This window comes from Amia ocellicauda, chromosome 13 (genome assembly GCF_036373705.1).
Source record: "Amia ocellicauda isolate fAmiCal2 chromosome 13, fAmiCal2.hap1, whole genome shotgun sequence".
NCBI lineage: Eukaryota > Metazoa > Chordata > Actinopteri > Amiiformes > Amiidae > Amia > Amia ocellicauda.
This window is the reverse complement of record NC_089862.1, coordinates 4109694-4173812: the sequence shown is the minus strand read 5'-3', so window position 1 is coordinate 4173812 and position 64119 is coordinate 4109694. Positions and strand designations below refer to the sequence as shown.

The 64119-nt window shown below is 41.4% G+C and overlaps 8 non-coding genes across 8 annotated transcripts; all 8 read right to left on the bottom strand.

The window, feature by feature from the left end:
* Window positions 1–31217: 31217 nt before the first annotated feature.
* Window positions 31218–31332, bottom strand: trnal-caa (transfer RNA leucine (anticodon CAA)). Its single transcript has 2 exons — window positions 31295–31332; window positions 31218–31263 (listed from the first exon to the last, which is right to left on the bottom strand). It is a non-coding gene; the product is annotated as a tRNA-Leu (tRNA).
* A 1210-nt stretch (window positions 31333–32542) lies between these two features.
* Window positions 32543–32657, bottom strand: trnal-caa (transfer RNA leucine (anticodon CAA)). Its single transcript has 2 exons — window positions 32620–32657; window positions 32543–32588 (listed from the first exon to the last, which is right to left on the bottom strand). It is a non-coding gene; the product is annotated as a tRNA-Leu (tRNA).
* A 1372-nt stretch (window positions 32658–34029) lies between these two features.
* On the bottom strand, window positions 34030–34144 carry trnal-caa (transfer RNA leucine (anticodon CAA)). The gene is made up of 2 exons: window positions 34107–34144; window positions 34030–34075 (listed from the first exon to the last, which is right to left on the bottom strand). It is a non-coding gene; the product is annotated as a tRNA-Leu (tRNA).
* A 1273-nt stretch (window positions 34145–35417) lies between these two features.
* On the bottom strand, window positions 35418–35532 carry trnal-caa (transfer RNA leucine (anticodon CAA)). Its single transcript has 2 exons — window positions 35495–35532; window positions 35418–35463 (listed from the first exon to the last, which is right to left on the bottom strand). It is a non-coding gene; the product is annotated as a tRNA-Leu (tRNA).
* A 1210-nt stretch (window positions 35533–36742) lies between these two features.
* trnal-caa (transfer RNA leucine (anticodon CAA)) lies at window positions 36743–36857 on the bottom strand. Its single transcript has 2 exons — window positions 36820–36857; window positions 36743–36788 (listed from the first exon to the last, which is right to left on the bottom strand). It is a non-coding gene; the product is annotated as a tRNA-Leu (tRNA).
* Window positions 36858–38130: 1273 nt separating this feature from the next.
* trnal-caa (transfer RNA leucine (anticodon CAA)) lies at window positions 38131–38245 on the bottom strand. The gene is made up of 2 exons: window positions 38208–38245; window positions 38131–38176 (listed from the first exon to the last, which is right to left on the bottom strand). It is a non-coding gene; the product is annotated as a tRNA-Leu (tRNA).
* Window positions 38246–39518: 1273 nt separating this feature from the next.
* trnal-caa (transfer RNA leucine (anticodon CAA)) lies at window positions 39519–39633 on the bottom strand. Its single transcript has 2 exons — window positions 39596–39633; window positions 39519–39564 (listed from the first exon to the last, which is right to left on the bottom strand). It is a non-coding gene; the product is annotated as a tRNA-Leu (tRNA).
* A 1363-nt stretch (window positions 39634–40996) lies between these two features.
* trnal-caa (transfer RNA leucine (anticodon CAA)) lies at window positions 40997–41111 on the bottom strand. The gene is made up of 2 exons: window positions 41074–41111; window positions 40997–41042 (listed from the first exon to the last, which is right to left on the bottom strand). It is a non-coding gene; the product is annotated as a tRNA-Leu (tRNA).
* Window positions 41112–64119: the final 23008 nt, after the last annotated feature.

Here is a 64119-nt window from a genome sequence, read left to right as displayed (position 1 = left end):
ACGTGGCTTTCTATCCCACGTGTCGGTTAAAGTGGAGAGTTTCCCCAGCAGCGGCAATGATGACAATAACTAAGGAAGTGACGAGTGCCACAGAGAAGGTGACCTCAGACTACCACTCGGGCTCCACCTCGGTCTAAGAGAGCAGCACCTGGGACGCCCAGCACGCCCCCCCCACCCTGGATCCAGCGATAATATAGAGAGCACAGCATTAAAGCGAGAAAAGTAAATTCGGATACTTGTGAAAGTCTACAGAAGCCCCCGCACTGCGACTGTCTGTTTACTCTGATGGTGCTCAATTCATGTTGCCGTTCTAGACAAGCGGCCTGTGTCATTAATGCTGGCTGAACACGGCTGATCGTGGCACAGAGCGCCAGCAATTGTGAAAAGGCACATTAAATCGGTTATGGTTCCTTTCATCACTTAGCTGGCTTGCCCTGTGTGATAAATGTCTGAGCTTTTATCGAGATCATGTATTCTACAATTTATGACAGTTGAGCAATAACATATAAACTGTTTTGCAGGTGCCTGATTTTGTGTGCCAGCCTGTTCCAGCATGGCAGCAGCTACCCAGGAATAAGTGTGTTCTGTACATAGCATAGTGCTTTGCCAAACATAGTGCATTGTTTCTCTGACAGCAGATGGTGAAAGTTATCTAATATGTAAACATTGGTACAGGATTAAGTTAGTAACTCAAAGGTGTTGCCCTTTGGGTCAGATTGCAACACAAGTGGAGGATACGCACTAAATTGCAGCCTAGTATATAATTTCCTGGGGCATTGTACGCACCTGGGGAGCCCTGTGAGCACATTCTGCTTCTTATTTTGAAAATGGAAATGGAAAGCTTGTTAAGCTTGTGAAGAGCTCTGTTGAGGTGCACCACTACACAGTTAACATGTTTATGCTGTCAAAGACTCTCCATTTAGCAATCTACACAACATTACTGAGAGGGTATCGAATTTCTGTAGCAAATTAACTGAACCACCAGTTTTTTTTTAAAAAGGACAAATTAATAAAATCGTCTTGAATGGTTCAAAAACTGTACTCTTTGGTTTAAGTACATTTGAAGAAAGTACTAAGAGCAACAGGTGACCAAGTCTTGGATGGATATCATATGTATAATCACCAAATATGTATTATCAATAAACAAATGGTTCTTTCATTAGAATATAAAAACGTGACTCTTCAGAGCACCGGTCGGGCTGCAGCCTCGCAGTCCTACACTGCAGTCTGCCTGAACTCCCAGCATAACCTGACCCCGATCGTAGATCCATGCCTGGGGGCATCGAATAAATCACATAATCCTGAAATTGAATCTTATACAAACAAAATGAATAGTTATCCTATTAAAACAGTAATTTTTCATTGGCTTGGAGAGACCTGGTTAAGACCAGACGACACTATTCCATTAGTAGAAGCCTCCCCTATTGACTTCTCTTAATGCCAGAAGGCCCGTACAACAGGCTGTGGGGGGGGCCTAGCCACCATCTACCGCACAGACTACTAAGCCATTTGACAGCTTCACATCTTTTGAAATTCACCAGGTTTAGGCTTAATCCACCTTCAGCTTATAGCTGTTTATAGGCCATCAGGCCCCTATTCCTGTATTATGACCGAATTTAGCGATCTCTTATCTGACTTAGCCATTCACCATGGTAAACTCTGGTAAAATGTTTTGGGGGACTTTAACATACATATTGACATTAAAGACGACCCCCTCAGTGTTAGTTTCTTGTCCCTATTGGAGTCTGTAGGCTTCACTCAGCATGTGTCAGGACCCACACATCATCACAATCACACACTGGATCTAGTTATTAGCCATGGGGTACAGATTCACAACTTAATAATATCACCCCAGAACCAGATGATTTCTGACCACTGCCTTATTACATTTGAGCTGCCTGGAGTAGAATCAGACACACAGGAGAGGAACATAGAAACTTGCTGCCTAAATCCTACTGCTATTCATAAGTGTACTACTCTGTTGCCAAATGCTAGCTTTATCAAAACGGGATCTGTAGATGAATTATTAAATAATTTCAACAATACACTAAGCACTGCTTTAGATACAGTAGCTCCATTAAGGACACGACAGATTAAAGCAACAAACCACTCACCATGGTTTAACGAACACACTCGCTCACTTTAAACAGGATGCCGTAGATATGAACGTAAATGGAGAGCAACAAAACTTCCATATGGCATTATAAAAAGATACAAGCAAGCCCTGTCCTCTGCTAGGTCTGCCTACTACTCTAATTGAATAGAGACGCATAAGAATAACCCGCGTTTTCTTTTTAATACAATATCGACACTTACTAATCAGCATTTAAAGCCTTCAGAGGTTATCCCCCCCAATATTACCTGCAATGACTTCATGGATCATTTCAATAGCAAAGTTAACGGCATTAGAAAACAGACAGAAGTGGAAGCACACACAAATGCTATAGCCGATGTCTGCAGTCCTTCACAGCCCCTGCCTACCTTGGACTCATTTAACGCAGTAAATCACCAGGAATTGGTCTCCTTAATTACTAAAATGAATACTACAACCTGCGCACTAGACCCTATATCCACTAAACTGCTAAAACAATCTCTGCCATTCATTATTCACATAATACACAATATTATTAATTCATTATTAGTTTTTGGTTTTTCTCTCCTCCGTGCCTAAATGGTTTATTTATTTAAATGTTCACTTACTTTATTTTAGATCATGTAAACTGTTTACAGGTCTATATTTATTTTACTTATTTTACTTGTATTTACGTATTATTTTATTTTGCTGTACATTTGTTGTGTTTACCACTCTGTAAAGCACTCTGTGGCTACCCTGTGATTATTGATTGAATAAACTAAACCAAAAGAAGTCCAATGACACTGGTGCTTTAGTATAGGATGGCACAATTGGTGAAGTCAGCATATGTTTGCTTCGAACGTGTCCAGTGCAGAGAGTTTCTTTTACAGACTTTACTATATTTTCTGGATTGTCTGTTACATAACCAAGCTATACATATGGCTTGATTTTGTTTTCCCTTGCCTTGCCTTATACCATTTCCTAATATTTTGGTTAGGTACTGTGTTATTTTATGAGGGGTAAAAAATACATTACATTTCCTATTAAAAGTAAGATAAGACAGAGTTGAGAAAATAAAGTAAAATTAAATGTAATTTGTATATTTTGTTTAATTGTGAATGTATTGTATACAAATTACAGATTGTTTTGTTGAATTTTGTAACTTTCGGTGACAATCATGTTACACAGTTAATTTGTTTTATTTAAACTATTTGAATTCTTCTGATTAAAATATAAAAATGTAATTCTAGTAGTCCCACAGTTGGTTAGTACAATTCCTAACAGAAACTACATCATTAAATCAAATCCGGAATAAGGTTCTTTAAAAGCACCAATCAGGGGTAGGAAATAAGAACGTTTCCAAGGCATTGAATATCCCCTGGAACACAGTAAAGGCCATTATTAAGAAATGGAGATAAAATGTCAAGACTGTGAATCTGCCTAGATCAGGTCATCCTCAAAAACTGAGTATCTGGGCGAGAAGGGCACTAGTCACAGAGGCCACCAAGAGTTACAGTCTTCCACGGCTGAGCTGGGAGACACAGTGCAGACTGCAGCAATAGCCTGGGTGCTTCACAAAAGTGGCCTTCATGGGAGAGTGGCAAAACGAAAGCCATTGTTGAAACAAACTCACATCAAATCTCGGCTAGATGAGTCTGATAAGACCAAAATAGAGCTTTTTGGCCTCAACGCCAAGCACTATGTTTAGCGCAAGCCTAACACTGCACATCATCCTGAGAACACCATCCCTACCGTGAAGCATGGTGCTGGCAGCATCATGCTATGGGGATGCTCTGCATCAGGACAAATACAGGGCAAAATGGATGCAGCAAAGTACAGAGAAACCCTGGAAGAAAACCTGCTGGAGTCTGCAAGAGACCTAGGACTTGGGAGAAGATTCACCTTCCAGCAGGACAATGACCCCAAACATACAGTCAAAGCCACACTGGAGTGACTTAAAAACAAAAAGGTGAATGTCCTGGAATGGCCCAGTCAAAGCCAGGGCCTCAATCCAATTGAGAATATGTGGAAAGATTTGAACATTGCTGTTCAGCAAAGGTCCCCATCCAACTTGATGGAGCTTGAGCAATTTTACAAACAATGGGCAAACATTGCTGTTTCCAGATGTGCAAAGCTGGTAGAGACTTATCCACATAGACTCATGGCTGTAATTGCTGCCAAAGGTGCCTCTACCAAATATTGACTGAAGTGGGTGATTACTTATGCATTCAATTATTTTCTGTTTTGTATTTGTAATTCATTTAGAACAATTTGCAGTTTTCACTTTGACATTATGGACATTTTCTGTGTTGATCAGTGGCAAAAACTACAAAAACTGATTTCCTGTTGTAACACAAGGAAATGTGGAAAAGTCCAAGGGGAGTGAATACTTTTGAGAGCCACTGTATACAGTGTATATATATGTGTGTGTGTGTTTGTGTGTGTGTGTATATATATATATATATATATACACACACACAAGTTAAATATAAAAACAATAGCACTAGTCAGCAACTTACAACCTACTTTTATTTTTCTATTTGCAGGGTTCACACAAACATATATATATATATATATATATATATATATATATATATATATATAATCGTTTAATTCTATAATATTTAAATATAATAGCCTACATTTAAAAATAAAATAAAAATATGACTTACCTGTACTACTCACCCATTCCCAGTCACCTCTCCCAGCTCCCTTCATTCAATCATTCAATCACATTTCTGAAACCCATGTGCACTTCCACAATGCCCCTCTGCTGCCATTCACCCTGCACCTCCCAACCTGGTTTTCTGTTCCACTTATAAACCCCTCACTGTCTCTCACACATTCTGAAGTTCTGTCAGCTCTTTCTACAATTCCAAGCATTCTTTCTTGTTTAGCATTGTCTCAGCCTTGCTTCCTTGACTTCCCGACCACGACCTTGCTCTTCCCCTGTTTGCCTGATCGCCTGACTCTTGCCTGTGACCACGACCACGTCTTTGCCTTGCCCTTGATTGCCCTGATCTGATCGTATCTGACCCACGACTGTCTGACCACTTCTACCACGCACTGCAATTGGTTCCCGTGTTCCTGTGCCCCACGGTACGTTACAGAAACTTTACCTGCTTCTTAGAGATTTGAAACGCTCTTCATTGTAACGCGTGCAGGTTACCTGCAGGTGACGGCGAGTAGTTAAGAGAAATAACCCACACGCTGGGTTGAGATCTCAGAGCAGTAAGAAACTAGACTCAACACACAACCCAATGATTGGGTTCAAATTATTACCCAGCACATTTCACAGTGTAGACTCAGGGTAGAAAAGGCTACTCTCCATGCATGCTGGGAGAGGCTTAGAGCAAGGAGTGCTGTTTTACTCTTCTGTGTTCAACTCTCAATAAAGGAATTTAATTAAAAAACATAACATTTTGTATTTATATATTTTATTATTATTTTTAAATGACAATGCTGGAGATTTATGGGAATTTGCATATCAAATACACAAGAAAACATGAGCTATAACACAGGGAATTAAGGCTATTTAAGATTGTGGAGAACAATAATAGCAGATTATAAAATAATTGGGATTTTAAACCTGACTCTCGTGTATTATTGATAAGTGCATGCAACTTCATAATTGATCACTAATAACCACCTTGAGCATACATTGCTTTAGATCTTGATCAAGGCTGAAAGAAAGATCATCTCATTGCCAGTTTAGCTGGTCACTTTAGCCAGGTTTAGCCAGGTTACATGGTCAACCAACCAGCTTGACCAAGTTGGTCTTTCAAATGACCATCTCCCAGCATCATATTGTCATTTACCAGCTTTACCAGCATCAAACCAGCTAAACCAACTTGGACCAGCAATAGACCAGCATTGCCCATCATGAACCACCTTAGACCATCTTGGAATTGAAGCTGGTCTGAGCTGATTTTCTCAGCAGGGCAGGGAGACAGTAGACAGGTGAAATTGATAATTAAATTATTAGAAGGGAAACCACAAAACTTGAGACAGGGGTGACAGCTAGCGGTGATCTGGGGAATCCATGCAGCAGGTCCGACAACGAGACACTTGGCACCGGCAGCACATGCTTCAGTGCTCTGGGAGTGTTTATAGCCTGTGAGTTTAACACTTCATGACTGACAGCTGCCCTTCATGCCAACACAATACACATCAACAATGACTTTCATCACCATGTTAATCTGGACACTCTGCACTCAGGGTGGGAATTATTTTGATTTTATTATTTCCATTTTGTATGTATTTCTTTGTAATATCTAAACAGGCACACATCAAACTCATAGACCAAATCAGATTGTTTTCATGTATATTACATATATATGTAAGCATTATTTTTATTCTTCGTTTCCAGAATCCAGCGGACAGTATACTGTGACTCAGACTCCATCAGTGAAATCTGTTCAGCCAGGAGAGACACTCACTGTGACCTGTAAACCCAGCAGTGCAGTGTATATTAACAACATCCTACACTGAGACCAACAGAAAACTATTTTGCCACTACCCGTCAGTCTGGGATCCCCATTATAGTGTTGGGCTGTGGTGAATGAGGGCCCAGAGTGTGAGCCATCTCTGAGTGACTGTGCTACACTGCTCCACAATATCACAATATGTACTGCTGGTCATAGCAATACAACAATAACAATACCCTGCACACAACACATGCCCTTAATAAGCTCCTTCTCTGTCAGAGGGCAGCCTGAGACACGTCTTGGAATCCAGCATGACTTCACTATTGACAAATAGTACATAGATTAAAAAAAAAAAGTTTCTACCTACTTTAGTCAGCTAATGTGTCACCTCACCCCTTTCTAGAAAATAAAATGATATTTGTTACATCAGTAATACTTGCATATCATATGAAAGAGGCAGACTGGGACACAGATTAATGTGATTAGACATTAGTATTAAACTGGGATCTCTGAAAGGGGTAAAAATAGAAGAAAACCAGGAAAGTGTCCCACCCCTATCAAGTCCCACCTGTGTTCACAGCTCCCAACTCATCTAACTGTCTGTGACAGGATTTGGATGAAGGAAGCTGCTCTGCATACCTGTCCTCCCCGAGGTAACTGTATTTAAACTGCATTTTAGGTAACTTTTGTTTAATCATTCTGACAATGGATTTTATGTATTTTTTGCTTTGTTTTTATCCATCTTTAAACTACTGTTATATTATGATTTGTAACGTACAATAGTTTTAAAAGTCATCTGTCTAATTGCCACTTGGTGAACGGGTAGTTGGGGTTTCTTATTTGAATGGTTTCTTTTTTGGAGTTGAGTTGTTACAATGATTACGATTTGTTTTCACATTGAGAGTTTGGTTTTTAGTGTGGTTTATTTGTTAATTTTACTTCACTAACCCCAGTTCGCCTGTGGCATTTAAGATGAATAATTATTGAATCGTTTATTGCATATCCTGCTTTTATTCTTGGATTTTTCCTTGTAATAAACTGTTAAACATTTTGTACAATTTATTCCGGTCTCTGCTTACTTTTATTTGATTAAAAAGATCTTGTAGGGGGAAACCTGAGTTGTGCGCATTATATCTAAAACTATTTGGGTGAAACGAGTGGCATGGTCAGTAATTTAGCCAAGGGTAAATTATTATGATGCACAAGACAATATGCATTATTGTGAAAAAATATATATAGAGAGAGAGTCTGCCCATGATGACATCTGTCTAGGTCACTCACAGCAATAATTGCCCTCATAGAAATCTTGCACAGCGTCAGGGGCGGCGGCGGGGTATGGCTTGGTTAGGCTACAGCCCCACCTTAGCACCACCATGGAACAACCAAGAATATCACCGAGCAGAAAAAGTGCCAGCCAGTTCCATTTGCGTCACTGCGTCATTGCTGCGTGAAACTGCGGGCGTTAGCATGCAGTGTAGTGATGCAGCGCATCACACATTACACTGATCTGAGTCAAATTAGTTAACGCTAGCTAGCTAAGTAATTTGGGAAATTGGAACATTGTTAGCATTATTATGGATCGATCCAACCACGACAACCGGCAGATTGTGCTCCTTTGAAAACGTAAATGCCGAGTTTGAATATATTTTAAATAATAGGGTCGATTTGGAAACTGTGCTGACTTTGTCGTGTTTTGTGTGGCCTCGGCGGCCACCTCTCGTGCTCCGTTAATTACTGTAGCGCTCTCTCTCTCTATCTGTCTCTCTCGGTGTCTCTCTATCTCTTACTTTGTGTGCGTGTGTGTGAGGGGAGTGTGACGCGTGATGTACAATCCGCTGGGTTTGACAGACAATGTGAACGACTTTAAATAGCATGCATAGTAATTATTGCCTGAACTCAGTAGTAGTGACCGTCCATGTCTGTTGCTCTCGATGTAATTTTGCGTGTGAAAAAAGGAGTCAGTGCAATCGTCTAACCCAGTGGTTTTCAAACCGGTCCTGGAGTACCCCCTGCCCTGCTGGTTTTTGTTCCAACTGCAGCGTACATTTTGTTGTCTCAAATTTGCATAGCAGTTATGCTAATCAAATATAATTTTGCTTAGCAACACCAGTTGCTTGATTAGCAACTTAAATTGGTCTACCAATTATCAAAAGTGGTGATTATGATTTGTTCTCATGACATATGATATGTGCATTCGTATCTACATTACTTTGCATGCATTTTAGATTGTGAAATGCATTTTACAGATATTTGCATTGTTGTTTAATGATTGCATGTTGCAGGTGTGTGACTGTAGATAATATCCTGCCCTATGCTCATCCCTGTACCCAAGTTATACCACCAAGACTTCCATGCTTCTCCTGTAGTATGTAGTCAAGCCTTTCCAGAATCCTGCACAGTACTATCCATCTCTGCTCACAGACTCTGACTGCATTGTCTACTTATTAAATAATGCCTGCATTCACCATTGCATAGGAGAGGAACTGGTGTGCTAATACAAGTTTGAAACTCTATAGATGCATAACATTCAGCATCAGACTGAATGCAGATCATAATATCTGTCTTGACTAATACAGTTATGCAATTGACTTTCAATACAACTTCTTTATTTAACCCACTGAGGCCCCACATTTTTGCCTGATTTTACTGTTGTCATATAACTCTGTAACTACAAGGGCTAGAGGCAAGTATCTTATATGGAAACACTCAGCACAAAATGGAAATTCGGAAAATAACAAATAATTGTGTTTGCCCCACCAGAGTTAATACAGAACTCACAAAAGTGAAGAAAATCAAAAGCGCTTATAAGAAAAAAATAATTTATTGTAAATATAACACTTTTTTAGTACTCCAGGTAGACTTTTGACACTGGACAGTGAAACTTCGAAGTCTTATGAACTTGTGTAAAAATAACTACTCAAATCTGACCTCCAGAACAGAAATTACAGCCATTTATATTAGACTACCACCAGCCGGAATAACTATATACAAGTACATAAGAATGCTAAACAGGGAAACAGAATTCCAAACATCTGGCTTTTGAATATTGTCACTTCAGGCCTTACATAGACACAGGCTATTCTTTACAAGAGCTCCTATCTATGTTGATGCAGTAACTCATCCCAGCTACCACGCCGCCCTGGCGTTTTATTCTTGCAAACAACACACTGTCAGTGGCTTTCATAGTGCTGTAAACAGACTCCGCATGTATGATTTGTTTCTGAAAGCTGATTTGTTTTATTTATTTTGTCAGATTGCATTTTTTCTATTTGTATTTGTTTTTTCGTGCTGTATGGCGTCTTTCTGCTGTCTGTGAATCGCCTCTATTCTGTGTGCGCCCCGTCTTCCCCATGTGCGCTCTGTGCCTCTCACACAAACACGCAGCGCAGCCAAGTGCTCGGATATGGGCGTGTCTGGTGTAATTGGAAAGCTACAGCCCTGCCCTGTATGAGTGACAGACCCGCTGGCCAATGAGGGACGGGATTCGGGTAACAGGGCACGGAGTGCGGGCCGCCTCTCGGGCGTCACAATAAAAAAATAAAAAACGCGTTTCTTAAAGGGGAGGTACCTCAGCATTGCTTATAAGCATTTTCGATGCTTGATTTGGGTCGGAAAAACGTATTTTAATGCATCGTAGAATCAACGAATCGATGAAGAAAATACATCGCAAATGGAGGTGAATTTGTCTCACTTTTTGCGATGTGAACCCTGACAAAATGTTCACTGCAACTGGGGTCTTAAATTGCTTAATTGAATCCTTAATTGACCTAACAAAGCAATATACCATTCAATTAAGTAATTAAAACCTAAATTGGAACAAAAACCAGCAGGGCAGGGGGTACTCCAGGACCGGTTTGAAAACCCATGATCTAACTCATAGCAGCCTAATGCGTGGTATTTCTAGCTACTGGGAAGGGTGCTATTTTATTGTATATGTATTCACACTGAAATTCAGACGATGCATTACGGGTTCGCCATCCCTGCCATAGTGTGTGTGTGTGTGTGTGTGTGTGTGTGTGTGTGTGTGTGTGTGTGTGTGTGTGTGTGTGTGTGTGTGTGTGTGTGTGTGTGTGTGTGTGTGTGTGTGTGTGTGTCTGTCAGTCCGACAGAGCAGAGCAGCGGCTGCAGCTGCGTGATTTCCAAATGACACCGACACGTTCAAAAGAACCGTAACGTCGGAGCTCATCAATACTACAGTCTTTAATCATTTAGCACCGGGGCCCGTTTAATACCGGGTTGGTACACAGCCCTTCTCATGGCCAGTGAAGCAGTGTTTTTTTTTTTCTTATCTAGTGAAGTGAATGTGCTAACGTTACTTAAAGGTTAAGCTTTCTAGCTGACGTTTTATTTGCTAGTCTACCAGCTCCTCACTTTTGCCATGTTCAGCTTCGCCTATCATACCTGGTGTTCATGCTTTGCAAGAAATGTGGCCATTGCCTCTCTGCTTCTTTCGATTCCTTTTCCTCTCTGTCCCCTGATTTTTGCCTTTGGTGAGGCATTTTGACTCGCTAGTCAGTTTCCGCTTTGCTGAGCTGCAAAATGCACATCAGTGTGTTCCGCACATCTGACTGGCCAAGTGTTTCGACCGCACCATTTTCACAATAACAGCGGGGGAGTGGGGTATCAGATGTCCCGCTGCGTGAGGCTTCCTCTAGTTCAACTGCGTGTTGAGCTTTCTTTTCATACTTTCCCTGCCATGGAAGATACTCTCAAAAAGTGGATACAAAATATTTGGTGTGAGCAGTTCAGCATAACCCCTCATACTAGCGTCTGCAGTCGCCACTTTCAAGAGGAAGATTTGAGTGAGCCTAAGCTCCAGCCTAAACGGTCCCGAATTAATAAATTGGACAGTTTACTGTACAACCATGATAATAAGAAATCAATTCTGTACAACATGAAAAACAGGACAAAAACAATTTCACTGATGAACAGGGGTGATTTCTAGGATTTTGAAAATGGGGTGGGGGCCATAAGGAGGCCATGATTATTACAGAGAGGTCTGCTAGGGGGGTCTGGGGGCATGCTTTTAAAATTGATTTTAAAAACTCAGTTTGTAAGTCAAGATTGAAGCAAATTACAAGGATAAGCTGAGCTATTCATAACAATCCAGCATTAATGTACCACCATATTTGCTACCATTTGCTAGTGACAAATGTATTTTAAAATGAACACAATAGACAACGGTGATGCCTTCTTGCCATGAACACAAGACAATACAGACAACTTTTCCACCCGCCTCACCCCCAAAAGTGCTTCAATATGGACACATTCCTTGAGCATGTGTTCAGTGCAAGAGGGAATGGTATTAGTGAACAAAATAGGGTCCCCTTAATATGCAAAAACAAAGAAAATGCCTGACTGGAGAGAATGGGTACACAACTCCCCCCAACATCACTAGAATGCATCTTTAACACTGTATGTTAAGAAGTCCCTTTTACAACAAAGTGTTATGACCTCAAACAAGTATTTACATGCAAAACAAAATCTATGTATTAATGTCTGAACAATAAGTTATGAGTGTAACATTCAATCCCTGGACCCTTATGTAACATTATATACTGTGCAAATATATACAAATAGGTCAAATACAAAACAGCACTTATTTGTTCAATACATGGCAAAAAGGTGCTAAAATGCTTTACCAAGAAAAGAACACAAAAACTTGTGAGCTAAAACATATTTTTTTAACAATCAATAACAAACAATAAATAACATTAACGATTAGTATTATTTTTACTAAAAAGAATATCATATTTGTTTTAGTTAATATGATTAATGTATATAAAAATTATTTACTTTGAAAAACCACACTATTAAATGAAAATACATTTTAACACTATAACAAGGTAATATAGTACAAATATAACTGAAGAAACAGTAACAGCTAAACACTCAAAGATAGAGGAGGAGCAACCTCCTCTGCCTCTGTGGACCAGCCTCCTCTGATGTATGGTAACCCTAAACTAGCTATCACCATTCATCAAATTGTCAGTGTCATAGCAGAAATAAAATCCAGCACAGCAAGAGTATTTCAATGGTCAACTTACTGCGCACTGTCTGGTTCTGAGACTGACCTGCAGTGCGCATTGGAGAGCAGAGCGCAGCAGCAGGTGTGTTTGATCCAGAACTGCTCTCTCGCACCTCTATGCACCAGCCTCCTCTGGTATGTAGGAAGGTAGCAGTGGCCACACTGAACACAGGGCCCGATCTGTAATCAATGTATACCAGTGATGGCACCAGTGACTTTTATAGTCTTAAACCCCCCCACCAAGAATTGGGTCTGAGTTCATGGTCATTGTGCTTGTACATTAGTTGAACTAGTTTAAGTGTATGCGTTACAATGTTACAGTATCCTTGTATGTGCTCGCTTTGCTTTGTGGAATGATGTTCTTTGCTTTATTGTTGTGTGTTTCAGATGATCATTTTATCATTTTCAGAGTTAGCATAACTAAAGTTTCAGCAATAGTTTGGTGTTCATATGTGTGTAGTGTTATCGCTTTTCAATATAGTGTGCCCAGTGTGCATAATGAGAAACATGTTCAGCTCATCTGCTGTGATGTTACGGATATCAAAAATGTCAACCCTCCACAGACACACACACACAGAGACACAGACACAGACGCACTGATAGGGACAAATTTTACTCCCTTAATAAACAGGCGGACAAGGAATAATCAGGACCTGATTTAACTGAAATAATACCAAAAAAGTTTATTGAGCTACAACGAAGCGCTCCGGAGATGGTCACTGGGCAAGACACATCTAAAGTTTTTCTAAAGAACTTGCTATCATATACAAAAGGACTCCCTTTGGTTTCTGGGCAACTAGATGATGGTAATGAGGTACCTCAAACTTTAACACACACGTCTCCTGTGTCTTACATTATGTTCTTTCTATGTCCTTGGATGAAAATGTTTTTCTAAAAATCACCTGCACAGAACTACTGTACCTGTCCTCTCCGGAGCCATACACAAAGCTTAAATTCATATATGGGTTACACAATCTTGCTGCAACAATGGTGGGAATATAATATATTTGGCACTCAGACAGGGCACTGTCCCACATCACACACAGAGACACACACACACAAGCACAGACACACACAGACAGCCACAGATAGACAGACAGACACACAGACAGTGTGCTTGACAAATACTTCCCCTCACAGTCAAGTCAACATGAGCCGCATAATCTAAAAGAAGAACCCATCATTTCCTTTTGTGTCAATATCAGCGAGACAGGGATTGAAAAACACATCTGAAAATGCTACTTGTACAAGCACGCTGAGATGCCCCGTCATCAGTAGGCGTGCAGAAGAGCATCATCACCAGTTGTTCATGTGGCTCTGTGGTGCAATGTATAGTGTGTTGGACAGCCAGAAGTATCTTGCAGTCAAGTGCCTCGCTGAGACCTTCACTTCTTACTTTTCTGGAATGCTGACTTTGTCCCAAATCCTTGCCTGACTCTCAAGACCTCATACGCTGCTTCTTTTCCTAGCCAATGTCACTGTACCAGTCCCCCTCCGTGTCAGTTGCATCTCCGGGAACAGCTGGATCAGGTGGCCTTGTACTTAAGGCCATGGACTACTAAGCCGTTGTGTTTTGCACACGTGGCTTTCTATCCCACCTTCGTCGTGGGCATTCCTTGTTTGACATTTCTTGACGACTGACGCCGTGTACGTCCAATGGACAGTTCCAAGATTCGCAAGACAGAGCTACTTGTGCATTATTGCCCGCTTAACCTGGCTGCCTCTCGAGTGAGCAAAGCATGGAAAGTGGCTGCAACAGAAATCAAGACGGTGGAATCGGACAGAGTATAAACCATGCTTGTCGGGAGGGATGGGCTTGCAAGATCTTGCCTAACCCTGCTGGCACGGGCTGGAAAGCATACCCATTGCACTTGCTTGCAAGCTGAAGACTCAAGTCAACATGAGCCGCTTTTACCAAATAGAAGAACCCATCATTTCCATTCGTCTCAATATCAGCGAGACAGGGATTAAAAAAACACAGCTGTAAATGCTACTTGTCAAATCACGCTGAGACGCCCGGTCATCTGCAGGCATGCAGAAGAGAATCTTCGTCGTACAGTTTTGTGGTTCTGTGCCACAATGGATAGTGTGCTGGACTTCTAGTGACACACACACACACACACACACACACACACACACACACACACACACACACACACACACACACACACACACACACACACACACACACAGACACTACAATTCAATATTCAATGTGCAAACAAGTTTAGCCAGAAGAAACAGAACTCTTTCAATCAATAAATCATTAATATACATTACATATCGATTCAGAATATGCATAATACAATGTAAAAGCCAGACACAGGGAGGGAGAGAATCTCTGGTTCTGTTGGTGTCCGGGCTTTATTGTGGTTCACAGGGTAAACGGGACAAAATACAAGGGGTAAAAACAACCAAAACGAAACGTCCACACAAAACAGGGTGCTCCGGGCAGTCAGGGTTGGGAGTGTCAGTCATCCTTCTCGGCGGGTTAGCTGCCTCCGTCTGGGAAGGAGAGGGATTAAATAGAGAAGGCACAGCTGCCACTGACGTCACAATGGCCTCGGTGCTCATTGTCCGCAACCGTGAGTCCACAGCCTGTTAGCGAGGCAGCGACAACACAGCTGTGGCACATGAGCACCTCATCAGTAGACGTCAGCAGCAGCCGTGCCGTGACAGACAGCGGCCTGTCACATACAATTGTATATTTCCTGCGTTCCGTTCCTGCACTCTCTCATTCACCCATTCCAGCTGAGGCAGCCAGTGAGCCCACACACGTGCTATCCCTTCCTCTTCCTCTCACTTCATTGCTATATCAGCGATGACATAATAGAAATCGAAAGATGTATTCGTAATGAAGAGAAACCCAGGTCCAACCCTCCGGTCCAGCCACAGACAGCCACAGAAGTAGTATAGATGGCGGCATCACTTATTGTGACAGCTGGAAGTCTCGCCCTCCCTATGTACCTTTGAACCGAAACTCCTCTCTCCTTCCCAGCACCCCCCTTAGGTTATCATTTGACCCTCCCTTGTCAGCCATCTTGGATGATATTGGCTATTTTGGATGTCAGCCATCTTGGCTGACATCGGCCATTTGTAAGGTCATAGGTCATCTGGTAAGATGGTAGCTATTTTGTTAGGGTGACATCCATCATGGTGAGTGTCCAAGTGCACCTCACCCTGCTGGTGTGGAGATGTAATGTTTAATAGCGTAAACTGTGTTTTTAAGGTTATATTGTTTTATGATACTGTGTTGGAAGATTAAGAAATAAGAAAATAAAAGTTTTAAATATTTTAGGTTATAATGTTTTATGATACTGTTTAAGTAAATAAAAAGAATAAGAAAAGTTATATATATATACACTCACCTAAAGGATTATTAGGAACACCTGTTCAATTTCTCATTAATGCAATTATCTAACCAACCAATCACATGGCAGTTGCTTCAATGCATTTAGGGGTGTGGTCCTGGTCAAGACAATCTCCTGAACTCCAAACTGAATGTCTGAATGGGAAAGAAAGGTGATTTAAGCAATTTTGAGCGTGGCATGGTTGTTGGTGCCAGACGGGCCGGTCTGAGTATTTCACAATCTGCTCAGTTACTGGGATTTTCACGCACAACCATTTCTAGGGTTTACAAAGAATGGTGTGAAAAGGGAAAAACATCCAGTATGCGGCAGTCCTGTGGGCGAAAATGCCTTGTTGATGCTAGAGGTCAGAGGAGAATGGGCCGACTGATTCAAGCTGATAGAAGAGCAACTTTGACTGAAATAACCACTCGTTACAACCGAGGTATGCAGCAAAGCATTTGTGAAGCCACAACACCTACAACATTAAGGCGGATGGGCTACAACAGCAGAAGACCCCACCGGGTACCACTCATCTCCACTACAAATAGGAAAAAGAGGCTACAATTTGCACAAGCTCACCAAAATTGGACAGTTGAAGACTGGAAAAATGTTGCCTGGTCTGATGAGTCTCGATTTCTGTTGAGACATTCAGATAGTAGAGTCAGAATTTGGCGTAAACAGAATGAGAACATGGATGCATCATGCCTTGTTACCACTGTGCAGGCTGGTGGTGGTGGTGTAATGGTGTGGGGGATGTTTTCTTGGCACACTTTAGGCCCCTTAGTGCCAATTGGGCATCGTTTAAATGCCACGGCCTACCTGAGCATTGTTTCTGACCATGTCAATCCCTTTATGACCACCATGTACCCATCCTCTGATGGCTACTTCCAGCAGGATAATGCACCATGTCACAAAGGTCGAATCATTTCAAATTGGTTTCTTGAACATGACAATGAGTTCACTGTACTAAACTGGCCCCCACAGTCACCAGATCTCAACCCAATAGAGCATCTTTGGGATGTGGTGGAACGGGAGCTTCGTGCCCTGGATGTGCATCCCACAAATCTCCATCAACTGCAAGATGCTATCCTATCAATATGGGCCAACATTTCTAAAGAATGCTTTCAGCACCTTGTTGAATCAATGCCACATAGAATTAAGGCAGTTCTGAAGGCGAAAGGGGGTCAAACACAGTATTAGTATGGTGTTCCTAATAATCCTTTAGGTGAGTGTATATATTAGGTTATATTGTTTTATTAAACTGTTTTGGTAAATTAAAAAATAAGAAAAGTTTTAAATACATATATATATATATATATATAAGGTTATATAGAGAATAAGAAAATAAAAGTTTTATATTTTATTTTAGGTTATAATGTTTTATGATTCGTTTTAGTAAATTAAAAAATAAGAAAAATAAAAGTTTTATATATATACAAGGTTATATTGTATACATTTGAGAAAAATAAAAGTTGTAAATACACATATACATTTTATTTTAGATTATGTTTGATTATACTGTTTTAGTAAATTAAAAAATAAGAAAAATAAACGTTGTATATATATTTAAGGTTATACTGTTTTATGATACTGTTTTAGTAAATTAAAAAAGAAACATGAATATTTACCCAGAGTGGGATTTGAACCCACATGTGTTTTTAGTTTATATGTTTTATGATTAGGCTTAGGATGATACTGTGTTGGCAAAATAAAAAGGTAAGAAAAAATCAATTAAGAAATGTATAGACTTACATATATTGCATGTCATTACATATATATTTAAGCAAACACAGATAAACACACATACCTATATGTCTTTAGTTTATATTTATCAATAGACAATAGAGAACAACAGTGAAATGTATAGAATTATTTCTGTACATTCTGACCAGCCCTGTACTTATTATATTTGTTACATTAGTGAATGCTCAAACGTAGCCTTAACATGTATCATATTTAAGAATATACTGCATTTCATTCCATTACACACACACACACACACAAACATATATATATATATATATATATCTTGTAAGGTTTTATTTATCAATAGACACTAAAGACATGCACACCACTTTTCTTACAGAGACACAGTGAAGCACTATTTGTGAATACTCATATGTAATAAATAATATATGTATATATGATTTGTTTGTGCTCAAATGTATAGAATTAATAAAATACACACACACACACACACACACACACACACACACACACAATGGTGACTTTTATTGTGACAAACAAGCATTTTACAACATGGAACATAGTCAGAAGTAGAAAAAGATACTCCATGAAATGTTGTATAGATACTTGTAATCATTAATTTCTGGTTCACAACACCAACATTGGACAGAAAGAAACACTGACCTGTACGGAGTCATGTCATTTCCAGCATATTCCATATATATTCTATTAAGTCTTTCACTCTTGGCTTCTTTTTCAAAGTTATACCAGGTTCTGGCGACAAAGTACATCAGGTATCTATTGTAAATAAAGTGAGAAACACTTAAGTTTCTATTCCTTTGGAAATACCTTATTTTTCAAACCTACAAATACATGGTGACAACTGCAAGCATGACACACATACAAAACACAGAAATAGGGACCACATTGCAAGGATATAATAAGCACAGATGGTATTTTACTGCAAATTTTAAGTTTTGTAAAATTATTTATATAACTTCTAGGAATAATCTGCAAACTACATAGTGAAAATGCAATCAGTCTTCAGGAAACACACACAGCAGACTGAAATAAGCACAACGTCATATTTATATGAACCAAAACTGCATTCTACTAAACCCTGAAACTCTGAAAAATCACTACAAACTCTATGTTTTGTAAAATGGCTTATTTCACAGACACAGAAACAAATAGGCTCACCCTCAACATATTCCAACACTTACAAAAATTATGATGTAAACTTAAAGGTTTACCAGTAGTACAGGGGTATTATTAATCTATTCATGCAACTTTTAGACACTTGTCTAATACAGAGCTAACAACTGCATTGATAACAGGTAGCAGGGCTTTGACAATGCTGTGCAGTGGGGTTTAAAATGACTTTGTAGGCCAGGGCTTCAAAACCTTACCCCATTTTAACATTGTCAAATTAGCCTCCAACCCCTAAAATACTAAGACATGTTTTTTGTATCATATGTATCATGTTGTATTACTATGTACATTAATGTGGTTTATAATTTTGATTTAATTTGACATAATTGTATCATATTTTTAATTACAAATTCATATATATAAATAACAAATACTATATAATAATAGTAATAATAATGCAAAAACATATTAAGCAATCATATTTTTACTTACAAAATAATATATATAAAATAACAATATAATAATTTAATAATAATAATAATAATTTAAAAACATATTAAACAAAACTCACCCTGACTTTGTCACAACCTCAGGATGGGGAACCTCTGCTGTAGACCCTCATCCACTCTGTCAACAGTTTGTAGGTGACATGTGCAGAAACATGAAAACTCAGTCTTGGTGGGGTGTTTCTGTCCAGTGGTCTGATCTGATACAACTTTCTACTACATTTCATATTCTATTAAAATAGAACAAATTAGTAGTTCATAAAAAAGTGTTAAATCTGCTACTCTTATGAGTGTCTCTACAGCCCCTCATTGCTCCCTTGCATTACAGAGCATGACACGTGCTCTTCACATTGAAATTCACATTCATGTTGATGTAGGACTCGTCAACACAAAACTGTACAAAAATACATGAAATACGTAAACAATACAAACATTAAGAACAGAAACCACTTTCAATCTGACATTTCACAGTATAGAAATTAAATAAGTTTGAATTACCTCATGGTTTTCCTCAGGCTCGGAGCCAGGCCCCATGTTGCCATCAGCGTCAGAAGCTGAGCGCTCTGTGTAAGATTCAGAATAACGTTCAGCTGTGTGCGGTGGAGAGGGGAAATGGAGATGCAGAGCAGGCAGAGTGTCTGTGAGACGGGTCTCTGTCCTGCTTGTCCTGCAGAGCCTCTCTTATCTGAAATGGCACTGGACACAACCAAAGCAGCAACGTCCCACAGGCAACAGGTCCTTAAGAGAGAACACTGTCAAATTTAACATTCAATAAAAGTCCACAGTTTTGACCATTTTCAGTTGAATTAATCCTCCGCATCAAATGCATTGAGACCATACACAGCTTTCAGATGCCTTGTACTTTAAGATATGTTGTATATTTAGGCTACCCTGTTATTGCTTGAATAAAATGTTATTTTAAGAGAGCAGTAAGAAAAAGGGGGAACAAAGATATATAATTCAATTAATAATTTTAAGCACTCTTGCTATTAGAAATAACTAAGATGAAGGCCTAAACTGGCTATCTAGTAACTGTTTAAAAATAAATGGTTTTCCGTGAGTGTGCTAAAGAAATGAACTTCTCATTTCTGTCATTACAGTGAACTAACTGGAATACGTACAGCATACACCTAACAATTGCTAAGAATTAAATGCTTTTCTTTATGAAATGTAAGATTAGTGCTCAAAATAATTAGACATCTATATTTCTACCTGGGCTTGATTATGTTGACAGTTTATGGCTGTGCTTTGCCATTAATCCAGATTTCACCTTGTTCTCTATGGGTTGGTTTCAGAGCATGATTAGCACTAGTTTAAGTACATTACTCAGAATATGTCACTCACCATTGTTTGGTATACAAAATGATTTAGCCTAGGCTAGCAAAAGTAATTTACCCATGTACATAAACAACCTACAGTCTGAATTCAACCTTCTTGGCTCTGTCTCACATGTACCAACTTTTAAAATCTCAATTTGACTTACTAGTAAAAGTTACAAAGTGAGAGGGATTTAACCATAGACAAAGAATGATAGGTTGCATATGCAACCCCGGTTATCTGAGAAAAGAAGGACTTCCCAAGGGGGAGGGGTTTTCAGCGTGCATCGCTGGAACGCATCAAAGACTTTTGTCTATCAAAGCTGCCATTGGCCCTTGTGCCCGTCACTCAAACAGGACCCTTCCACTTCCTGTTTGTATAAAAGGTGATGGCTGACCGGAGTGCTCGCTGCGCGCGTACGTTGCAGTGCACGAGCGTGGTATTGACGGTATGGAGAGACCCCGTTCCTTCTCCTCCCGTCCCCGCTGCTGTGCCACGTGTGGCCACCGCATGCTACCGGCTTGGAGTGGTGACGTGATCTGCCCCCTCTGTCAGGGACCGGGGGTCCTAGTCACGTCCTGAAAGACAGGGGGCGAGATGCTGCTCCAGGATGGACCAGATCTGTGCCCTACTGGCTGCTCAAGGTTTATTTAGCCGCCCTCTCCTCATGTCATGTCAGGATTGATGGCGAGCCTCCGGGCCCTCATTTTTTAGCAGCGCAGTTTCTGAAAGGTGCACGCAGGCAGAGGCCTACCCGCGCTCCTTCTTTGCCCGCATGGCGCCTTGATGTAGTGCTGGACGCGCTTTCCAAGGCCCCATTTGAGCCCTTGCTCATATGACTTAAGGTTTGCGTCACTGAAGACGGCGTTTTTGCTGGCAATCACGTCAGCAAAACGTGTGAGCAAGTTACATGCCCTGTCTGTTCACCCTGTGTGTGTGCGTTTTGCAGGAGATGGTTCCAGGGTTACACTTTGGCCTAATCCTGCATTCCTCCCGAAGGATATGTCTCCTTTCCATATCAACAGGCCTATTGAGTTAATGGCTTTCCATCCTCCACCCTTCTCTTCGGAGGAGGAGAGTAGGCTACACCTGTTGTGCCTGCTGCGGGCTCTCAGGTGCTATTTGAAGCGCACCAAGGACATTCGATGCTCGGACCAATTGTTTGTGGCCGGGCGCTTTCAAAGCAGCGCCTCTCGCACTGGATTGTGGACACCATTACCACGGCTTATGAGTCAACTGGAGCCCCAGTGCCTGAACACCTGCTGGCCTACTCGACTCAAGGTGTAGCCACGTCGTGGGCCCTTTTTCCAAGGCGCCCCACTGGCAGACATCTGTGCGGCTGCGAGTTGGGTCTCACCGCACACCTTTGTTCGGTTCTACAGGCTGGACGTGACAGGCCCAGTTCCTTCTATTGGGAATCCGGTGTTGGCTTCAGCTGAGTCGCAGTAGCCTGTTAGGCACTGGCTCCTGGCTTTTCTATCCCTGTCTGCCCCTGTTGAGCATGCTTGGGAAAAGCAATGCAGAACCGTTATCCCTTCCTACCGGACTGTGACTTGTATACAGTTCATTCTATAGGTGGGAGTGCATGTGTTTTTTACACGTGTACCCCGCCATTGTACATAGTTCCTTTGTCAGCAGGCCTTGGCCCCTCCCTAGCTATACTAGCTGTGCTGAGGGCCGCTGCTGCTGTATTCAGCAGTAGGCTTTGAGTTTGCTCTTGTGCCCCGTTGTGTATATAGTTCATTTATTGACATCAGTAGAGCATCTGTTGCCGCTAGCTGCCGCAGTGGGTAACCTGCTCCTGTGTCTTGTGTGTGGTGCATGAACTGGCTCCTGCGCCCCGCAGTGTATATAGTTCTTTAGAATATACAGTTGAGCTTGTCCGCTCCTTATTAAGTTTAGCATGGACAACTGCTCCTGTTGTTAGCGAGGGCACTTGTGCTTCGCTATGTATATAGTTCCTTTGCCAGCAGTCTGTGGCCCCGCCCTAGCTATGCTAGTACTGAGGCCACTGCTGTGGTGTCCAGCGGAAGGCACTTGAGTTGGTTCTTGTTGGTCCACTGTGTATATTGTTCCATTATTCATAATTGAACTATCCAGCAGTGGCTATCTAGTCTGGTTAGCCCGCTGTATGTTGAGCACGGGCTGCGACACTACGCCCTGTGCTTATATGGTGTGGTCTGGGTATTGGCCCTGCTCCTAGCCCTGCTAGTAGAGCAGGAGGCTGCTATTACTAGGCTTCATGGTAGGCACAAGGTCTTGTTGCCTGTGGATACACCATTGCTTATTTCTTCCCAGTTCAGCGTGACTGTGGTCTTCGCGTCTGAGCAGCACAGATGTGGCCCAAGGGGCCCCTGTGGTTCTATCATAGAGTTGGTACGGCTCCTAGTAGGTTCGCCTCGGGGCAGGCTCTCTTACCAGCTCGCTGCCTCCTCCCTTGCGACGGTTTGGTTATACTGTAACCCCTCCCCCTTGGGCAGTGCTTCTGACTCGAAAGATAACGATAGGTTGCGTATGAAACCCCGGTTATCTGAGAAAAGAAGCACTGCCCAAGGGTTGCAAGCTCGCGCGGGAGTTCAAGCTCCCAGCAAAAAGAGGAAGTCCTTGTGCAGACGTCACCTTTTATACAAACAGGAAGTGGAAGGGTCCTGTTTGAGTGACGGGCACAAGGGCCAATGGCAGCTTTGATAGACAAAAGTCTTCGATGCGTTCCAGCGATGCACGCTGAAAACCCCTCCCCCTTGGGCAGTCCTTCATTTCTCAGATAACCGGGGTTGCATATGCAACCTATTGTTCTTTGTCTATGGTTAAATCCCTCTCACTTTGTAACTTTTACTAGTAAGTCAAATTGAGATTTTAAAAGTTGGTACATGTGAGACAGAGCCAAGAAGGTTGAATTCAGACTGTAGGTTGTTTATGTACATGGGTAAATTACTTTTGCTAGCCTAGTATAGTACTATATACCAATGCTTTATTGTCCTTCAGGCTAAATCATTTTGTATACCAAACAATGGTGAGTGACATATTCTGAGTAATGTACTTAAACTAGTGCTAATCATGCTCTGAAACCAACCCATAGAGAACAAGGTGAAATCTGGATTAATGGCAAAGCACAGCCATAAACTGTCAACATAATCAAGCCCAGGTAGAAATATAGATGTCTAATTATTTTGAGCACTAATCTTACATTTCATAAAGAAAAGCATTTAATTCTTAGCAATTGTTAGGTGTATGCTGTACGTATTCCAGTTAGTTCACTGTAATGACAGAAATGAGAAGTTCATTTCTTTAGCACACTCACGGAAAACCATTTATTTTTAAACAGTTACTAGATAGCCAGTTTAGGCCTTCATCTTAGTTATTTCTAATAGCAAGAGTGCTTAAAATTATTAATTGAATTATATATCTTTGTTCCCCCTTTTTCTTACTGCTCTCTTAAAATAACATTTTATTCAAGCAATAACAGGGTAGCCTAAATATACAACATATCTTAAAGTACAAGGCATCTGAAAGCTGTGTATGGTCTCAATGCATTTGATGCGGAGGATTAATTCAACTGAAAATGGTCAAAACTGTGGACTTTTATTGAATGTTAAATTTGACAGTGTTCTCTCTTAAGGACCTGTTGCCTGTGGGACGTTGCTGCTTTGGTTGTGTCCAGTGCCATTTCAGATAAGAGAGGCTCTGCAGGACAAGCAGGACAGAGACCCGTCTCACAGACACTCTGCCTGCTCTGCATCTCCATTTCCCCTCTCCACCGCACACAGCTGAACGTTATTCTGAATCTTACACAGAGCGCTCAGCTTCTGACGCTGATGGCAACATGGGGCCTGGCTCCGAGCCTGAGGAAAACCATGAGGTAATTCAAACTTATTTAATTTCTATACTGTGAAATGTCAGATTGAAAGTGGTTTCTGTTCTTAATGTTTGTATTGTTTACGTATTTCATGTATTTTTGTACAGTTTTGTGTTGACGAGTCCTACATCAACATGAATGTGAATTTCAATGTGAAGAGCACGTGTCATGCTCTGTAATGCAAGGGAGCAATGAGGGGCTGTAGAGACACTCATAAGAGTAGCAGATTTAACACTTTTTTATGAACTACTAATTTGTTCTATTTTAATAGAATATGAAATGTAGTAGAAAGTTGTATCAGATCAGACCACTGGACAGAAACACCCCACCAAGACTGAGTTTTCATGTTTCTGCACATGTCACCTACAAACTGTTGACAGAGTGGATGAGGGTCTACAGCAGAGGTTCCCCATCCTGAGGTTGTGACAAAGTCAGGGTGAGTTTTGTTTAATATGTTTTTAAATTATTATTATTATTATTAAATTATTATATTGTTATTTTATATATATTATTTTGTAAGTAAAAATATGATTGCTTAATATGTTTTTGCATTATTATTACTATTATTATATAGTATTTGTTATTTATATATATGAATTTGTAATTAAAAATATGATACAATTATGTCAAATTAAATCAAAATTATAAACCACATTAATGTACATAGTAATACAACATGATACATATGATACAAAAAACATGTCTTAGTATTTTAGGGGTTGGAGGCTAATTTGACAATGTTAAAATGGGGTAAGGTTTTGAAGCCCTGGCCTACAAAGTCATTTTAAACCCCACTGCACAGCATTGTCAAAGCCCTGCTACCCGTTATCAATGCAGTTGTTAGCTCTGTATTAGACAAGTGTCTAAAAGTTGCATGAATAGATTAATAATACCCCTGTACTACTGGTAAACCTTTAAGTTTACATCATAATTTTTGTAAGTGTTGGAATATGTTGAGGGTGAGCCTATTTGTTTCTGTGTCTGTGAAATAAGCCATTTTACAAAACATAGAGTTTGTAGTGATTTTTCAGAGTTTCAGGGTTTAGTAGAATGCAGTTTTGGTTCATATAAATATGACGTTGTGCTTATTTCAGTCTGCTGTGTGTGTTTCCTGAAGACTGATTGCATTTTCACTATGTAGTTTGCAGATTATTCCTAGAAGTTATATAAGTTATGTACTTTGTCGCCAGAACCTGGTATAACTTTGAAAAAGAAGCCAAGAGTGAAAGACTTAATAGAATATATATGGAATATGCTGGAAATGACATGACTCCGTACAGGTCAGTGTTTCTTTCTGTCCAATGTTGGTGTTGTGAACCAGAAATTAATGATTACAAGTATCTATACAACATTTCATGGAGTATCTTTTTCTACTTCTGACTATGTTCCATGTTGTAAAATGCTTGTTTGTCACAATAAAAGTCACCATTGTGTGTGTGTGTGTGTGTGTGTGTATTTTATTAATTCTATACATTTGAGCACAAACAAATCATATATACATATATTATTTATTACATATGAGTATTCACAAATAGTGCTTCACTGTGTCTCTGTAAGAAAAGTGGTGTGCATGTCTTTAGTGTCTATTGATAAATAAAACCTTACAAGATATATATATGTTTGTGTGTGTGTGTGTGTGTGTGTGTGTAATGGAATGAAATGCAGTATATTCTTAAATATGATACATGTTAAGGCTACGTTTGAGCATTCACTAATGTAACAAATATAATAAGTACAGGGCTGGTCAAAATGTACAGAAATAATTCTATACATTTCACTGTTGTTCTCTATTGTCTATTGATAAATATAAACTAAAGAGATATAGGTATGTGTGTTTATCAGTGTTTGCTTAAATATATATGTAATGACATGCAATATATGTAAGTCTATACATTTCTTAATTGATTTTTTCTTACCTTTTTATTTTGCCAACACAGTATCATCCTAAGCCTAATCATAAAACATATAAACTAAAAACACATGTGGGTTCAAATCCCACTCTGGGTAAATATTCATGTTTCTTTTTTAATTTACTAAAACAGTATCATAAAACAGTATAACCTTAAATATATATACAACGTTTATTTTTCTTATTTTTTAATTTACTAAAACGAATCATAAAACATTATAACCTAAAATAAAATATCAAACTTTTATTTTCTTATTCTCTTTTTATTTACTAAAACAGTATCATAAAACAATATAACCTATTGTTATATATATATATATATATATATATATATATATATATATGTATATATATATTAAACTTTAATTTTTCTTATTTTTTAATTCACTAAAACAGTATCATAAAACAATATAAACTAAAATATATATATATATATATATATATATATATATATATATATATATATATATAAATCTGTATTTAAAACTTTTATTCTCTTTTTATTTACTAAAACAGTATCATAAAACAATATAACTTTAAATATATATATGTATTTAAAACTTTTCTTATTCTCTTTTTATTTACTTAAACAGTATCATAAAACAATATAACCTAAAATATATTAAACTTTAATTTTCTTATTTTTTAATTTACCAACACAGTAACATAAAACAATATAACCTTAAAAACACAGTTTATGCTATTAAACATTACACCTCCACACCAGCAGGGTGAGGTGCCCTTGGACATTCACCATGATGGATGTCACCCTAACAAAATGGCTACCATCTTACCAGATGACCTATGACCTTACAAATGGTCGATATCAGCCAAAATGGCTGATATCATCCAAGATGGCTGACAAGGGAGGGTCAAATGGTAACCCTGGGGGGTGCTGGGAAGGAGAGAGGAGTTCCGGTTCAATGGTACATAAGGAGGGAGGGTCAAAGGGTAACCCAGGGTGGTGCTGGGAAGGAGAGAGGAGTTCCAGTTAAAAGGTACATAGGGAGGGCGGGACTTCCGGCTGTCAAAATAAGTGATGCTGCCATCTATACTACTCACAGACACAGTTAGCCACAGCCACGGCTTCTTCCAATTCTCGTCAGTGTTCCAGATTCAATGTTTTTTTTCTTCAGTGACGTTGTAAACACGCACGTGGGGAGCACATCAAAACCCAGTTTTGTGATTCAGTTACAGCAACAACTGACACAGCGGAGCAGTAGGGGTTGTAGCATTTTTTGGTCCAAGGTCTGGATCACAGCGACTGAGTGGTCCGGACCTCGGCACTGTGGTCCACGGAGTGGTCCCGATCACGTAACGCAAATTGGGATGGGTTTTTGTTTTGTTTTTTTGGACACAACGTATAAAACCCATTTACTGTCAAATATATTATCGACATATCCAAACTACAAACATAATGATCATAAATGTACAATATTAATAGTATAATTCTCATTTGTAACATAGCCGATAGCTGATTTCTTTTTTAATCTTATCTATCAGACAATTTGTAGGAAGCTGTGCTAACGTTACTCTGAAAAATGCGCTTACATTGAGCAACTTTGTCATTCTGAATGAAATTATTCAAGTTATTAATTTTTCCTCATCATGACTGAAGAGAAAAGATAGCTTATTTAGAATCTTATCTTTAATTTAATGTCAGCCTATTTACATGTCCTCTGTTTGCGCTCTGCCAAGAAATGTTTTATCAACTTTTTTGGTTAAACCATATCTTCCTTATTTTATCACTGTGAGATCTAGCAACATTAAAAACAAAAGCATAGGTTGTTTTGTTTATGTATGGTTAACATTGTAATAGTTGGTATTTTAAAGAGAGATTATAAGAGATGTATTAACGTATTGATCATCTGATGCCCTTTGTCTTTTCTTGAAGGATAATGTCATTATGAAGAAGATAAAACTTTTTTTTTTTAAACACCTCCCCCCACCAGGATTAGGGTCGCCTCCGCACTGTTTCTACTGAAACAAAAAAACAAGTGTCAATCTCTGCAGGAATCTACTCCGGCTCCCCCTTCTGGTGATGAAGAGGAACCCGAGTCCAAGATGCTTCCAACCAGCCCTCAGGCGCTCCCTTCGGCTGTAGGTCACGCTCCAGGGGGCCGGGGGAGTTAAGAGGGAGTCACTGGACGGGGACGACAAACGCCTCCAGTGACAGACGGACGCACACAGAGAGAGAAAGAGACAGAGAGAGAGAGTTGCACTTCCTCCTGCAATGCAATAAATATGCCCAAAATAAGGGACACATTCCTTAACAAAATAATGAATGCCACCCTACCTTTGACAAAACTGAGAAAAAATTAAAATGGTCAGTCCTCCTGGAGGAGGGACACACAGCCTCCCTGGCTGCCCAATATGTCACCACCTGCCACAGCCTGAGGGGCACAGTGACACATGAGCACCAGCTGTAAATAAAATGTAAATACTCATTTGTAATGCATGTCATTGTATTTCCAAAAAGGAATCTGTAAACACTAAACCTATTTTCTTTAGTTCTATGTATTAAAGATCATTTATAGTTTATTACATTTTGTTTTTCTGTACTTTTATACATCTTATTGTGATTTTGGCAGGACGCTGTCTGTCACGGCATGGCTGCTGCTGACGCACACTAATTAGGTGCTCATGTGTTGCAGCCGTGTTGTCCGCTGCTTCGCAGACAGCTTGTGAGCTCACGGCTGCATGCAATGAGCACTGAGGCGACTGTGACGTCATTGGCAGGTGTGCTTCATCTATTTAATCCCTCTCCTTCCCCGAGGGAGACAGCTAACCATTGAGAAGGAGGACTGGTGATCCTACCTCTGACTGCCCGGAGCACCCTGTTTATGTGGATGTTTTGTGTGCTGGTTTTGCCTTGTTTTCCCCTTTTTGTGTTTTTTTCTGTTGGACTATTGTGAACCCCAATAAAGCTCGGACACCGCCGGAACCCGAGACTCTCTCCGTTTATTGTGTCCGGCATTTACAATTGGTGGCCAATGTGGGGAAGCTTTGTGACATACTTACCCTGAACTCTGTACCCGGAAGGACAGCTATGGAGGCGTCTCCAGTGGAACAGTTGTTGGCCCCAGTGGTGAAGCTGCAGGCTCAAAAACAACAAACTCTCGAGACGCTTGTCCAGCAACTTCAAGTACCAACTCCTGCACCTAACCCTGCTGTGGCCGCAGCAAACCCAGCTTGGGCAGGTCTGCAGGTTCCAAAGATGGGACCGGAGGACGACCCAGAGGCTTTCTTCATCATCTTTGAACGTACTGCCCGGTGTTGCGGCTGCTCTGAATTTCTGTCCAATATTAAAGATCCTAGGCTCTCATTGTCTGATTTGGCTGGGGCACAATTGGGACATGTCTCTTGGGACCGATCACCATTAGTGACTGCAGGTGATGAGCGGGGCAGGGACAGCCTTCCCTCTGACTCCAGTCGTGTAGCAGCCAACAGTACCCTGTTGGACCCAGGGGAAGGAACGAGTTCTGGGACTCACCTCCTCTCTCCTTCTTCCCGTGGAAGGCCCAATACTGGATCCCACCTTCAACAGGTTTTCCGATTTCGCTATGGACCAGACACAGGATGATGCCCTGGGACGTATATATGACCAGGTCAGAGTTGTTGATGGTTGCATAGTGAATACACAGAGGGCACTTTGTGTTTCTCTCCAAACCAGCAGCCAAACCGGTCATGCTGGATGATGTTGCAGGCAGAATGACGTTCACCACGGTGCCTCCAGACTCTTTCACGAATACCAATCGAGCTGCACGGTGCTGGGCTGTGAGCACAGGTCCCACTAGAGGATGACGGGCCCTCATGCTACCCTCATAGAGTCTGTTTCCTCCTGTTCCTCCTCGCACAAAGAAGCAGATACTGGTCCTTCTGGTTCTTCTGATAGCACGTATGGATGTGACATCCTGGAGGAGCTGGACTTCCTACTCTACATTAATTGGGCTGCAGGGAGCACCTCATAATACCAGTAGTGACAAGGACACTAGCAAAAGGCAAAACTAGAGAAGAATCAGTCAGGAAGGATAAGGAGAGAGCAATCGTCCGTGGCCACCACCTGCAAAACCATTCCCTTATTGGGGTGGTCTTGCTGTTTCCTCTCTCCGGTGCACCTGCTGTCACTTTCATTTGCACCAAAAAAGGAGACAGTGATTCACAACCGCTTAGGCTTCCTAACTGTACAGATTAATATGCCTGAAGTGTAACTGACTTGGTGTTATGCTGTGATGATTACTTGTTCCCTTATTTTTTTGAGTGGTGTATTATAGAAGATAGCCTTGAGAATGAGGCCACAGAATTGCGGGATTCCGTGACTTTCAACACTTATGAAACCGAGTCGAGGTGACGAAAAGCTAAATGTTTGGTTGGCAACATGGCTTAGATGTGCCATTCATGACACTTGTGTTGATTCTTGAAGCCATTGGCTTTGCTTCCCTCTCCAAGTCTGTGTAATTAAGAATTGGCAGGAGCCCACGAGTTGAAACAATCAGAGGACAGAATGCAAATGAAGTGTTCTGAGAAAAGCAAAGCAGAGAAAGGACATTTTCCCGTGTGCATGTAGATGGCCGACTTTGACACGGCTTGATGAAGTCTTGAGGATCCTACCACTGCTTAAGTGCACTACTACGCTTGCCTTCAGGGAGTGTCGTCTATAACTTTCAAAAAATAGGACTCGAACTAGGCAGACGAGCACCTTGGATTGGCCTGGGTCGATGTGAGGATCGAACCCAAGATCTTGTAGTTATTAACGCCATGCTCTAACCAACTCAGCTAACCAGCCAGCAAAAGCAATCTCTCTGCCAGGCATTTGCTCATGTTTATGTAAAATGGCTGCAAAATGCATTACACACAAGTGTGAAAAGAACACTTTTGCAATTCCTAGCATTGGTGATGCTATAAACCAATCTGTCAGAAGTGGGATTTGAACCCACGCCTCCATCAGGAGACCAGAAAACCCTTCTACACTCTTCAAGGGAACAACACCTTGAGTCTGGCGCCTTAGACCGCTCGGCCATTCTGACAGGAGGTACGTGTCCACCGGGAGATTAAATAGTGCTGAAGAAAACTGCGGGGACACTTAAATCACACATCGGATCTCCGTGATCGAAGTCTAGGAAACCTCAAAATCTTCACCGTACATTGCAAAATTCGTAACTCTCCCACCTTCATGCTTTTGAGACTGTACTGGGAGACACAGCAAACTTTCTTCAAGCGCCACGTATGGATGTGCCATACTGGAGGAGCTGGACTACCTGTGCAACCTGAATGGGCTGCAGGGAGTGCCTCATATTACCAGTAGTTACAAGGACACTAGCAAAAGGCAAAACGAGAGAAGAATCAGTCAGGAAGGATAAGGAGAGAGCAATCGTCTGTGGCCACCACCTGCAAAACCATTCCCTTTTTGGGGTTGTCCTGCTGTTGCCTCTCTCCGGTGCACCTGCTGTCACTTTCATTTGCACCAAAAATGGAGACAGTGATTCACAACCGCTTAGGCTTCCTAACTGTAAAGATTGATATGCCTGAAGTGTATCTGACTTGGTGTTATGCTGTGATGATTACTTGTTCCCTTATTTTTTTGAGTGGTGTATTATAGAAGATAGCCTTGAGAATGAGGCCACAGAATTGCAGGATTCCGTGATTTTCAACACTTATGAAACCGAGTCGAGGTGACGAAAAGCTAAATGTTTGGTTGGCAACATGGCTTAGATGTGCAATTCATGAAACTTGCGTTGATTCTTGAAGCCATTGGCTTTGCTTCCCTCTCAAATTCTGTGTAATAAGGAATTGGTAGGAGCCCACGAGTTGAAACAATGAGAGGACAGAATGCAAATGAAGTGTTCTGAGAAAAGCAAAGCAGAGAAAGGATATTTTCCCGTGTGCATGTAGATTGCCGACTTTGACACGGCTTGATGAAGTCTTGTGGATCCTACCACTGCTTAAGTGCACTACTACGCTTGCCTTCAGGGAGTGTCGTCTATAACTTTCAAAAAATAGGACTCGTACTAGACAGACGAGCACCTTGGATTGGCCTTGGTCAATGTGAGGATCGAACCCAAGACCTTGTAGTTATTAACGCCATGCTCTAACCAACTCAGCTAACCAGCCAGCAAAAGCAATCTCTCTGCCAGGCATTTGCTCATGTTTATGTAAAATGGCTGCAAAATGCATTACACACAAGTGTGAAAAGAACACTTTTGCAATTCCTAGCATTGGTGATGCTATAAATCAATCTGTCAGAAGTGGGATTTGAAACCACGCCTCCATCAGGAGACCAGAAAACCCTTCTACACTCTTCGAGGGAACAACACCTTGAGTCTGGCGCCTTAGACCACTCGGCCATTCTGACAGGATGTACATGTCCACCGGGAGATTATATAGTGCTCAAGAAAACTGCGGGGACACTTAAATCACACATCGGATCTCCGTGATCGAAGTCTAGGAAACCTCAAAATCTTCACCGTACATTGCAAAATTCGTAACTCTCCCACCTTCATGTTTTTGAGACTGTACTGGGAGACACAGCAAACTTTCTTCAAGCGCCACGTATGGATGTGCCATACTGGAGGAGCTGGACTACCTGTGCAACCTGAATGGGCTGCAGGGAGCGCCTCATATTACCAGTAGTGACAAGGACACTAGCAAAAGGCAAAACGAGAGAAGAATCAGTCAGGAAGGATAAGGAGAGAGCAATCGTCAGACGGCATGTATGGATGTGCCATACTGGAGGAGCTGGACTACCTGTGCAACCTGAATGGACTGCAGGGAGCGCCTCATATTACCAGTAGTGACAAGGACACTAGCAAAAGGCAAAACTAGAGAAGAATCAGTCGGGAAGGATAAGGAGAGAGCAATCGTCTGTGGCCACCACCTGCAAAACCATTCCCTTTTTGGGGTTGTCTTGCTGTTGCCTCTCTCCGGTGCACCTGCTGTCACTTTCATTTGCACCAAAAATGGAGACAGTGATTCACAACCGCTTAGGCTTCCTAACTGTAAAGAATGATATGCCTGAAGTGTATCTGACTTGGTGTTATGCTGTGATGATTACTTGTTCCCTTATTTTTTTGAGAGGTGTATTATAAATGATAGCCTTGAGAATGAGGCCACAGAATTGCAGGATTCCTTGACTTTCAACACATTATGAAACCGAGTCGAGGTGACGAAAAGCTAAATGTTTGGTTGGCAACATGGCTTAGATGTGCCATTCATGAAACTTGCGTTGATTCTTGAAGCCATTGGCTTTGCTTCCCTCTCCAAGTCTGTGTAATTAAGAATTGGCAGGAGCCCACGAGTTGAAACAATCAGAGGACAGAATGCAAATGAAGTGTTCTGAGAAAAGCAAAGCAGAGAAAGAACATTTTCCCGTGTGCATGTAGATGGCCGACTTTGACACGGCTTGATGAAGTCTTGTGGATCCTACCACTGCTTAAGTGCACTACTACGCTTGCCGTCAGGAAGTGTTGTCTATAACTTTCAAATAATAGGACTCGTATTAGACAGACAAGCACCTTGGATTGGCCTTGGTCGATGTGAGGATCGAACCCAAGACCTTGTAGTTATTAACGCCATGCTCTAACCAACTGAGCTAACCAGCCAGCAAAAGCAATCTCTCTGCCAGGCATTTGCTCATGTTTATGTAAAATGGCTGCAAAATGCATTTCACACAAGTGTGAAAAGAACACTTTTGCAGTTCCTAGCATTGGTGATGCTATAAATCAATCTGTCAGAAGTGGGATTTGAACCCACGCCTCCATCAGGAGACCAGAAAACCCTTCTACACTCTTCGAGGGAACAACACCTTGAGTCTGGCGCCTTAGACCACTCGGCCATTCTGACAGGATGTATGTGTCCACCGGGAGATTATATAGTGCTCAAGAAAATTGCGGGGACACTTAAATCACACATCGGATCTCCGTGATCGAAGTCTAGGAAACCTCAAAATCTTCACCGTACATTGCAAAATTCATAACTCTCCCACCTTCATGCTTTTGAGACTGTACTGGGAGACACAGCAAACTTTCTTCAAGCGCCACGTATGGATGTGCCATACTGGAGGAGCTGGACTACCTGTGCAACCTGAATGGGCTGCAGGGAGCGCCTCATGTTACCAGTAGTGACAAGGACACTAGCAAAAGGCAAAACGAGAGAAGAATCAGTCAGGAAGGATAAGGAGAGAGCAATCGTCAGACGGCATGTATGGATGTGCCATACTGGAGGAGCTGGACTACCTGTGCAACCTGAATGGGCTGCAGGGAGCGCCTCATAATACCAGTAGTGACAAGGACACTAGCAAAAGGCAAAACTAGAGAAGAATCAGTCGGGAAGGATAAGGAGAGAGCAATCGTCTGTGGCCACCACCTGCAAAACCATTCCCTTTTTGGGGTTGTCTTGCTGTTGCCTCTCTCCGGTGCACCTGCTGTCACTTTCATTTGCACCAAAAATGGAGACAGTGATTCACAACCGCTTAGGCTTCCTAACTGTAAAGATCGATATGCCAGAATTGCTGGATTCCGTGACTTTCAACACTTATGAAACCGAGTCGAGGTGACCAACAGCTAAATGTCTGGTTGGCAACATGGCTTAGATGTGCCATTCATGAAACTTGCGTTGATTCTTGAAGCCATTGGCTTTGATTCCCTCTCCAAGTCTGTGTAATTAGGATTTGGCAGGAGCCCACGAGTTGAAACAATCAGAGGACAGAATGCAAATGAAGTGTTCTGAGAAAAGCAAAGCAGAGAAAGGACATTTTCCCGTGTGCATGTAGATGGGCGACTTTGACACGGCTTGATGAAGTCTTGTGGATCCTACCACTGCTTAAGTGCACTACTACGCTTGCCTTCAGGGAGTTTCATCTATAACTTGCAAAAAACATGACTCTTACTGGACGAACGAGCACCTTGGATTGGCCTTGGTCAATGTGAGGATCGAACCCAAGACCTTGTAGTTATTAACGCCATGCTCTAACCAACTGAGCTAACCAGCCAGCAAAAACAATCTCTCTGCCAGGCATTTGCTCATGTTTATGTAAAATGGCTGCAAAATGCATTACACACAAGTGTGAAAAGAACACTTTTGCAATTCCTAGCATTGGTGATGCTATAAACCAATCTGTCAGAAGTGGGATTTGAACCCACGCCTCCATCAGGAGACCAGAAAACCCTTCTACACTCTTCAAGGGAACAACACCTTGAGTCTGGCGCCTTAGACCGCTCGGCCATTCTGACAGGATGTACGTGTCCACCGGGAGATTAAATAGTGCTGAAGAAAACTGCGGGGACACTTAAATCACACATCGGATCTCCGTGATCGAAGTCTAGGAAACCTCAAAATCTTCACCGTACATTGCAAAATTCGTAACTCTCCCACCTTCATGCTTTTGAGACTGTACTGGGAGACACAGCAAACTTTCTTCAAGCGCCACGTATGGATGTGCCATACTGGAGGAGCTGGACTACCTGTGCAACCTGAATGGGCTGCAGGGAGTGCCTCATATTACCAGTAGTTACAAGGACACTAGCAAAAGGCAAAACGAGAGAAGAATCAGTCAGGAAGGATAAGGAGAGAGCAATCGTCTGTGGCCACCACCTGCAAAACCATTCCCTTTTTGGGGTTGTCCTGCTGTTGCCTCTCTCCGGTGCACCTGCTGTCACTTTCATTTGCACCAAAAATGGAGACAGTGATTCACAACCACTTAGGCTTCCTAACTGTAAAGATTGATATGCCTGAAGTGTATCTGACTTGGTGTTATGCTGTGATGATTACTTGTTCCCTTATTTTTTTGAGTGGTGTATTATAGAAGATAGCCTTGAGAATGAGGCAACAGAATTGCAGGATTCCGTGACTTTCAACACTTATGAAACCGAGTCGAGGTGACCAACAGCTAAATGTCTGGTTGGCAACATGGCTTAGATGTGCCATTCATGAAACTTGCGTTGATTCTTGAAGCCACTGGCTTTGCTTCCCTCTCCGAGTCTGTGTAATAAGGAATTGGTAGGAGCCCACGAGTTGAAACAATCAGAGGACAGAATGCAAATGAAGTGTTCTGAGAAAAGCAATGCAGAGAAAGGACATTTTCCCATGTGCATGTAGATGGCTGACATTGACACGGCTTGATGAAGTCTTGTGGATCCTACCACTGCTTAAGTGCACTACTACGCTTGCCTTCAGGGAGTGTCGTCTATAACTTTCAAAAAATAGGACTTGAACTAGGCAGACGAGCACCTTGGATTGGCCTTGGTCAATGTGAGGATCGAACCCAAGACCTTGTAGTTATTAACACCATGCTCTAACCAACTGAGCTAACCAGCCAGCAAAAGCAATCTCTCTGCCAGGCATTTGCTCATGTTTATGTAAAATGGCTGCAAAATGCATTTCACACAAGTGTGAAAAGAACACTTTTGCAGTTCCTAGCATTGGTGATGCTATAAATCAATCTGTCAGAAGTGGGATTTGAACCCACGCCTCCATCAGGAGACCAGAAAACCCTTCTACACTCTTCGAGGGAACAACACCTTGAGTCTGGCGCCTTAGACCACTCGGCCATTCTGACAGGATGTACGTGTCCACCGGGAGATTATATAGTGCTCAAGAAAACTGCGGGGACACTTAAATCACACATCGGATCTCCGTGATCGAAGTCTAGGAAACCTCAAAATCTTCACCGTACATTGCAAAATTCATAACTCTCCCACCTTCATGCTTTTGAGACTGTACTGGGAGACACAGCAAACTTTCTTCAAGCGCCACGTATGGATGTGCCATACTGGAGGAGCTGGACTACCTGTGCAACCTGAATGGGCTGCAGGGAGCGCCTCATGTTACCAGTAGTGACAAGGACACTAGCAAAAGGCAAAACGAGAGAAGAATCAGTCAGGAAGGATAAGGAGAGAGCAATCGTCAGACGGCATGTATGGATGTGCCATACTGGAGGAGCTGGACTACCTGTGCAACCTGAATGGGCTGCAGGGAGCGCCTCATAATACCAGTAGTGACAAGGACACTAGCAAAAGGCAAAACTAGAGAAGAATCAGTCGGGAAGGATAAGGAGAGAGCAATCGTCTGTGGCCACCACCTGCAAAACCATTCCCTTTTTGGGGTTGTCTTGCTGTTGCCTCTCTCCGGTGCACCTGCTGTCACTTTCATTTGCACCAAAAATGGAGACAGTGATTCACAACCGCTTAGGCTTCCTAACTGTAAAGATCGATATGCCAGAATTGCTGGATTCCGTGACTTTCAACACTTATGAAACCGAGTCGAGGTGACCAACAACTAAATGTCTGGTTGGCAACATGGCTTAGATGTGCCATTCATGAAACTTGCGTTGATTCTTGAAGCCACTGGCTTTGCTTCCCTCTCCATGTCTGTGTAATAAGGAATTGGTAGGAGCCCACGAGTTGAAACAATCAGAGGACAGAATGCAAATGAAGTGTTCTGAGAAAAGCAATGCAGAGAAAGGACATTTTCCCATGTGCATGTAGATGGCTGACATTGACACGGCTTGATGAAGTCTTGTGGATCCTACCACTGCTTAAGTGCACTACTACGCTTGCCTTCAGGGAGTGTCGTCTATAACTTTCAAAAAATAGGACTTGAACTAGGCAGACGAGCACCTTGGATTGGCCTTGGTCAATGTGAGGATCGAACCCAAGACCTTGTAGTTATTAACACCATGCGCTAACCAACTGAGCTAACCAGCCAGCAAAAGCAATCTCTCTGCCAGGCATTTGCTCATGTTTATGTAAAATGGCTGCAAAATGCATTTCACACAAGTGTGAAACGAACACTTTTGCAGTTCCTAGCATTGGTGATGCTATAAATCAATCTGTCAGAAGTGGGATTTGAACCCACGCCTCCATCAGGAGACCAGAAAACCCTTCTACACTCTTCGAGGGAACAACACCTTGAGTCTGGCGCCTTAGACCACTCGGCCATTCTGACAGGATGTACGTGTCCACCGGGAGATTATATAGTGCTCAAGAAAACTGCGGGGACACTTAAATCACACATCGGATCTCCGTGATCGAAGTCTAGGAAACCTCAAAATCTTCACCGTACATTGCAAAATTCATAACTCTCCCACCTTCATGCTTTTGAGACTGTACTGGGAGACACAGCAAACTTTCTTCAAGCGCCACGTATGGATGTGCCATACTGGAGGAGCTGGACTACCTGTGCAACCTGAATGGGCTGCAGGGAGCGCCTCATGTTACCAGTAGTGACAAGGACACTAGCAAAAGGCAAAACGAGAGAAGAATCAGTCAGGAAGGATAAGGAGAGAGCAATCGTCAGACGGCATGTATGGATGTGCCATACTGGAGGAGCTGGACTACCTGTGCAACCTGAATGGGCTGCAGGGAGCGCCTCATAATACCAGTAGTGACAAGGACACTAGCAAAAGGCAAAACTAGAGAAGAATCAGTCGGGAAGGATAAGGAGAGAGCAATCGTCTGTGGCCACCACCTGCAAAACCATTCCCTTTTTGGGGTTGTCTTGCTGTTGCCTCTCTCCGGTGCACCTGCTGTCACTTTCATTTGCACCAAAAATGGAGACAGTGATTCACAACCGCTTAGGCTTCCTAACTGTAAAGATCGATATGCCAGAATTGCTGGATTCCGTGACTTTCAACACTTATGAAACCGAGTCGAGGTGACCAACAGCTAAATGTCTGGTTGGCAACATGGCTTAGATGTGCCATTCATGAAACTTGCGTTGATTCTTGAAGCCATTGGCTTTGATTCCCTCTCCAAGTCTGTGTAATTAGGATTTGGCAGGAGCCCACGAGTTGAAACAATCAGAGGACAGAATGCAAATGAAGTGTTCTGAGAAAAGCAATGCAGAGAAAGGACATTTTCCCATGTGCATGTAGATGGCTGACATTGACACGGCTTGATGAAGTCTTGTGGATCCTACCACTGCTTAAGTGCACTACTACGCTTGCCTTCAGGGAGTGTCGTCTATAACTTTCAAAAAATAGGACTTGAACTAGGCAGACGAGCACCTTGGATTGGCCTTGGTCAATGTGAGGATCGAACCCAAGACCTTGTAGTTATTAACACCATGCTCTAACCAACTGAGCTAACCAGCCAGCAAAAGCAATCTCTCTGCCAGGCATTTGCTCATGTTTATGTAAAATGGCTGCAAAATGCATTTCACACAAGTGTGAAAAGAACACTTTTGCAGTTCCTAGCATTGGTGATGCTATAAATCAATCTGTCAGAAGTGGGATTTGAACCCACGCCTCCATCAGGAGACCAGAAAACCCTTCTACACTCTTCGAGGGAACAACACCTTGAGTCTGGCGCCTTAGACCACTCGGCCATTCTGACAGGATGTACGTGTCCACCGGGAGATTATATAGTGCTCAAGAAAACTGCGGGGACACTTAAATCACACATCGGATCTCCGTGATCGAAGTCTAGGAAACCTCAAAATCTTCACCGTACATTGCAAAATTCATAACTCTCCCACCTTCATGCTTTTGAGACTGTACTGGGAGACACAGCAAACTTTCTTCAAGCGCCACGTATGGATGTGCCATACTGGAGGAGCTGGACTACCTGTGCAACCTGAATGGGCTGCAGGGAGCGCCTCATGTTACCAGTAGTGACAAGGACACTAGCAAAAGGCAAAACGAGAGAAGAATCAGTCAGGAAGGATAAGGAGAGAGCAATCGTCAGACGGCATGTATGGATGTGCCATACTGGAGGAGCTGGACTACCTGTGCAACCTGAATGGGCTGCAGGGAGCGCCTCATAATACCAGTAGTGACAAGGACACTAGCAAAAGGCAAAACTAGAGAAGAATCAGTCGGGAAGGATAAGGAGAGAGCAATCGTCTGTGGCCACCACCTGCAAAACCATTCCCTTTTTGGGGTTGTCTTGCTGTTGCCTCTCTCCGGTGCACCTGCTGTCACTTTCAATTGCACCAAAAATGGAGACAGTGATTCACAACCGCTTAGGCTTCCTAACTGTAAAGATTGATATGCCTGAAGTGTATCTGACTTGGTGTTATGCTGTGATGATTACTTGTTCCCTTATTTTTTTGAGAGGTGTATTATAGAAGATAGCCTTGAGAATGAGGCCACAGAATTGCAGGATTCCGTGATTTTCAACACTTATGAAACCGAGTCGAGGTGACGAAAAGCTAAATGTTTGGTTGGCAACATGGCTTAGATGTGCAATTCATGAAACTTGCGTTGATTCTTGAAGCCATTGGCTTTGCTTCCCTCTCAAATTCTGTGTAATAAGGAATTGGTAGGAGCCCACGAGTTGAAACAATGAGAGGACAGAATGCAAATGAAGTGTTCTGAGAAAAGCAAAGCAGAGAAAGGACATTTTCCCGTGTGCATGTAGATTGCCGACTTTGACACGGCTTGATGAAGTCTTGTGGATCCTACCACTGCTTAAGTGCACTACTACGCTTGCCTTCAGGGAGTGTCGTCTATAACTTTCAAAAAATAGGACTCGTACTAGACAGACGAGCACCTTGGATTGGCCTTGGTCGATGTGAGGATCGAACCCAAGACCTTGTAGTTATTAACGCCATGCTCTAACCAACTCAGCTAACAAAAGCAATCTCTCTGCCAGGCATTTGCTCATGTTTATGTAAAATGGCTGCAGAATGCATTACACACAAGTGTGAAAAGAACACTTTTGCAATTCCTAGCATTGGTGATGCTATAAATCAATCTGTCAGAAGTGGGATTTGAACCCACGCCTCCATCAGGAGACCAGAAAACCCTTCTACACTCTTCGAGGGAACAACACCTTGAGTCTGGCGCCTTAGACCACTCGGCCATTCTGACAGGATGTACATGTCCACCGGGAGATTATATAGTGCTCAAGAAAACTGCGGGGACACTTAAATCACACATCGGATCTCCGTGATCGAAGACTAGGAAACCTCAAAATCTTCACCGTACATTGCAAAATTCGTAACTCTCCCACCTTCATGCTTTTGAGACTGTACTGGGAGACACAGCAAACTTTCTTCAAGCGCCACGTATGGATGTGCCATACTGGAGGAGCTGGACTACCTGTGCAACCTGAATGGGCTGCAGGGAGCGCCTCATAATACCAGTAGTGACAAGGACACTAGCAAAAGGCAAAACGAGAGAAGAATCAGTCAGGAAGGAAAAGGAGAGAGCAATCGTCAGACGGCATGTATGGATCTATTCCATTAATAGAAGCCTCCCCTATTGACTTCTCTTAATGCCAGAAGGCCCGTACAACAGGCTGTGGGGGGGGCCTAGCCACCATCTACCGCACAGACTACTAAGCCATTTGACAGCTTCACATCTTTTGAAATTCACCAGGTTTAGGCTTAATCCACCTTCAGCTTATAGCTGTTTATAGGCCATCAGGCCCCTATTCCTGTATTATGACCGAATTTAGCGATCTCTTATCTGACTTAGCCATTCACCATGGTAAACTCTGGTAAAATGTTTTGGGGGACTTTAACATACATATTGACATTAAAGACGACCCCCTCAGTGTTAGTTTCTTGTCCCTATTGGAGTCTGTAGGCTTCACTCAGCATGTGTCAGGACCCACACATCATCACAATCACACACTGGATCTAGTTATTAGCCATGGGGTACAGATTCACAACTTAATAATATCACCCCAGAACCAGATGATTTCTGACCACTGCCTTATTACATTTGAGCTGCCTGGAGTAGAATCAGACACACAGGAGAGGAACATAGAAACTTGCTGCCTAAATCCTACTGCTATTCATAAGTGTACTACTCTGTTGCCAAATGCTAGCTTTATCAAAACGGGATCTGTAGATGAATTATTAAATAATTTCAACAATACACTAAGCACTGCTTTAGATACAGTAGCTCCATTAAGGACACGACAGATTAAAGCAACAAACCACTCACCATGGTTTAACGAACACACTCGCTCACTTTAAACAGGATGCCGTAGATATGAACGTAAATGGAGAGCAACAAAACTTCCATATGGCATTATAAAAAGATACAAGCAAGCCCTGTCCTCTGCTAGGTCTGCCTACTACTCTAATTGAATAGAGACGCATAAGAATAACCCGCGTTTTCTTTTTAATACAATATCGACACTTACTAATCAGCATTTAAAGCCTTCAGAGGTTATCCCCCCCAATATTACCTGCAATGACTTCATGGATCATTTCAATAGCAAAGTTAACGGCATTAGAAAACAGACAGAAGTGGAAGCACACACAAATGCTATAGCCGATGTCTGCAGTCCTTCACAGCCCCTGCCTACCTTGGACTCATTTAACGCAGTAAATCACCAGGAATTGGTCTCCTTAATTACTAAAATGAATACTACAACCTGCGCACTAGACCCTATATCCACTAAACTGCTAAAACAATCTCTGCCATTCATTATTCACATAATACACAATATTATTAATTCATTATTAGTTTTTGGTTTTTCTCTGCTCCGTGCCTAAATGGTTTATTTATTTAAATGTTCACTTACTTTATTTTAGATCATGTAAACTGTTTACAGGTCTATATTTATTTTACTTATTTTACTTGTATTTACGTATTATTTTATTTTGCTGTACATTTGTTGTGTTTACCACTCTGTAAAGCACTCTGTGGCTACCCTGTGATTATTGATTGAATAAACTAAACCAAAAGAAGTCCAATGACACTGGTGCTTTAGTATAGGATGGCACAATTGGTGAAGTCAGCATATGTTTGCTTCGAACGTGTCCAGTGCAGAGAGTTTCTTTTACAGACTTTACTATATTTTCTGGATTGTCTGTTACATAACCAAGCTATACATATGGCTTGATTTTGTTTTCCCTTGCCTTGCCTTATACCATTTCCTAATATTTTGGTTAGGTACTGTGTTATTTTATGAGGGGTAAAAAATACATTACATTTCCTATTAAAAGTAAGATAAGACAGAGTTGAGAAAATAAAGTAAAATTAAATGTAATTTGTATATTTTGTTTAATTGTGAATGTATTGTATACAAATTACAGATTGTTTTGTTGAATTTTGTAACTTTCGGTGACAATCATGTTACACAGTTAATTTGTTTTATTTAAACTATTTGAATTCTTCTGATTAAAATATAAAAATGTAATTCTAGTAGTCCCACAGTTGGTTAGTACAATTCCTAACAGAAACTACATCATTAAATCAAATCCGGAATAAGGTTCTTTAAAAGCACCAATCAGGGGTAGGAAATAAGAACGTTTCCAAGGCATTGAATATCCCCTGGAACACAGTAAAGGCCATTATTAAGAAATGGAGATAAAATGTCAAGACTGTGAATCTGCCTAGATCAGGTCATCCTCAAAAACTGAGTATCTGGGCGAGAAGGGCACTAGTCACAGAGGCCACCAAGAGTTACAGTCTTCCACGGCTGAGCTGGGAGACACAGTGCAGACTGCAGCAATAGCCTGGGTGCTTCACAAAAGTGGCCTTCATGGGAGAGTGGCAAAACGAAAGCCATTGTTGAAACAAACTCACATCAAATCTCGGCTAGATGAGTCTGATAAGACCAAAATAGAGCTTTTTGGCCTCAACGCCAAGCACTATGTTTAGCGCAAGCCTAACACTGCACATCATCCTGAGAACACCATCCCTACCGTGAAGCATGGTGCTGGCAGCATCATGCTATGGGGATGCTCTGCATCAGGACAAATACAGGGCAAAATGGATGCAGCAAAGTACAGAGAAACCCTGGAAGAAAACCTGCTGGAGTCTGCAAGAGACCTAGGACTTGGGAGAAGATTCACCTTCCAGCAGGACAATGACCCCAAACATACAGTCAAAGCCACACTGGAGTGACTTAAAAACAAAAAGGTGAATGTCCTGGAATGGCCCAGTCAAAGCCAGGGCCTCAATCCAATTGAGAATATGTGGAAAGATTTGAACATTGATGTTCACCAAAGGTCCCCATCCAACTTGATGGAGCTTGAGCAATTTTACAAACAATGGGCAAACATTGCTGTTTCCAGATGTGCAAAGCTGGTAGAGACTTATCCACATAGACTCATGGCTGTAATTGCTGCCAAAGGTGCCTCTACCAAATATTGACTGAAGTGGGTGATTACTTATGCATTCAATTATTTTCTGTTTTGTATTTGTAATTCATTTAGAACAATTTGCAGTTTTCACTTTGACATTATGGACATTTTCTGTGTTGATCAGTGGCAAAAACTACAAAAACTGATTTCCTGTTGTAACACAAGGAAATGTGGAAAAGTCCAAGGGGAGTGAATACTTTTGAGAGCCACTGTATACAGTGTATATATATGTGTGTGTGTGTTTGTGTGTGTGTGTATATATATATATATATATATATATATATATACACACACACAAGTTAAATATAAAAACAATAGCACTAGTCAGCAACTTACAACCTACTTTTATTTTTCTATTTGCAGGGTTCACACAAACATATATATATATATATATATATATATATATATATATATATATAATCGTTTAATTCTATAATATTTAAATATAATAGCCTACATTTAAAAATAAAATAAAAATATGACTTACCTGTACTACTCACCCATTCCCAGTCACCTCTCCCAGCTCCCTTCATTCAATCATTCAATCACATTCCTGAAACCCATGTGCACTTCCACAATGCCCCTCTGCTGCCATTCACCCTGCACCTCCCAACCTGGTTTTCTGTTCCACTTATAAACCCCTCACTGTCTCTCACACATTCTGAAGTTCTGTCAGCTCTTTCTACAATTCCAAGCATTCTTTCTTGTTTAGCATTGTCTCAGCCTTGCTTCCTTGACTTCCCGACCACGACCTTGCTCTTCCCCTGTTTGCCTGATCGCCTGACTCTTGCCTGTGACCACGACCACGTCTTTGCCTTGCCCTTGATTGCCCTGATCTGATCGTATCTGACCCACGACTGTCTGACCACTTCTACCACGCACTGCAATTGGTTCCCGTGTTCCTGTGCCCCACGGTACGTTACAGAAACTTTACCTGCTTCTTAGAGATTTGAAACGCTCTTCATTGTAACGCGTGCAGGTTACCTGCAGGTGACGGCGAGTAGTTAAGAGAAATAACCCACACGCTGGGTTGAGATCTCAGAGCAGTAAGAAACTAGACTCAACACACAACCCAATGATTGGGTTCAAATTATTACCCAGCACATTTCAGAGTGTAGACTCAGGGTAGAAAAGGCTACTCTCCATGCATGCTGGGAGAGGCTTAGAGCAAGGAGTGCTGTTTTACTCTTCTGTGTTCAACTCTCAATAAAGGAATTTAATTAAAAAACATAACATTTTGTATTTATATATTTTATTATTATTTTTAAATGACAATGCTGGAGATTTATGGGAATTTGCATATCAAATACACAAGAAAACATGAGCTATAACACAGGGAATTAAGGCTATTTAAGATTGTGGAGAACAATAATAGCAGATTATAAAATAATTGGGATTTTAAACCTGACTCTCGTGTATTATTGATAAGTGCATGCAACTTCATAATTGATCACTAATAACCACCTTGAGCATACATTGCTTTAGATCTTGATCAAGGCTGAAAGAAAGATCATCTCATTGCCAGTTTAGCTGGTCACTTTAGCCAGGTTTAGCCAGGTTACATGGTCAACCAACCAGCTTGACCAAGTTGGTCTTTCAAATGACCATCTCCCAGCATCATATTGTCATTTACCAGCTTTACCAGCATCAAACCAGCTAAACCAACTTGGACCAGCAATAGACCAGCATTGCCCATCATGAACCACCTTAGACCATCTTGGAATTGAAGCTGGTCTGAGCTGATTTTCTCAGCAGGGCAGGGAGACAGTAGACAGGTGAAATTGATAATTAAATTATTAGAAGGGAAACCACAAAACTTGAGACAGGGGTGACAGCTAGCGGTGATCTGGGGAATCCATGCAGCAGGTCCGACAACGAGACACTTGGCACCGGCAGCACATGCTTCAGTGCTCTGGGAGTGTTTATAGCCTGTGAGTTTAACACTTCATGACTGACAGCTGCCCTTCATGCCAACACAATACACATCAACAATGACTTTCATCACCATGTTAATCTGGACACTCTGCACTCAGGGTGGGAATTATTTTGATTTTATTATTTCCATTTTGTATGTATTTCTTTGTAATATCTAAACAGGCACACATCAAACTCATAGACCAAATCAGATTGTTTTCATGTATATTACATATATATGTAAGCATTGTTTTTATTCTTCGTTTCCAGAATCCAGCGGACAGTATACTGTGACTCAGACTCCATCAGTGAAATCTGTTCAGCCAGGAGAGACACTCACTGTGACCTGTAAACCCAGCAGTGCAGTGTATATTAACAACATCCTACACTGAGACCAACAGAAAACTATTTTGCCACTACCCGTCAGTCTGGGATCCCCATTATAGTGTTGGGCTGTGGTGAATGAGGGCCCAGAGTGTGAGCCATCTCTGAGTGACTGTGCTACACTGCTCCACAATATCACAATATGTACTGCTGGTCATAGCAATACAACAATAACAATACCCTGCACACAACACATGCCCTTAATAAGCTCCTTCTCTGTCAGAGGGCAGCCTGAGACACGTCTTGGATTCCAGCATGACTTCACTATTGACAAATAGTACATAGATTAAAAAAAAAAAGTTTCTACCTACTTTAGTCAGCTAATGTGTCACCTCACCCCTTTCTAGAAAATAAAATGATATTTGTTACATCAGTAATACTTGCATATCATATGAAAGAGGCAGACTGGGACACAGATTAATGTGATTAGACATTAGTATTAAACTGGGATCTCTGAAAGGGGTAAAAATAGAAGAAAACCAGGAAAGTGTCCCACCCCTATCAAGTCCCACCTGTGTTCACAGCTCCCAACTCATCTAACTGTCTGTGACAGGATTTGGATGAAGGAAGCTGCTCTGCATACCTGTCCTCCCCGAGGTAACTGTATTTAAACTGCATTTTAGGTAACTTTTGTTTAATCATTCTGACAATGGATTTTATGTATTTTTTGCTTTGTTTTTATCCATCTTTAAACTACTGTTATATTATGATTTGTAACGTACACTAGTTTTAAAAGTGATCTGTCTAATTGCCACTTGGTGAACGGGTAGTTGGGGTTTCTTATTTGAATGGTTTCTTTTTTGGAGTTGAGTTGTTACAATGATTACGATTTGTTTTCACATTGAGAGTTTGGTTTTTAGTGTGGTTTATTTGTTAATTTTACTTCACTAACCCCAGTTCGCCTGTGGCATTTAAGATGAATAATTATTGAATCGTTTATTGCATATCCTGCTTTTATTCTTGGATTTTTCCTTGTAATAAACTGTTAAACATTTTGTACAATTTATTCCGGTCTCTGCTTACTTTTATTTGATTAAAAAGATCTTGTAGGGGGAAACCTGAGTTGTGCGCATTATATCTAAAACTATTTGGGTGAAACGAGTGGCATGGTCAGTAATTTAGCCAAGGGTAAATTATTATGATGCACAAGACAATATGCATTATTGTGAAAAAATATATATAGAGAGAGAGTCTGCCCATGATGACATCTGTCTAGGTCACTCACAGCAATAATTGCCCTCATAGAAATCTTGCACAGCGTCAGGGGCGGCGGCGGGGTATGGCTTGGTTAGGCTACAGCCCCACCTTAGCACCACCATGGAACAACCAAGAATATCACCGAGCAGAAAAAGTGCCAGCCAGTTCCATTTGCGTCACTGCGTCATTGCTGCGTGAAACTGCGGGCGTTAGCATGCAGTGTAGTGATGCAGCGCATCACACATTACACTGATCTGAGTCAAATTAGTTAACGCTAGCTAGCTAAGTAATTTGGGAAATTGGAACATTGTTAGCATTATTATGGATCGATCCAACCACGACAACCGGCAGATTGTGCTCCTTTGAAAACGTAAATGCCGAGTTTGAATATATTTTAAATAATAGGGTCGATTTGGAAACTGTGCTGACTTTGTCGTGTTTTGTGTGGCCTCGGCGGCCACCTCTCGTGCTCCGTTAATTACTGTAGCGCTCTCTCTCTCTATCTGTCTCTCTCGGTGTCTCTCTATCTCTTACTTTGTGTGCGTGTGTGTGAGGGGAGTGTGACGCGTGATGTACAATCCGCTGGGTTTGACAGACAATGTGAACGACTTTAAATAGCATGCATAGTAATTATTGCCTGAACTCAGTAGTAGTGACCGTCCATGTCTGTTGCTCTCGATGTAATTTTGCGTGTGAAAAAAGGAGTCAGTGCAATCGTCTAACCCAGTGGTTTTCAAACCGGTCCTGGAGTACCCCCTGCCCTGCTGGTTTTTGTTCCAACTGCAGCGTACATTTTGTTGTCTCAAATTTGCATAGCAGTTATGCTAATCAAATATAATTTTGCTTAGCAACACCAGTTGCTTGATTAGCAACTTAAATTGGTCTACCAATTATCAAAAGTGGTGATTATGATTTGTTCTCATGACATATGATATGTGCATTCGTATCTACATTACTTTGCATGCATTTTAGATTGTGAAATGCATTTTACAGATATTTGCATTGTTGTTTAATGATTGCATGTTGCAGGTGTGTGACTGTAGATAATATCCTGCCCTATGCTCATCCCTGTACCCACGTTATACCACCAAGACTTCCATGCTTCTCCTGTAGTATGTAGTCAAGCCTTTCCAGAATCCTGCACAGTACTATCCATCTCTGCTCACAGACTCTGACTGCATTGTCTACTTATTAAATAATGCCTGCATTCACCATTGCATAGGAGAGGAACTGGTGTGCTAATACAAGTTTGAAACTCTATAGATGCATAACATTCAGCATCAGACTGAATGCAGATCATAATATCTGTCTTGACTAATACAGTTATGCAATTGACTTTCAATACAACTTCTTTATTTAACCCACTGAGGCCCCACATTTTTGCCTGATTTTACTGTTGTCATATAACTCTGTAACTACAAGGGCTAGAGGCAAGTATCTTATATGGAAACACTCAGCACAAAATGGAAATTCGGAAAATAACAAATAATTGTGTTTGCCCCACCAGAGTTAATACAGAACTCACAAAAGTGAAGAAAAGCAAAAGCGCTTATAAGAAAAAAATAATTTATTGTAAATATAACACTTTTTTAGTACTCCAGGTAGACTTTTGACACTGGACAGTGAAACTTCGAAGTCTTATGAACTTGTGTAAAAATAACTACTCAAATCTGACCTCCAGAACAGAAATTACAGCCATTTATATTAGACTACCACCAGCCGGAATAACTATATACAAGTACATAAGAATGCTAAACAGGGAAACAGAATTCCAAACATCTGGCTTTTGAATATTGTCACTTCAGGCCTTACATAGACACAGGCTATTCTTTACAAGAGCTCCTATCTATGTTGATGCAGTAACTCATCCCAGCTACCACGCCGCCCTGGCGTTTTATTCTTGCAAACAACACACTGTCAGTGGCTTTCATAGTGCTGTAAACAGACTCCGCATGTATGATTTGTTTCTGAAAGCTGATTTGTTTTATTTATTTTGTCAGATTGCATTTTTTCTATTTGTATTTGTTTTTTCGTGCTGTATGGCGTCTTTCTGCTGTCTGTGAATCGCCTCTATTCTGTGTGCGCCCCGTCTTCCCCATGTGCGCTCTGTGCCTCTCACACAAACACGCAGCGCAGCCAAGTGCTCGGATATGGGCGTGTCTGGTGTAATTGGAAAGCTACAGCCCTGCCCTGTATGAGTGACAGACCCGCTGGCCAATGAGGGACGGGATTCGGGTAACAGGGCACGGAGTGCGGGCCGCCTCTCGGGCGTCACAATAAAAAAATAAAAAACGCGTTTCTTAAAGGGGAGGTACCTCAGCATTGCTTATAAGCATTTTCGATGCTTGATTTGGGTCGGAAAAACGTATTTTAATGCATCGTAGAATCAACGAATCGATGAAGAAAATACATCGCAAATGGAGGTGAATTTGTCTCACTTTTTGCGATGTGAACCCTGACAAAATGTTCACTGCAACTGGGGTCTTAAATTGCTTAATTGAATCCTTAATTGACCTAACAAAGCAATATACCATTCAATTAAGTAATTAAAACCTAAATTGGAACAAAAACCAGCAGGGCAGGGGGTACTCCAGGACCGGTTTGAAAACCCATGATCTAACTCATAGCAGCCTAATGCGTGGTATTTCTAGCTACTGGGAAGGGTGCTATTTTATTGTATATGTATTCACACTGAAATTCAGACGATGCATTACGGGTTCGCCATCCCTGCCATAGTGTGTGTGTGTGTGTGTGTGTGTGTGTGTGTGTGTGTGTGTGTGTGTGTGTGTGTGTGTGTGTGTGTGTGTGTGTGTGTGTGTCTGTCAGTCCGACAGAGCAGAACAGCGGCTGCAGCTGCGTGATTTCCAATGACACCGACACGTTCAAAAGAACCGTAACGTCGGAGCTCATCAATACTACAGTCTTTAATCATTTAGCACCGGGGCCCGTTTAATACCGGGTTGGTACACAGCCCTTCTCATGGCCAGTGAAGCAGTGTTTTTTTTTTTTCTTATCTAGTGAAGTGAATGTGCTAACGTTACTTAAAGGTTAAGCTTTCTAGCTGACGTTTTATTTGCTAGTCTACCAGCTCCTCACTTTTGCCATGTTCAGCTTCGCCTATCATACCTGGTGTTCATGCTTTGCAAGAAATGTGGCCATTGCCTCTCTGCTTCTTTCGATTCCTTTTCCTCTCTGTCCCCTGATTTTTGCCTTTGGTGAGGCATTTTGACTCGCTAGTCAGTTTCCGCTTTGCTGAGCTGCAAAATGCACATCAGTGTGTTCCGCACATCTGACTGGCCAAGTGTTTCGACCGCACCATTTTCACAATAACAGCGGGGGAGTGGGGTATCAGATGTCCCGCTGCGTGAGGCTTCCTCTAGTTCAACTGCGTGTTGAGCTTTCTTTTCATACTTTCCCTGCCATGGAAGATACTCTCAAAAAGTGGATACAAAATATTTGGTGTGAGCAGTTCAGCATAACCCCTCATACTAGCGTCTGCAGTCGCCACTTTCAAGAGGAAGATTTGAGTGAGCCTAAGCTCCAGCCTAAACGGTCCCGAATTAATAAATTGGACAGTTTACTGTACAACCATGATAATAAGAAATCAATTCTGTACAACATGAAAAACAGGACAAAAACAATTTCACTGATGAACAGGGGTGATTTCTAGGATTTTGAAAATGGGGTGGGGGCCATAAGGAGGCCATGATTATTACAGAGAGGTCTGCTAGGGGGGTCTGGGGGCATGCTTTTAAAATTGATTTTAAAAACTCAGTTTGTAAGTCAAGATTGAAGCAAATTACAAGGATAAGCTGAGCTATTCATAACAATCCAGCATTAATGTACCACCATATTTGCTACCATTTGCTAGTGACAAATGTATTTTAAAATGAACACAATAGACAACGGTGATGCCTTCTTGCCATGAACACAAGACAATACAGACAACTTTTCCACCCGCCTCACCCCCAAAAGTGCTTCAATATGGACACATTCCTTGAGCATGTGTTCAGTGCAAGAGGGAATGGTATTAGTGAACAAAATAGGGTCCCCTTAATATGCAAAAACAAAGAAAATGCCTGACTGGAGAGAATGGGTACACAACTCCCCCCAACATCACTAGAATGCATCTTTAACACTGTATGTTAAGAAGTCCCTTTTACAACAAAGTGTTATGACCTCAAACAAGTATTTACATGCAAAACAAAATCTATGTATTAATGTCTGAACAATAAGTTATGAGTGTAACATTCAATCCCTGGACCCTTATGTAACATTATATACTGTGCAAATATATACAAATAGGTCAAATACAAAACAGCACTTATTTGTTCAATACATGGCAAAAAGGTGCTAAAATGCTTTACCAAGAAAAGAACACAAAAACTTGTGAGCTAAAACATATTTTTTTAACAATCAATAACAAACAATAAATAACATTAACGATTAGTATTATTTTTACTAAAAAGAATATCATATTTGTTTTAGTTAATATGATTAATGTATATAAAAATTATTTACTTTGAAAAACCACACTATTAAATGAAAATACATTTTAACACTATAACAAGGTAATATAGTACAAATATAACTGAAGAAACAGTAACAGCTAAACACTCAAAGATAGAGGAGGAGCAACCTCCTCTGCCTCTGTGGACCAGCCTCCTCTGATGTATGGTAACCCTAAACTAGCTATCACCATTCATCAAATTGTCAGTGTCATAGCAGAAATAAAATCCAGCACAGCAAGAGTATTTCAATGGTCAACTTACTGCGCACTGTCTGGTTCTGAGACTGACCTGCAGTGCGCATTGGAGAGCAGAGCGCAGCAGCAGGTGTGTTTGATCCAGAACTGCTCTCTCGCACCTCTATGCACCAGCCTCCTCTGGTATGTAGGAAGGTAGCAGTGGCCACACTGAACACAGGGCCCGATCTGTAATCAATGTATACCAGTGATGGCACCAGTGACTTTTATAGTCTTAAACCCCCCCACCAAGAATTGGGTCTGAGTTCATGGTCATTGTGCCTGTACATTAGTTGAACTAGTTTAAGTGTATGCGTACAGTTACAATGTTACAGTATCCTTGTATGTACTCGCTTTGCTTTGTGGAATGATGTTCTTTGCTTTATTGTTGTGTGTTTCAGATGATCATTTTATCATTTTCAGAGTTAGCATAACTAAAGTTTCAGCAATAGTTTGGTGTTCATATGTGTGTAGTGTTATCGCTTTTCAATATAGTGTGCCCAGTGTGCATAATGAGAAACATGTTCAGCTCATCTGCTGTGATGTTACGGATATCAAAAATGTCAACCCTCCACAGACACACACACACAGAGACACAGACACAGACGCACTGATAGGGACAAATTTTACTCCCTTAATAAACAGGCGGACAAGGAATAATCAGGACCTGATTTAACTGAAATAATACCAAAAAAGTTTATTGAGCTACAACGAAGCGCTCCGGAGATGGTCACTGGGCAAGACACATCTAAAGTTTTTCTAAAGAACTTGCTATCATATACAAAAGGACTCCCTTTGGTTTCTGGGCAACTAGATGATGGTAATGAGGTACCTCAAACTTTAACACACACGTCTCCTGTGTCTTACATTATGTTCTTTCTATGTCCTTGGATGAAAATGTTTTTCTAAAAATCACCTGCACAGAACTACTGTACCTGTCCTCTCCGGAGCCATACACAAAGCTTAAATTCATATATGGGTTACACAATCTTGCTGCAACAATGGTGGGAATATAATATATTTGGCACTCAGACAGGGCACTGTCCCACATCACACACAGAGACACACACACACAAGCACAGACACACACAGACAGCCACAGATAGACAGACAGACACACAGACAGTGTGCTTGACAAATACTTCCCCTCACAGTCAAGTCAACATGAGCCGCATAATCTAAAAGAAGAACCCATCATTTCCTTTTGTGTCAATATCAGCGAGACAGGGATTGAAAAACACATCTGAAAATGCTACTTGTACAAGCACGCTGAGATGCCCCGTCATCAGTAGGCGTGCAGAAGAGCATCATCACCAGTTGTTCATGTGGCTCTGTGGTGCAATGTATAGTGTGTTGGACAGCCAGAAGTATCTTGCAGTCAAGTGCCTCGCTGAGACCTTCACTTCTTACTTTTCTGGAATGCTGACTTTGTCCCAAATCCTTGCCTGACTCTCAAGACCTCATACGCTGCTTCTTTTCCTAGCCAATGTCACTGTACCAGTCCCCCTCCGTGTCAGTTGCATCTCCGGGAACAGCTGGATCAGGTGGCCTTGTACTTAAGGCCATGGACTACTAAGCCGTTGTGTTTTGCACACGTGGCTTTCTATCCCACCTTCGTCGTGGGCATTCCTTGTTTGACATTTCTTGACGACTGACGCCGTGTACGTCCAATGGACAGTTCCAAGATTCGCAAGACAGAGCTACTTGTGCATTATTGCCCGCTTAACCTGGCTGCCTCTCGAGTGAGCAAAGCATGGAAAGTGGCTGCAACAGAAATCAAGACGGTGGAATCGGACAGAGTATAAACCATGCTTGTCGGGAGGGATGGGCTTGCAAGATCTTGCCTAACCCTGCTGGCACGGGCTGGAAAGCATACCCATTGCACTTGCTTGCAAGCTGAAGACTCAAGTCAACATGAGCCGCTTTTACCAAATAGAAGAACCCATCATTTCCATTCGTCTCAATATCAGCGAGACAGGGATTAAAAAAACACAGCTGTAAATGCTACTTGTCAAATCACGCTGAGACGCCCGGTCATCTGCAGGCATGCAGAAGAGAATCTTCGTCGTACAGTTTTGTGGTTCTGTGCCACAATGGATAGTGTGCTGGACTTCTAGTGACACACACACACACACACACACACACACACACACACACACACACACACACACACACACACACACACACACACACACACACACACAGACACTACAATTCAATATTCAATGTGCAAACAAGTTTAACCAGAAGAAACAGAACTCTTTCAATCAATAAATCATTAATATACATTACATATCGATTCAGAATATGCATAATACAATGTAAAAGCCAGACACAGGGAGGGAGAGAATCTCTGGTTCCGTTGGTGTCCGGGCTTTATTGTGGTTCACAGGGTAAACGGGACAAAATACAAGGGGTAAAAACAACCAAAACGAAACGTCCACACAAAACAGGGTGCTCCGGGCAGTCAGGGTTGGGAGTGTCAGTCATCCTTCTCGGCGGGTTAGCTGCCTCCGTCTGGGAAGGAGAGGGATTAAATAGAGAAGGCACAGCTGCCACTGACGTCACAATGGCCTCGGTGCTCATTGTCCGCAACCGTGAGTCCACAGCCTGTTAGCGAGGCAGCGACAACACAGCTGTGGCACATGAGCACCTCATCAGTAGACGTCAGCAGCAGCCGTGCCGTGACAGACAGCGGCCTGTCACATACAATTGTATATTTCCTGCGTTCCGTTCCTGCACTCTCTCATTCACCCATTCCAGCTGAGGCAGCCAGTGAGCCCACACACGTGCTATCCCTTCCTCTTCCTCTCACTTCACTGCTATATCAGCGATGACATAATAGAAATCGAAAGATGTATTCGTAATGAAGAGAAACCCAGGTCCAACCCTCCGGTCCAGCCACAGACAGCCACAGAAGTAGTATAGATGGCGGCATCACTTATTGTGACAGCTGGAAGTCTCGCCCTCCCTATGTACCTTTGAACCGAAACTCCTCTCTCCTTCCCAGCACCCCCCTTAGGTTATCATTTGACCCTCCCTTGTCAGCCATCTTGGATGATATTGGCTATTTTGTTAGGGTGACATCCATCATGGTGAGTGTCCAAGTGCACCTCACCCTGCTGGTGTGGAGATGTAATGTTTAATAGCGTAAACTGTGTTTTTAAGGTTATATTGTTTTATGATACTGTGTTGGAAGATTAAGAAATAAGAAAATAAAAGTTTTAAATATTTTAGGTTATAATGTTTTATGATACTGTTTAAGTAAATAAAAAGAATAAGAAAAGTTATATATATATACACTCACCTAAAGGATTATTAGGAACACCTGTTCAATTTCTCATTAATGCAATTATCTAACCAACCAATCACATGGCAGTTGCTTCAATGCATTTAGGGGTGTGGTCCTGGTCAAGACAATCTCCTGAACTCCAAACTGAATGTCTGAATGGGAAAGAAAGGTGATTTAAGCAATTTTGAGCGTGGCATGGTTGTTGGTGCCAGGTGGGCCGGTCTGAGTATTTCACAATCTGCTCAGTTACTGGGATTTTCACGCACAACCATTTCTAGGGTTTACAAAGAATGGTGTGAAAAGGGAAAAACATCCAGTATGCGGCAGTCCTGTGGGCGAAAATGCCTTGTTGATGCTAGAGGTCAGAGGAGAATGGGCCGACTGATTCAAGCTGATAGAAGAGCAACTTTGACTGAAATAACCACTCGTTACAACCGAGGTATGCAGCAAAGCATTTGTGAAGCCACAACACCTACAACCTTGAGGCGGATGGGCTACAACAGCAGAAGACCCCACCGGGTACCACTCATCTCCACTACAAATAGGAAAAAGAGGCTACAATTTGCACAAGCTCACCAAAATTGGACAGTTGAAGACTGGAAAAATGTTGCCTGGTCTGATGAGTCTCGATTTCTGTTGAGACATTCAGATAGTAGAGTCAGAATTTGGCGTAAACAGAATGAGAACATGGATGCATCATGCCTTGTTACCACTGTGCAGGCTGGTGGTGGTGGTGTAATGGTGTGGGGGATGTTTTCTTGGCACACTTTAGGCCCCTTAGTGCCAATTGGGCATCGTTTAAATGCCACGGCCTACCTGAGCATTGTTTCTGACCATGTCAATCCCTTTATGACCACCATGTACCCATCCTCTGATGGCTACTTCCAGCAGGATAATGCACCATGTCACAAAGGTCGAATCATTTCAAATTGGTTTCTTGAACATGACAATGAGTTCACTGTACTAAACTGGCCCCCACAGTCACCAGATCTCAACCCAATAGAGCATCTTTGGGATGTGGTGGAACGGGAGCTTCGTGCCCTGGATGTGCATCCCACAAATCTCCATCAACTGCAAGATGCTATCCTATCAATATGGGCCAACATTTCTAAAGAATGCTTTCAGCACCTTGTTGAATCAATGCCACATAGAATTAAGGCAGTTCTGAAGGCGAAAGGGGGTCAAACACAGTATTAGTATGGTGTTCCTAATAATCCTTTAGGTGAGTGTATATATTAGGTTATATTGTTTTATTAAACTGTTTTGGTAAATTAAAAAATAAGAAAAGTTTTAAATACATATATATATATATATATTTAAGGTTATATAGAGAATAAGAAAATAAAAGTTTTATATTTTATTTTAGGTTATAATGTTTTATGATTCGTTTTAGTAAATTAAAAAATAAGAAAAATAAAAGTTTTATATATATATACAAGGTTATATTGTATACATTTGAGAAAAATAAAAGTTGTAAATACACATATACATTTTATTTTAGATTATGTTTGATTATACTGTTTTAGTAAATTAAAAAATAAGAAAAATAAACGTTGTATATATATTTAAGGTTATACTGTTTTATGATACTGTTTTAGTAAATTAAAAAAGAAACATGAATATTTACCCAGAGTGGGATTTGAACCCACATGTGTTTTTAGTTTATATGTTTTATGATTAGGCTTAGGATGATACTGTGTTGGCAAAATAAAAAGGTAAGAAAAAATCAATTAAGAAATGTATAGACTTACATATATTGCATGTCATTACATATATATTTAAGCAAACACAGATAAACACACATACCTATATGTCTTTAGTTTATATTTATCAATAGACAATAGAGAACAACAGTGAAATGTATAGAATTATTTCTGTACATTCTGACCAGCCCTGTACTTATTATATTTGTTACATTAGTGAATGCTCAAACGTAGCCTTAACATGTATCATATTTAAGAATATACTGCATTTCATTCCATTACACACACACACACACACACACAAACATATATATATATATATATATATCTTGTAAGGTTTTATTTATCAATAGACACTAAAGACATGCACACCACTTTTCTTACAGAGACACAGTGAAGCACTATTTGTGAATACTCATATGTAATAAATAATATATGTATATATGATTTGTTTGTGCTCAAATGTATAGAATTAATAAAATACACACACACACACACACAATGGTGACTTTTATTGTGACAAACAAGCATTTTACAACATGGAACATAGTCAGAAGTAGAAAAAGATACTCCATGAAATGTTGTATAGATACTTGTAATCATTAATTTCTGGTTCACAACACCAACATTGGACAGAAAGAAACACTGACCTGTACGGAGTCATGTCATTTCCAGCATATTCCATATATATTCTATTAAGTCTTTCACTCTTGGCTTCTTTTTCAAAGTTATACCAGGTTCTGGCGACAAAGTACATCAGGTATCTATTGTAAATAAAGTGAGAAACACTTAAGTTTCTATTCCTTTGGAAATACCTTATTTTTCAAACCTACAAATACATGGTGACAACTGCAAGCATGACACACATACAAAACACAGAAATAGGGACCACATTGCAAGGATATAATAAGCACAGATGGTATTTTACTGCAAATTTTAAGTTTTGTAAAATTATTTATATAACTTCTAGGAATAATCTGCAAACTACATAGTGAAAATGCAATCAGTCTTCAGGAAACACACACAGCAGACTGAAATAAGCACAACGTCATATTTATATGAACCAAAACTGCATTCTACTAAACCCTGAAACTCTGAAAAATCACTACAAACTCTATGTTTTGTAAAATGGCTTATTTCACAGACACAGAAACAAATAGGCTCACCCTCAACATATTCCAACACTTACAAAAATTATGATGTAAACTTAAAGGTTTACCAGTAGTACAGGGGTATTATTAATCTATTCATGCAACTTTTAGACACTTGTCTAATACAGAGCTAACAACTGCATTGATAACGGGTAGCAGGGCTTTGACAATGCTGTGCAGTGGGGTTTAAAATGACTTTGTAGGCCAGGGCTTCAAAACCTTACCCCATTTTAACATTGTCAAATTAGCCTCCAACCCCTAAAATACTAAGACATGTTTTTTGTATCATATGTATCATGTTGTATTACTATGTACATTAATGTGGTTTATAATTTTGATTTAATTTGACATAATTGTATCATATTTTTAATTACAAATTCATATATATAAATAACAAATACTATATAATAATAGTAATAATAATGCAAAAACATATTAAGCAATCATATTTTTACTTACAAAATAATATATATAAAATAACAATATAATAATTTAATAATAATAATAATAATTTAAAAACATATTAAACAAAACTCACCCTGACTTTGTCACAACCTCAGGATGGGGAACCTCTGCTGTAGACCCTCATCCACTCTGTCAACAGTTTGTAGGTGACATGTGCAGAAACATGAAAACTCAGTCTTGGTGGGGTGTTTCTGTCCAGTGGTCTGATCTGATACAACTTTCTACTACATTTCATATTCTATTAAAATAGAACAAATTAGTAGTTCATAAAAAAGTGTTAAATCTGCTACTCTTATGAGTGTCTCTACAGCCCCTCATTGCTCCCTTGCATTACAGAGCATGACACGTGCTCTTCACATTGAAATTCACATTCATGTTGATGTAGGACTCGTCAACACAAAACTGTACAAAAATACATGAAATACGTAAACAATACAAACATTAAGAACAGAAACCACTTTCAATCTGACATTTCACAGTATAGAAATTAAATAAGTTTGAATTACCTCATGGTTTTCCTCAGGCTCGGAGCCAGGCCCCATGTTGCCATCAGCGTCAGAAGCTGAGCGCTCTGTGTAAGATTCAGAATAACGTTCAGCTGTGTGCGGTGGAGAGGGGAAATGGAGATGCAGAGCAGGCAGAGTGTCTGTGAGACGGGTCTCTGTCCTGCTTGTCCTGCAGAGCCTCTCTTATGTGAAATGGCACTGGACACAACCAAAGCAGCAACGTCCCACAGGCAACAGGTCCTTAAGAGAGAACACTGTCAAATTTAACATTCAATAAAAGTCCACAGTTTTGACCATTTTCAGTTGAATTAATCCTCCGCATCAAATGCATTGAGACCATACACAGCTTTCAGATGCCTTGTACTTTAAGATATGTTGTATATTTAGGCTACCCTGTTATTGCTTGAATAAAATGTTATTTTAAGAGAGCAGTAAGAAAAAGGGGGAACAAAGATATATAATTCAATTAATAATTTTAAGCACTCTTGCTATTAGAAATAACTAAGATGAAGGCCTAAACTGGCTATCTAGTAACTGTTTAAAAATAAATGGTTTTCCGTGAGTGTGCTAAAGAAATGAACTTCTCATTTCTGTCATTACAGTGAACTAACTGGAATACGTACAGCATACACCTAACAATTGCTAAGAATTAAATGCTTTTCTTTATGAAATGTAAGATTAGTGCTCAAAATAATTAGACATCTATATTTCTACCTGGGCTTGATTATGTTGACAGTTTATGGCTGTGCTTTGCCATTAATCCAGATTTCACCTTGTTCTCTATGGGTTGGTTTCAGAGCATGATTAGCACTAGTTTAAGTACATTACTCAGAATATGTCACTCACCATTGTTTGGTATACAAAATGATTTAGCCTAGGCTAGCAAAAGTAATTTACCCATGTACATAAACAACCTACAGTCTGAATTCAACCTTCTTGGCTCTGTCTCACATGTACCAACTTTTAAAATCTCAATTTGACTTACTAGTAAAAGTTACAAAGTGAGAGGGATTTAACCATAGACAAAGAATGATAGGTTGCATATGCAACCCCGGTTATCTGAGAAAAGAAGGACTTCCCAAGGGGGAGGGGTTTTCAGCGTGCATCGCTGGAACGCATCAAAGACTTTTGTCTATCAAAGCTGCCATTGGCCCTTGTGCCCGTCACTCAAACAGGACCCTTCCACTTCCTGTTTGTATAAAAGGTGATGGCTGACCGGAGTGCTCGCTGCGCGCGTACGTTGCAGTGCACGAGCGTGGTATTGACGGTATGGAGAGACCCCGTTCCTTCTCCTCCCGTCCCCGCTGCTGTGCCACGTGTGGCCACCGCATGCTACTGGCTTGGAGTGGTGACGTGATCTGCCCCCTCTGTCAGGGACCGGGGGTCCTAGTCACGTCCTGAAAGACAGGGGGCGAGATGCTGCTCCAGGATGGACCAGATCTGTGCCCTACTGGCTGCTCAAGGTTTATTTAGCCGCCCTCTCCTCATGTCATGTCAGGATTGATGGCGAGCCTCCGGGCCCTCATTTTTTAGCAGCGCAGTTTCTGAAAGGTGCACGCAGGCAGAGGCCTACCCGCGCTCCTTCTTTGCCCGCATGGCGCCTTGATGTAGTGCTGGACGCGCTTTCCAAGGCCCCATTTGAGCCCTTGCTCATATGACTTAAGGTTTGCGTCACTGAAGACGGCGTTTTTGCTGGCAATCACGTCAGCAAAACGTGTGAGCAAGTTACATGCCCTGTCTGTTCACCCTGTGTGTGTGCGTTTTGCAGGAGATGGTTCCAGGGTTACACTTTGGCCTAATCCTGCATTCCTCCCGAAGGATATGTCTCCTTTCCATATCAACAGGCCTATTGAGTTAATGGCTTTCCATCCTCCACCCTTCTCTTCGGAGGAGGAGAGTAGGCTACACCTGTTGTGCCTGCTGCGGGCTCTCAGGTGCTATTTGAAGCGCACCAAGGACATTCGATGCTCGGACCAATTGTTTGTGGCCGGGCGCTTTCAAAGCAGCGCCTCTCGCACTGGATTGTGGACACCATTACCACGGCTTATGAGTCAACTGGAGCCCCAGTGCCTGAACACCTGCTGGCCTACTCGACTCAAGGTGTAGCCACGTCGTGGGCCCTTTTTCCAAGGCGCCCCACTGGCAGACATCTGTGCGGCTGCGAGTTGGGTCTCACCGCACACCTTTGTTCGGTTCTACAGGCTGGACGTGACAGGCCCAGTTCCTTCTATTGGGAATCCGGTGTTGGCTTCAGCTGAGTCGCAGTAGCCTGTTAGGCACTGGCTCCTGGCTTTTCTATCCCTGTCTGCCCCTGTTGAGCATGCTTGGGAAAAGCAATGCAGAACCGTTATCCCTTCCTACCGGACTGTGACTTGTATACAGTTCATTCTATAGGTGGGAGTGCATGTGTTTTTTACACGTGTACCCCGCCATTGTACATAGTTCCTTTGTCAGCAGGCCTTGGCCCCTCCCTAGCTATACTAGCTGTGCTGAGGGCCGCTGCTGCTGTATTCAGCAGTAGGCTTTGAGTTTGCTCTTGTGCCCCGTTGTGTATATAGTTCATTTATTGACATCAGTAGAGCATCTGTTGCCGCTAGCTGCCGCAGTGGGTAACCTGCTCCTGTGTCTTGTGTGTGGTGCATGAACTGGCTCCTGCGCCCCGCAGTGTATATAGTTCTTTAGAATATACAGTTGAGCTTGTCCGCTCCTTATTAAGTTTAGCATGGACAACTGCTCCTGTTGTTAGCGAGGGCACTTGTGCTTCGCTATGTATATAGTTCCTTTGCCAGCAGTCTGTGGCCCCGCCCTAGCTATGCTAGTACTGAGGCCACTGCTGTGGTGTCCAGCGGAAGGCACTTGAGTTGGTTCTTGTTGGTCCACTGTGTATATTGTTCCATTATTCATAATTGAACTATCCAGCAGTGGCTATCTAGTCTGGTTAGCCCGCTGTATGTTGAGCACGGGCTGCGACACTACGCCCTGTGCTTATATGGTGTGGTCTGGGTATTGGCCCTGCTCCTAGCCCTGCTAGTAGAGCAGGAGGCTGCTATTACTAGGCTTCATGGTAGGCACAAGGTCTTGTTGCCTGTGGATACACCATTGCTTATTTCTTCCCAGTTCAGCGTGACTGTGGTCTTCGCGTCTGAGCAGCACAGATGTGGCCCAAGGGGCCCCTGTGGTTCTATCATAGAGTTGGTACGGCTCCTAGTAGGTTCGCCTCGGGGCAGGCTCTCTTACCAGCTCGCTGCCTCCTCCCTTGCGACGGTTTGGTTATACTGTAACCCCTCCCCCTTGGGCAGTGCTTCTGACTCGAAAGATAACGATAGGTTGCGTATGAAACCCCGGTTATCTGAGAAAAGAAGCACTGCCCAAGGGTTGCAAGCTCGCGCGGGAGTTCAAGCTCCCAGCAAAAAGAGGAAGTCCTTTTGCAGACGTCACCTTTTATACAAACAGGAAGTGGAAGGGTCCTGTTTGAGTGACGGGCACAAGGGCCAATGGCAGCTTTGATAGACAAAAGTCTTCGATGCGTTCCAGCGATGCACGCTGAAAACCCCTCCCCCTTGGGCAGTCCTTCATTTCTCAGATAACCGGGGTTGCATATGCAACCTATTGTTCTTTGTCTATGGTTAAATCCCTCTCACTTTGTAACTTTTACTAGTAAGTCAAATTGAGATTTTAAAAGTTGGTACATGTGAGACAGAGCCAAGAAGGTTGAATTCAGACTGTAGGTTGTTTATGTACATGGGTAAATTACTTTTGCTAGCCTAGTATAGTACTATATACCAATGCTTTATTGTCCTTCAGGCTAAATCATTTTGTATACCAAACAATGGTGAGTGACATATTCTGAGTAATGTACTTAAACTAGTGCTAATCATGCTCTGAAACCAACCCATAGAGAACAAGGTGAAATCTGGATTAATGGCAAAGCACAGCCATAAACTGTCAACATAATCAAGCCCAGGTAGAAATATAGATGTCTAATTATTTTGAGCACTAATCTTACATTTCATAAAGAAAAGCATTTAATTCTTAGCAATTGTTAGGTGTATGCTGTACGTATTCTAGTTAGTTCACTGTAATGACAGAAATGAGAAGTTCATTTCTTTAGCACACTCACGGAAAACCATTTATTTTTAAACAGTTACTAGATAGCCAGTTTAGGCCTTCATCTTAGTTATTTCTAATAGCAAGAGTGCTTAAAATTATTAATTGAATTATATATCTTTGTTCCCCCTTTTTCTTACTGCTCTCTTAAAATAACATTTTATTCAAGCAATAACAGGGTAGCCTAAATATACAACATATCTTAAAGTACAAGGCATCTGAAAGCTGTGTATGGTCTCAATGCATTTGATGCGGAGGATTAATTCAACTGAAAATGGTCAAAACTGTGGACTTTTATTGAATGTTAAA